This window comes from Citrus clementina, unplaced genomic scaffold (genome assembly GCF_000493195.1).
Source record: "Citrus clementina cultivar Clemenules unplaced genomic scaffold, Citrus_clementina_v1.0 scaffold_1, whole genome shotgun sequence".
Lineage (NCBI taxonomy): Eukaryota > Viridiplantae > Streptophyta > Magnoliopsida > Sapindales > Rutaceae > Citrus > Citrus x clementina.
In genome coordinates, this window is record NW_006263303.1 from 3,200,992 (window position 1) to 3,269,184 (window position 68,193).

General features: G+C 35.2%; 11 protein-coding genes and 1 non-coding gene across 19 annotated transcripts; 4 read left to right on the forward strand and 8 right to left on the reverse strand.

The window, feature by feature from the left end:
- The first annotated feature begins 7,861 nt into the window (after window positions 1-7,861).
- Window positions 7,862-11,443, forward strand: LOC18055012 (carotenoid cleavage dioxygenase 8 homolog B, chloroplastic). The gene is made up of 6 exons (XM_006450627.2): window positions 7,862-8,101; window positions 9,120-9,863; window positions 9,986-10,179; window positions 10,786-10,975; window positions 11,068-11,170; window positions 11,298-11,443. The coding sequence occupies exons 1-6, from the start codon at window positions 7,862-7,864 to the stop codon at window positions 11,441-11,443; spliced, it is 1,617 nt and encodes a 538-aa protein (XP_006450690.2).
- A 4,997-nt stretch (window positions 11,444-16,440) lies between these two features.
- On the reverse strand, window positions 16,441-20,088 carry LOC18055013 (probable transcriptional regulatory protein At2g25830). 4 transcript variants are annotated; one of them, XM_024178165.1, is made up of 6 exons: window positions 19,154-20,088; window positions 18,752-18,813; window positions 18,457-18,661; window positions 18,068-18,345; window positions 17,325-17,445; window positions 16,441-16,963 (listed from the first exon to the last, which is right to left on the reverse strand). In XM_024178165.1, the coding sequence occupies exons 1-6, from the start codon at window positions 19,412-19,414 to the stop codon at window positions 16,862-16,864; spliced, it is 1,029 nt and encodes a 342-aa protein (XP_024033933.1). In that variant the 5' UTR covers window positions 19,415-20,088; the 3' UTR covers window positions 16,441-16,861. The 4 variants fall into 4 exon arrangements, with proteins under 4 accessions (XP_024033933.1, XP_006450691.1, XP_024033936.1 ...); XM_006450628.2 differs by having other exon boundaries at window positions 16,463-16,963; window positions 18,505-18,661; XM_024178168.1 differs by having other exon boundaries at window positions 16,878-16,996.
- LOC112096014 lies at window positions 19,956-20,106 on the reverse strand. Its single transcript, XR_002904174.1, has one exon. It is a non-coding gene; the product is annotated as a U4 spliceosomal RNA (small nuclear RNA).
- Window positions 20,107-22,369: 2,263 nt separating this feature from the next.
- Window positions 22,370-24,774, reverse strand: LOC18055014 (F-box/LRR-repeat protein 4). Of its 2 annotated transcripts, none has more exons than XM_024178274.1 (2): window positions 23,465-24,774; window positions 22,370-22,606 (listed from the first exon to the last, which is right to left on the reverse strand). In XM_024178274.1, exon 1 carries the CDS (start codon window positions 24,590-24,592, stop codon window positions 23,501-23,503), a length of 1,092 nt encoding a protein of 363 aa, XP_024034042.1. In that variant the 5' UTR covers window positions 24,593-24,774; the 3' UTR covers window positions 22,370-22,606; window positions 23,465-23,500. The 2 variants fall into 2 exon arrangements, with proteins under 2 accessions (XP_024034042.1, XP_006450692.1); XM_006450629.2 differs by having other exon boundaries at window positions 22,370-22,611.
- A 4,199-nt stretch (window positions 24,775-28,973) lies between these two features.
- Window positions 28,974-34,103, forward strand: LOC18055015. Its single transcript, XM_006450630.2, has 5 exons — window positions 28,974-29,607; window positions 30,033-30,899; window positions 31,608-32,063; window positions 32,547-32,736; window positions 32,827-34,103. The coding sequence occupies exons 1-5, from the start codon at window positions 29,083-29,085 to the stop codon at window positions 33,759-33,761; spliced, it is 2,973 nt and encodes a 990-aa protein (XP_006450693.1). The 5' UTR covers window positions 28,974-29,082; the 3' UTR covers window positions 33,762-34,103.
- Window positions 34,104-35,708: 1,605 nt separating this feature from the next.
- LOC18055016 (nuclear pore complex protein NUP85) lies at window positions 35,709-41,354 on the reverse strand. Of its 3 annotated transcripts, none has more exons than XM_006450632.2 (18): window positions 40,925-41,354; window positions 40,575-40,677; window positions 40,343-40,450; window positions 40,176-40,259; window positions 39,761-39,832; window positions 39,570-39,626; window positions 39,220-39,339; window positions 38,913-39,113; window positions 38,649-38,759; window positions 38,517-38,554; window positions 38,228-38,384; window positions 37,825-37,926; window positions 37,620-37,676; window positions 37,276-37,422; window positions 37,106-37,176; window positions 36,917-37,004; window positions 36,541-36,597; window positions 35,709-36,223 (listed from the first exon to the last, which is right to left on the reverse strand). In XM_006450632.2, exons 1-18 carry the CDS (start codon window positions 41,284-41,286, stop codon window positions 36,026-36,028), a joined length of 2,133 nt encoding a protein of 710 aa, XP_006450695.1. In that variant the 5' UTR covers window positions 41,287-41,354; the 3' UTR covers window positions 35,709-36,025. The 3 variants fall into 3 exon arrangements, with proteins under 3 accessions (XP_006450695.1, XP_024034325.1, XP_006450696.1); XM_024178557.1 differs by having other exon boundaries at window positions 37,276-37,398; window positions 40,343-40,453; XM_006450633.2 differs by having other exon boundaries at window positions 40,343-40,453.
- A 1,179-nt stretch (window positions 41,355-42,533) lies between these two features.
- Window positions 42,534-45,196, reverse strand: LOC18055017 (ultraviolet-B receptor UVR8). 2 transcript variants are annotated; one of them, XM_024178558.1, is made up of 5 exons: window positions 44,958-45,196; window positions 44,702-44,863; window positions 44,420-44,455; window positions 44,141-44,265; window positions 42,534-44,060 (listed from the first exon to the last, which is right to left on the reverse strand). In XM_024178558.1, the coding sequence occupies exons 1-5, from the start codon at window positions 45,049-45,051 to the stop codon at window positions 42,765-42,767; spliced, it is 1,713 nt and encodes a 570-aa protein (XP_024034326.1). In that variant the 5' UTR covers window positions 45,052-45,196; the 3' UTR covers window positions 42,534-42,764. The 2 variants fall into 2 exon arrangements, with proteins under 2 accessions (XP_024034326.1, XP_024034327.1); XM_024178559.1 differs by lacking the exons at window positions 44,702-44,863; window positions 44,958-45,196 and having other exon boundaries at window positions 44,141-44,246; window positions 44,420-44,438.
- A 695-nt stretch (window positions 45,197-45,891) lies between these two features.
- On the reverse strand, window positions 45,892-46,953 carry LOC18055018 (GDSL esterase/lipase At1g28570). The gene has a single exon (XM_006450637.2). The coding sequence runs from the start codon at window positions 46,920-46,922 to the stop codon at window positions 45,906-45,908; it is 1,017 nt and encodes a 338-aa protein (XP_006450700.1). The 5' UTR covers window positions 46,923-46,953; the 3' UTR covers window positions 45,892-45,905.
- A 5,388-nt stretch (window positions 46,954-52,341) lies between these two features.
- On the reverse strand, window positions 52,342-53,274 carry LOC18055019. The gene has a single exon (XM_006450638.2). It carries the CDS (start codon window positions 53,165-53,167, stop codon window positions 52,406-52,408), a length of 762 nt encoding a protein of 253 aa, XP_006450701.1. The 5' UTR covers window positions 53,168-53,274; the 3' UTR covers window positions 52,342-52,405.
- A 764-nt stretch (window positions 53,275-54,038) lies between these two features.
- On the forward strand, window positions 54,039-57,098 carry LOC18055020 (peptidyl-tRNA hydrolase 2, mitochondrial). The gene is made up of 8 exons (XM_006450639.2): window positions 54,039-54,234; window positions 54,470-54,676; window positions 54,806-54,866; window positions 55,033-55,069; window positions 55,609-55,686; window positions 55,826-55,898; window positions 56,222-56,261; window positions 56,535-57,098. The coding sequence occupies exons 1-8, from the start codon at window positions 54,193-54,195 to the stop codon at window positions 56,582-56,584; spliced, it is 588 nt and encodes a 195-aa protein (XP_006450702.1). The 5' UTR covers window positions 54,039-54,192; the 3' UTR covers window positions 56,585-57,098.
- Window positions 57,099-57,389: 291 nt separating this feature from the next.
- LOC18055021 lies at window positions 57,390-60,681 on the forward strand. The gene is made up of 3 exons (XM_006450640.2): window positions 57,390-57,650; window positions 57,783-57,901; window positions 60,384-60,681. Exons 1-3 carry the CDS (start codon window positions 57,520-57,522, stop codon window positions 60,407-60,409), a joined length of 276 nt encoding a protein of 91 aa, XP_006450703.1. The 5' UTR covers window positions 57,390-57,519; the 3' UTR covers window positions 60,410-60,681.
- Window positions 60,682-65,124: 4,443 nt separating this feature from the next.
- On the reverse strand, window positions 65,125-66,645 carry LOC18055022 (GATA transcription factor 12). The gene is made up of 2 exons (XM_006450641.2): window positions 66,105-66,645; window positions 65,125-65,978 (listed from the first exon to the last, which is right to left on the reverse strand). Exons 1-2 carry the CDS (start codon window positions 66,429-66,431, stop codon window positions 65,187-65,189), a joined length of 1,119 nt encoding a protein of 372 aa, XP_006450704.1. The 5' UTR covers window positions 66,432-66,645; the 3' UTR covers window positions 65,125-65,186.
- Between the last annotated feature and the right edge of the window lie 1,548 nt (window positions 66,646-68,193).

The window sequence follows — 68,193 nt, forward strand, 5'->3', positions numbered from 1 at the left end:
AAAAAAATATTGAGATTACAAATCTATTACTAAAAGCACAATTTTGATGACAATGACTCCATTGGAACACGGACGTATTTAAATTTCATGTTGTCTAATTCAATATAATCTCAGTAAATTCAACTGCGATAAGTCAGTCTTTAGAATATAAGACGTATTTAACTTTCATGCTGCCTATTTCAAGCAAGCCAAGCAATTAATCTCGTCATAAACAAAAGCAGAATTTTGTTGCCACTAACAGTCACTCCATTGAAGAAGATACGGGCTCCTTCATTAATCTCCATAAACGAAAAAAGTTAACAAAAATAATAATAAAAAAAACTACACCAATGACAAATGTCATCCAATAGGGTAACATGGTGGCGGTTTTTAATGGTTTCTTGAGTAAGCACGGTTGTCTTTTTGTATATATAAAACAGTAATTGTAATTGTTTTCATAGAAAACGACAATCCTTTCATTGTATTTTTCTATTTGGTTGCTTTCAAAAGTTGAAGAATGAAAATTAATTTAGAACGTTTAAATCGAGATCAAGAAAGGAATAAATAACTCCTCCGAAATTTTTGAGTCTTGGTTTTTAGCAAACAGCCACATTTCATCAAAATGTTTACGTAGTCTTTTAATCTTTTCGATTATCCTGATACAATCCCTTTCAAAATAAAAACCAGATTACAACTCTAATTAATTAGACTACAAATGAATCACATAAAGATGCTATTCTCACATTCATATAGACTGTAATATATTTATTGTGTGATGCACATACGGAAAGACTCCAAATCATTATGTGATGCGTATACAGTAAAGAGCAATAATTATGACATACACAAATGGAAATAATTAGATATACACATATATAAAAAATAAAGATTATTTTGTCATATATATATATATAGATTTAATCAAGATTTCACTGTGCATGTGAATTTAGAAGATGAATCCCTCATTTATAATATTTGTATTAGTAAATTTCTGGTATAAATAAATATTTGAGTCATTAAAAAAAATCAGAGTGAAATTTACTTTATACAGTTCTTTAAAAGTTTTCAAGGTTATTTGGCAAATAGGAATTGACGAATTTAAGATTCAAGGAAGCAGTGAAGTACCCAAAATATATATGCTTAAGATTGCTATCCATCATTTATCACATTCACATCAATAAATTTCAACTAAAAAGACATTAGAAAACATCCAAGAAGAGTAAATACAAAGAAACAATTCCAGCATCAATCTTTTGGGCCTTGAAAACGTTTTTAAGAGTTTTGTAAGAGCATCTAACACCTCAAGTTTTACAAAAACCCTTATATGACATTTTTTTTTTAATTATACTTTTTAACTCAAAGATTTAAGTTGATATATAAGCAAAATTTATTAATATTAAATGTAAGACTTACGTCTTAAAAAATCAATTCAAATGAGATGCAGGTCCAATTTTAGGGCCACAAAGATCTCAAAGAATTGGTTAAAATTAAAACAGATGTGCGTTTGAACGGATATCTATTTCTTTGATACTATTTTACTCAAATGATCACACCAAAACTTTGAATTAGTAGGTAAGAACTTTTTTTTTTTCAATTTTTTCATAATTTAGCTTCCTCTTCACCTTCGTTTAATCACTTAGGGGTATCAATTGCTTGAGTTGGCCTAATTAACTTGGAAGAACAATATAAATATTCATTTTAATTCTTAATAATTAACTCGGGAAAAAAAAATGATGTATGCACACGGGCACACGTTGGCACGTTAGACCAAATTAAAGCAAAACGATTCCTTTCTCCAACAACTCATTCAACGTGTTAGGAAGAAGACATGTAACTTTGCATAAACAACAGTCACATTGCAAACATGATTTGGGCGCTCCACTAATTAATGTATTTTTAATTAACACCGAATTAAATTAATCAAAGTGTGGCTTGATGTGGGGGAACCCTCAATCTGTCTGCCACTCTCAAGCAATTATGTCAATCTATGATTGACAGTATACTGTGGAAATCAGCGAAGCATTAATTGAAAGGACATCATAAGCAATCAAAAGGGTCTTGATTTCTCCGTATAATAAAACTTGGTCCTCCAATAGAGAAACCGAACGGACCTTGGATGAAAGCACTTTAGCGCAAGTGGGTCGCTAATTTCTTTTTTTCTTTCTTTCTTCTTTTTTTTAATTTGACTTAACTAAAATCCGGAGTTTCTTCACTTTTGGTATATCTTTAGCTATTTTCTTTTTGTTCAAGCAAGAAATTTGAAGATAAATTTGCGGGTGAAATTCAGTTAATTTGGTCAAAAAAACGCTAACCACTCCCTGGATTCAAACCTAGGATTAACCTTAGATCTAATAACTTTATATGACATTTTGATTTAAACCTGGTCTCCTATTTCATTTGTCGAAATCTGAAAGTCAAAAATAATTGTTATAAAATATTTATTTAAGCCACTTATTAAAAAAATTATAACCGGTCATTTAGTTTGGCTTTCATAAGTCACAGTATCAACCCCAAAGCTGTAATAAGTGACACAAAAGTAGGACCAATCAAATTATATTTTTGTTTAGTTACAACCTAGTGTTAATGTAAGTTATATCATAATATAATTTATTAAGGTCAAAATTTTTAAATTTGAAAAAATCTTAGGTGATAGAGAGGGTACACTAACACATCATAGGAAGATAATCACATCCCACGTCAAGTAGGAAGTGAGGATAGTTTTTTGAACAAAGTAAATAAGTTTGGGGCAACCATCAACCTATGAACTAGTTTTCAGTATAAGTCAAGGACCTATTTGATAATTGCTTTTAAAAATTATCTTAAAGAGTTTTTTATAGCAAAATTTGAAAAAAAAAAAAAAGTAGCTTTTGAAAACTTGATTTTGAGAATCAATTTTATACTTAATACAATTTCATATATATCCTCATATTTTTTTAAAAAAATCTAAAATTATTCTTATAGATTAGGAAATAATTACTTTAAAGAAATTATTATTTTACCAATTGTATCAAGATAAAAAAAATAAACATAAAATTAATAATACAAAATATATTTTAGTTATCAATTTATACACTCAGTAAAAAATATTTTATATACATGTTTATAAATGTATAAAAAAATTTATTCGACATTATATCCAATTTATTCATTTACATTCTTACAGTAGTTTAATAGTATGATTTACAAAAATACATATAATTACTTTTAAAACTCACAACACTTTTGAAAATAAAATTTACCAAATATTTAACTGATTCTTTTCATAGTTAATTATTTCTATAACATATCTAAAGAAGTTATTTTAAAAGTTATAGAAATACCAAACTAGCCTAAAATCATCAAGTTTTTATAGTGGTAATAGAGCCAAATCATTAAAAAATGACGTTCATACTAACTTTTGACCCAAAAAATTAGAAATAAAATTATTAGAAAAAAGATTGTACTTGTTAATACCTAATGAAGATCCAAAATTAAGACTATTATAAATATGCATAAATCTAAGAATCATTTTCATTATATAAGACCGATATGGGGCAAGAAATCATGGTCATAATAAAATACAAATTTGGAAGATAAATCCATAATTTATGATGATTTGATTATATATTCTCTAGGAAATCATGGTCATAATAAAATACAAATTTAGAAGATAAATCCTTAATTTATGATGTTTTGATTATATATTCTCTATTTATATCATTCAATTTCTTATATAAGTTAGCTCAGTGAGCCTTGAGTGTCCACCAAATAATTTCTAATTTTTCTGAAGACTTAACCCTCATGTGATGGACGTGTGTTAAGAAGATAATCACCTGACAATGATAAAGTAAAAAGACTGACTCGCACATACTAATAGGGTGTTAAGGAGATAATCACATGATAGAGATTAGACAAAAGACTGTTTTTGATGAGGGGTGTTAAAGAGAGAGATAATCACCTAATAAGGATCAAGTAAAAATATCGACCTATGAGTGATGAGGAGTGCTTGAGAGACAACCTCACATCTATTAGGGAAAAAAAACTCCTTGAGATAAGTACATAAGCTTAAGGCAACCAATTTATAAATGTTTTAGGCTCATAGATTTCTATAAAAATAAATTGAAAACATTTGGCTAATCTCTTTTAGATTTTCACAAATATGGATGAGGTGGATATGCCGCTCCAAATATTACTAAAGGTAAATATATCTTAGTGTATGAATAAAATCTAGAATGTGTCACAATAAAAATATTCTTAATTTCTCATAGTAAATAAAAATAGATTCTTGGTAATAAATATACATAGATCTTTAAAAAAATGTTATTTTATTTTCATTTAAAAAAAAGAAATTAAATTGATTGCAATAGAACCATTCCATGCGAATTCCCTATGTAAATTTTTTCATGAATGGTTTGCCTTTCCTATATATCTCTTTGTTTCAGTGAGTAAGCACTAACAATTACACACTGTTTCAGGTGACATAAAGATTGATTTTGTGTGCCAATTAGAAGCAAAGACATGAAGGAGACTAATTGGCGAACAATACATATATGGATCCTGCTGCAATTATAAGAAATCTGAAACGTCCTCGATTTATGCTAAAATATAGTCAAGTGGCAATTCAAGTTTCCCACTTTCCCTAAAGGAGAATGAACGAGAAAACTAGGGGCGGCCATATGATCACAAAATTATGAAAAATGGCTGAAAGCATCATTATTTGGTTTGGACTGGAAACAATTAATATTCCCCCACTTTCAACGGCCAGATTTTACACTTCTGTTACTCTTTCTCTCGTTCAGTTGCCTCTATGACCACAATTACCTTTTGTTTGCGAAAATACTCATTAATTTAGTTTTATATTATATTATTTGTTTTAATCATATATATGAGGTTATAAGTAGACAGTCCTAATTAACAACCCTAATGGTAGGCCATGCTAATAACTAGCAGCAATGAACTCAGTGAAGTGGAGCTCAACAAGTCTCGAGTAGATATAATTGGTTTTGTTTCCAAATTCAGTCCCACACATTTTAAAGCGAATGTTTATACTTAGGTTCTGTGTAGTGTCGTGGTGTTGTGGTTTTCATCTCACAAACATCTCCTGTAGAAATAAGCTATACTACTAATTAAAATGAAAATTTATGGTGTGCTTAATAATATCCAAGTGAAAGTCTTTTGGAATCATTTTTAGAGCTTATCTTTTAGTAAATTACTTTTAGAAAGAGAGATTGTAGTTCTCCTTAATGGTTTTTTTATTTAATTTTTTAAAAGCTAAGGAGTGGATAAACCTTAAATTTATTTTTTCACCCAGTATCTCTCCTAATATTAGAACCTAAGTGGTTAGCCAAATAAAACGACTTGAACAATCTCTTGACCATGCTTTTGGGACCCTTAATATTTTAAGCTTTAACCACCTACCAACAAAAATTTTATAATACTCTATTACCCCCTAACATTAAAATTTTAAACCAAAATCCAACAAAATTATTTTAATTTCAAGAATTTTGTTCTATTTTATACAAATTCAATGTTTCTTAATGACTTCTCTGTACAACTTTGTTAGTATAATTATTATTATTTAATTAAAGTGACAAAATATCTATATGACATGATATATTATGAAATTGATTGGTTTATCAAATTCATACCATTTACATGTACACATGGTGGGTATTGAAAATTATTGGATTTCGACTTTAAAAAATTAGATTAATTGTGTGTCATAAAATAAATAAATTATTATGACACAATAGCACTTTTTTTTAATTGCAATTTAGTGATTTAAGTTAGAAGTGTCAATTAGTCAAATTCAATTTATTTTTAAAGCAATCTTAGATGTCAAAGATGGTCAAAATACTTACAACACAAAAGAATTAAGTAGGATTTAATTGATTAATTGTCAAACTTCTTCTTTGTCGAAATTCTTAAAAAATAATGTGAAATTTCTAAAATATATATTTTTAAAAAAAATGGATGGGTCCATAAATTATTACGGGGAATGGGGGAAGGGGTGGTGCTAATCCCCAACCCTCAAAGCATAATTGTAAGAGTTTCACAAACACTTTACATATTTTATTGGCATAATAACTGCCATAAAACATAAACAAACCCTTAGCAATTTTGCGATTGAATGATTCATTCGACTTTTGAATTTCGTTTGATTTATTACGTTATTTTTTTATTTTTATGGTGTAATTAATAATTGAGTTTATTTTATTGGTAAAAAGTTTTATTTTCTTGGTAAAAAATTCAGATCATGAGAGCATCCAATTAATCTTGTCTATTTAAAGACTTCCAATTTGAGATTGAACAATTGCTTTAATTTTCATGCCAATGCAGGCTGCGAAAGAAATGACAATAATTTATGTATTTCACTCCAACTAACATGTAAACGAATACATAGGCATTACATGAAGATATAGAGCCAGTTTGGGAATGTTGTAACTTTCAAAATAATTGTTATTAGTTGTGCTATAGAAATAATCATCGGTGAAGATAATCAGATAAGTGTTTGGTAAATTTTGTTTTCATAAGTATTGTGAGTTTTGAAAGCAGTTATGAAAGTTTGGTAAAATTTATTTTTAAACTGCTGAGAGAAAAAAAGACTAAAATGTACATAATGTAGGATAAAATTTACTTATACATATAAAAACATATACATATAATATTTTTAACTGTGTATTATAATAATTTTTACTAAAAATAAAATTTATAATATATTGATTTTATTTTTTATCTTAAAACAATTGATAATTAAATTTATAATATAGTGAAACAAATTTAATAATAATTCGACCAAAAAATTGATATTAATAAATTTATATTGATGAATTATAATAAAAATGTATTAGAATATTGATTTTGTTTTCAATTTGAATAAGGATACTTTTGGGTTCATGTAATAATTTTAAGGATATTTATGAAATTATATTAAAAGTAAAATTGATTTTCAAAATTAGAATTTAAAAGCTACTCATTCTCTACTTTTCAAAATCAGCTGTAGAAGGGGTTGATTTTGACGAAAGTAATTTCGAAAATCTAAAAGTTAATTTTAGTATTTGACAAAAGTGATTTTGATTTTTTTTTTTACAAAATACTAAAATTAATTTTAAAATTTTTAAAATTACTTTTGAGCCCAAAAACAATTCCAAACGGGCCATTGAATGAAAGTAAATAAATGCAGAATGAATACAATTCTATACACAAATCAAGGTAACTGATTGCTTCCTTGACTATCGTGATAGTTTCCTTAACACTCGCTAGCTACCATACTAGCATATGCACACATCATTATTACAAGAATGAAGCTAGCTGATACTTATCATATGTTCTCCAAAATTTTGACATAGATAAGCCATTTATATAGACATTATTGGTCTATTATATTGTCCGGTTCTTGGTCACACCTCTATGAGCATCTTTTGCAATCGGGAAACATCATGGGAGGCGCACATCACATTAACCATCCCTATGCCCAATTACCTAATAAAATGAATCATATAAAATAAATTTTATGCCAACAGCGCATACGTATACGTAACCAAATGAATCATATAAAATAAATTTTATGCCAACAGCGCATACGTATACGTAACCAGTGTCTTATAGTGTAAAGGAATTCCACACAAAGCCATCTACAAAGATTCCAATAGGTATGGCTGCCTAGTTTCAAACTCCTGGTCTCCAAGAGCAATTTGTTTAAATCAAATAGTAATAACAATAATAAACAGTTAAAAAGAAAAAAGAAATTACTGTCGCTAGCTAGGCCGTTATTTATAAATACGTGTTCATATCACTTAAAACCTTAAGACTTGAATCCTTTCCTTTCATACACCTTAACACTCTCCTCATGGCTTCCTTAACATTTTCTTCTATTTCCCGAAGCCTGCCGCAGTCGGCCATGATGGCGAGGGTTTCGGATAAATCTAGCTCTAGAAAAGACATAGGGTTTTCCTTGGGGAAGAGAGACTTTGGTTTGACCGTCACTAATGTCGCGACCCCACAAAGGCCGGTGATTGCTGTTCCACTGCCGCCGGAGAAAGAGAAATATTCAGTTGAAAGAAATCACGTTGCATGGACAAGTGTTCGACAAGAACGATGGGAAGGGGAGCTCGTTGTTCAAGGAGAAATACCATTGTGGCTGGTAATATTTGCAATTTTGCTTGTATATGAATGAATATTCATGCAATTTACAGTCACATATAATCACTTACGCTGAAAACCTATAAAGATTCACTCAACTCTACACGTAATCAGAACTTGGTTAATTTATTTCAAGAACAATAAACTAAATGCATGGCTCCAAAAAGTGTTTCTGCGTGCGTGTGTGTTTCAGTAACTCGAGTTTATTGGTATATGGTAGACTCATCTCCAGCTCTTCTTGAAGACGAAGAAACCAATCGTCTCTTCTTTCTTTTTTTATTTTTTTTTCTTTTTTATTTTAAAAAAATGAACTTTGACGTGACAGAGTCCGATCAGAGATTATTTTCATATATAAAAAGATTATAATTAATTGAAGCTTGACATGACACAGTCTGATCGGAGGCTATTTTCGTATATAAAAAGATTATGATTCTTTTAATAATGAGCTTCCTATTATTTAATTAGTGAAACAAAGCTCAACAACAATATTTTTTTTGCACTCACTTAATTTCCACCATTAGGTCCGTGACACACTAACACTACAAGTATGGTCGGCCTTTTAATGTAAGTGAGGAATTGATTTACTATTATGAACCCTTATATGAATCTTGTTTTTTCTTTGACATTTTCAAGAAATAGAATGAACATGTAGTATATTCCTAAGTTTCATTGCATTATAATAGTATTTTATACTTTCATCTAACTAAAATAAAAAATAATAGTAATAATTTGTACCCAATTCGAAATTCTGACCCATCTTCATAAATCAAACCGTACTTTTTTTTTATCCTTCTCATGTCATTCCAATACATAAGCACCAGATCCTCAGGTACTATAGATATACGTGTCATACTCTAAACATGTTCCGTAACACCTATACTATAAAAATATATGTACTTTTTTTTTTTTAGAGATAAAAATATATGCACTTAAGACTTCTAAAAATCATTTAATTAAAGAAGAAATAGTTTGTTAATGAATAAAAATGATAATTAATCTATAACTCTCATCACATGCAGAAGGGCACATACCTAAGAAACGGTCCAGGTATGTGGCACATAGGGGACTACAACTTCCGGCACCTCTTCGACGGCTATGCAACGCTAGTCAAGCTTCACATTGAGAACGGCCGGTTAATCGCCGGCCACCGTCAAATTGAATCGGAAGCCTACAAAGCAGCGAAGGAAAATAAGAAACTATGTTATCGTGAATTCTCGGAGGTTCCAAAACCTGATAACTTTTTATCATATGTTGGAGAACTAGCTAGCCTCTTTTCCGGTGCATCGTTAACCGATAACGCGAACACCGGCGTGGTCAAGCTCGGAGATGGACGGGTTGTTTGCTTGACGGAGACACAAAAAGGGTCAATAATTATTGATCCGGACACATTGGACACAATAGGCAGATTTGAGTACAGCGACACATTAGGGGGTCTAATTCATTCGGCTCACCCTATAGTGACCGAGAGTGAATTTTTAACATTGTTGCCTGATTTGGTGAGCCCAGGTTACTGGGTAGTGAGGATGGAGCCGGGTAGTAATGAAAGAAAGGTGATTGGGCGGGTCAATTGCCGAGGCGGGCCAGCACCGGGTTGGGTCCACTCATTTCCGGTGACTGAGCATTACGTAGTTGTGCCTGAAATGTCATTGAGATATTGTGCACAGAATTTGCTGAGGGCTGAGCCAACACCATTGTACAAGTTTGAGTGGCACCCTGACTCTAAAGCGTTCTTGCACGTTATGTGCAAAGCTAGTGGCAAAATTGTAAGTCCACTATCTTTATTTATTTATTTATTTAATAATTAATTTGGGCAGTATTATTATTATTATATGACTTAATGAATTTATTTATTAAATTTGTTTATTTAATTTTTTATTAATTCAAGGTGGCGAGCGTGGAAGTGCCGTTGTACATAACATTCCATTTCATAAATGCGTACGAAGAAAAAGACGAAGATGGGAGGTTGATCGCCATCATTGCTGATTGTTGCGAGCACAATGCCGACACTACTATTCTAGATAAGCTGAGGCTCAACAACCTCAGATCCTTCAACGGCCAAGATGTTTTGCCAGATGCTAGGTATACATCATTAATATGCTTGGTTAACGTCTTAACTTTATAGTTAATTAAGCAATCAATTAATTTATTTGTTAGCTTCTCTCGATTTAACCTATGTCTGGGGCTTCCGCTTCCAACACTACACTCAACAAGTCAACAGCCACAAACCGTACGTCCCAAATAATGGTCAATGACCGTACTCTCATAAAATACGTAAGAGTGGAACCTAGCCCGAGCCCTAGCCCCTAGGGTTTTAAGGTACCGAGTGGGGCATACTGTACGTTAATTTTGCTTTCCTTTATTGGGGCATGATTGCATGCATATGCATGGGATGGATGTTCAAACCTAGCTAGGGCCTAGGGAACGGAGGTAGTCATTGTCCCGAAAAATATCATCCCAATTAGGAGCATCCCAATTAGCAGGAAAAGTGAACTCATTTCATAAAAGGAAAAATTAAAAAAATAAATTCCCTGGACGCATTTTTTCCTCAAAACTTTTGTAAGACCCACGCGTAAAATAAAATGAAACACAGCAGTCAACCTATGCGTTGAATTAATACATTCGTGGAAAATAAAGTAAAATAAAGATGTACTGCTAATGCAATTAATGATGGGAATGATTGAACAGAGTTGGGAGGTTCAGAATACCATTTGATGGGAGTGAATTCGGGGAATTGGAGGCAGCATTGGACCCTGATGAGCACGGTAGAGGCATGGACATGTGCAGCATTAACCCTGCGTATTTGGGGAAGATGTATAGATATGCCTATGCTTGTGGAGCCAAACGCCCTTGTAACTTCCCCAACACCCTCACTAAGGTAACAATAAACTCATGATTAATTAATAAAGCTCCTTATTAGTTATAAGGGCTAATTGATTGTCCTTCTTTCTTCTAATTTTAACATTGCAGCTTGATTTAGTGGGGAAAAAGGCCAAGAATTGGTACGAAGAGGGTGCTGTGCCCTCGGAACCTTTCTTTGTGGCTCGTCCTGGGGCAACTGAAGAAGATGATGGTGTGTAAATTAATTAATTAAATTAATACAAGTTGTGTTCTTTATTTATTTATTTATTTTCCCCTTTTGCATGCACTTGCCATGATCTGTTTCTTCATTTTGATATTTGACATGCATGACATTACAGGCGTGGTGATCTCGATAGTCAGTGAAAGAAATGGAGAGGGATTTGCACTGTTGCTAGATGGATCAACATTTGAAGAAATTGCAAGAGCAAAATTCCCATACGGTCTACCATATGGATTACATGGGTGCTGGGTTCCCAAAAATTAAAATCGATCGATTGAATTATATAGTTATTATAATCCTAGTTAATGGTTTGTAAATCGAAATTTAACCAGTGATTTCGATTTGTTAATATTTTGTAGTCAAATGAAATCCCCTACTCCTGTTTGCCAAACTATTCTCATTGTAAAGCTTTATTTATACTTGCAATCTCATTGTAATCTTCTTTTTGAAGAGGAAAATAAAATCAATCAGTAGTCGTGTTAATGATAGAATCTGGAGAATAATTTTCAAAGAACAATTATCCGTAATGAATTACGAAATATCTAAAAAAACTAAATCACAAGGAATTTCAAAATATCCAATATCTGTTAAGTTAATGTTGTTTAAGTACATAGGGTCCAACTACAGTTCTTCCCCAATAGTACTGTACCCCACAGCCTATGCACTGACTGTGCTGTAGTCATAGCCTAAGTACACATTCAATTAGTCCAAATTTTCAAATTTAACACATTATAGGATTCCTACAGTAAATCATGATAACAAAAATTATATTTTCAGATATGGTAATAAATTTTTTGTCCAACGGAATATTGAAAGATATTGTTTCATCACGTGAGATAAACCCTCTGATAAACACTTAAAAGTAATTGATAGTAACACAAAGTTCTTTCACTCCAAAACTACGGCTAGAAAGAGGAAAAATAAAATTTGAGGATTGGAGTACAAAGAAGCAACTGGAAAGAAGATGGGGAAGCTGTGGAAAGAGAGTTTGTGATCACATATTCAAACCCAAGCCAAGCTCAGCTCAGATGAATGCTGCTTAGAAGGGTTTAATGCCAAAGATAATAGCTGCTATGAATGATCAATTGGATGCCCCATTTATAACCGAGGAGATTTCAGAAGCTCTCTCGCAAATGTGCCCCCAAAGGCAACTGGCCCTGATGGTTTCCATGCAATCTTAGTATGTAGGCAAAGGAGTGATCCAAACTTGCTTGCACATTTTGAATGAGCAAGGTAATATCACTCCCTTAAATCATACATTCATTGCTTTGATTCCTAAAGTTGCCAAGCCCAGAAAGGTCAACGAGTACAAACTTATCAGTTTATGTAATGTTCTTTATGGAATTGTTGCTAAAGTTATTGCTAATAGGCATAAGCAAATTTTCACCATATCATTTCCCAATCTCAAAGTGTATTCATTCCCAATAGGCTTGTTATTGACAATATATTTATTGGGTATGAATATAAAATAAGACAACAAAATAATAAGAAATGGTTTAGTAGCTCTAAAGCTTGACATTAGTAAAGCTTATGATAGAGTAGAGTAGGCCTTCTTAGAGCATGTTATGAGAAAATTAGGCTTCACTAAAAAATGCGTGCCTTTAATTATGAATTGTATTATAACACCTTCTTTAACAGTAATCATCAATGGGGTTGCCAAAGGCTTGATCCAAGCTTAGAGAGGACTGAGGCAGGGGTGTTTACTTTGACCATACTTGTTTATTATGCGTGTAGAACCTTTTCTAATCTTCTAGTGTAGGCGGAAAGGTAGAAATGATATGTGGGCTCAAGTTTGATAAGTAAGCGACAGTCTCACATTTGTTATTTGTTGGTCACAATTTTATTTTCACCAGAGCATCTGTCGAGGACTGTAGAAACCTAAAAGCAATTTTTGACTGCTACGTAGCTCCCTCAAGACAAATCTTTAACTATGAAAAATCTTCAATGTTCTTCAGTTGGAAGCTTCAAGCTGAGCAAATAATAACCAAAGAAGATATCTTCCAATTGAATATGGTGTCTAGATATAAAAAATATTTAGGATTACTATTTATGATTGGAAGGAAAAAGATAAGTTTCTTTAATGAAGTGAAGCTTTTAAGTCTTTAGTAAGATCTCAAATTGGCAACACTAAGCTAATCACCAGTAGCGGCAAAGAAGTGTTAATAAAGGTTGTGGCTTAGTGGGCTTGGCAATTTGGGGGCTTAAGTTAGGCTTTTTCAAGTTCAAGCCCAAGTACTTAGAAACAGGCTTAGGCCCTCTAAATACCCATCCAGGCTTAAGTGGGTCGAGCTTAGGCTGGGTTTGGGCTTTTATCAAACTTTTAGATAAATTTTTAATAAATCGACAATGATGCTTTCTTATTTAAAAATTGAATGTTGTGGTCCTTCTTTCAAAAATCAACACTGATGCTTCACATTAATCCTCTAGTTGGATCCAATATTGACTTGTCAGTTCATGTACTTATAATCCTAATCAAATATGAGAAAATAAAACTATTTACCAAATTTGCATAGTTTTACCATAAGGTCATTAGCATTTCGGGCATGGAGTAAGCCTATTATTGTGAAGATCGATTATTGCAAATTGTAAAGAAGAATTACAACTTTATAATCACATTAATATATATACACACACACACACACACACATAAATTAAATTTTCACAAGAAATGAAAAAATCGAAACTAGCACTTTTTTTGTACCTCAAAGATCACGTGAGTTCGAGACTTCGAGTGGGTTCGTTGCTGCTGTGTCCATGCGTGCGTTGTGCTGCAGGCCCTGCTTGTGTTAGGTTCGTTGTTGTGTCGTGTGCTGGGCTCACGACTCACATGGCTACTTGTTGCCTGCTGCAATGATTTTCTAACTTGCGTGCTGGGCTCATGACGATCAGTGGAGATAATGGCTGTGAGACAGTGGGGGTGTGGCTGTCGGCTGCTGGTGGTAGGCGATTGCTGTGCTGCAGTGCTTTCGTTTCACTTGTTTAATTTAGTGTTGGAGATATGGTTGCCTGTTTTGACTTTTGATTTTGAGTTTTAGTTTTTTTTTTTATTTAAATTTTTTTATATTTATATATTACAAAGCCCGAGATTTTTGCATAAAGACAAGCCTAGCCTTTTACATAAAGCCCTTAACTAGGCCCAATATATACAGACTTTATATTTTTTAGCCCATATCTGTAAATTTACCATGTGGGTTAGGCTTAAAGCCCAAGAGCCCACTTTTTTTTCTAAGCCTATGGCTCCGGCTGTTCCTACATATGCAATAAGTGTTTTTAAAGTTCCATTGAATCTATGTGAGGACATTCAAAAAGCAACGGCACAAGTTTTGGTGGGACTCCACAAAAGATAAGCACAATATTCATCGGGCAAGATGGGAAAGAATCGGTTTTGCCAAACATAGAGAAGGTTTGGGTTTTACGGACATATCCAGCTTCAACCAAGCTTTGGTAGCTAGCAGAGTTGGAGAATCATTCAAAATCCGAAATCATTAATGGCAAAATTTCTGAAAGCAAGATATTTCAAACATGTTAACTTCCTCAATGCCAAGACAGGTACTAATCCATCCTTCATATGAAGAAGTATCCTTTGGGCTAGACAAATCATCCAAAAAGGGAAAAAAGTGCAGAACTGTTTCTGGAGAAAATGTGCAAGGTGGAGAATTAGTTCTGGAGAAAATGTGCAAGTATTTAAAAGCAATTAGCTTCCGTGGCCAACTACCTTTAAGCCAATATCACCAAGAACCCTAGCTGCAGAGTGGCAGATTCAATAAATTCTGAAAGGAAGTGGAAGACAGACACAATTCAATAGCATTTTGTGCAAGATGATGCTGATATTATATTGAAGATTTCCCTACCAAGAAAATCATCACCAGATGAACTTTGTTGGCATCATGACAAGCTCGGGAGATACTCTTTTAGGAGTAGTTACTAGGTAGCATTGAAAGAAAAAATTTCCTAATGCACCAAGCAATTCAAGCCCGGATCTTAGACAATGGAATCCCTAAGAAAATAAAGGTCTTTATTCAGAGAACTGCAAAAAACTTACTACTAACCGCAGATAATTTGTGGAAAAGAGAAGTGATGTGAAACCCAATCTGCCACAGATGTAAAGAGGGAGTGGAAACAATTACTCATGCACTGATTGAGTGTAAAGCTGCTCAAAAGATTTGACAGCATTCTCCCTTAGCTGCTTTGGAGACACCAGCCACTCCAGGCTGGAATGTGTTAGATTTGGTACTTAATACAACAAGGCAACTGAGTAAGGGTGAAATTGAACTTCAGATTGTTTATTGGTGAGCCACATGGTATGCAAGAACCTCTTTCTATTCAAAGGCAAAAAGCTGGATCCTTTAATTCCAACAGCCAAAGCTGAAGCTGTTGTAGAAGCATTTAGAAGAACGAAGAGACCTGTGCAACAACAAATAGAGAGGGCAGAAGTGGGGAAGCCAAAGCAATGGAATCCTCCTCACAACAACTGGTCCAAAGCAAATGTGGATGCAGCCATTAACAATGAGAATCATAGAGCTGGCTTAGGAGTAGTGATAAAAAATGCTGAGGGAGACATTGTAGCAGCAGCCATCAAATCCTCAAATTTCAATGGAGATGTTTCCCTTGCAAAATCTAAAGCAATTGAATGGGGAATGCAGGTGGCAACAAGTGCAGGTCTACCAACTATCACTTTTGAATCACATTGTCAAGTGGCTGTTCACTTGGCAAACAACAGAACGGGTAGCAAAACTGAGATCTTTCTGGTGATATTAGAGATTAAAGAAAGAAAAAAAGATATCCAGGAAATCAAATTCACTACACTCACAGGTCTTGTAATGCTAATACCCATACCTTGGATAAGTCAGCCTTAAAAGGTCTTGAATCTATTGTATGGCTGGATAGTTTACCAGTTTAAATCATGTGTTTACTCTCTATTTCTTAACGAAGTATTTTCCTTATCAAGCCAACAAAAAAAAGTGATAGAAATAATATGAAATTGTCTCTGTTTTGAAACCCATATGCAGTTTGCATGGGTAGATGATCGTTTTATCCACAACGCATCATCAAATCGTACGCTTTTAAAAACGAATGACATGTTAGTTAATTATTTCCAAACGTGTGCGCGTCGTAGGTTAATAATTTAAAGGTGTTTTAACATGTTGTCCAACACCACGTGTGTCACAGCAAGACGATGCGATCGCGTGGTTTCAAATAAAAACTAAGAAAGGGAGTTATCACTATTATCTATTTTTATCCTAACGGTTTGACAATCAAAGTACCATTACCGCTTGACCAATATGTGAAGCCAAAGTACAAACTTAAGGTTGCACAAAAATTGGGGCCAATAACACTTGACTAATGGCATCAAGAATCATGCATATTACACTTCTATTGAAGCCACTGACACAAATGGGTATTTTCAGCTATTAATAAACTCAACGGAAGTACGAGGTAGAAGAGCTATCTCCCTCGAAGAATTAAACACCATACCTCCATTTATATCCCCCTCAATACCAAAAATGGGTTAAGCTATGAGCCTAAGGCCTATTTATCCCAGCAACAGAAGGCAACCTTTCCATTTGATATGCTGGTATGCATGGCTAAATTAAATTAAAGCCTCTGCTCAGCAAAAATAAGATATAAGAAGACTGCAGCATCAAAACCTCGATTCAATTGTTGAGATGGTGACAAAAGATACTAGTTCAACCATATCTGGTCAGTATAAACAGCATCAACATCGTCGAGTTCAAGTAACTTTGAGATAAGTTCCTTGTTCAATTCCATAGCCTCATCATCTACCTGAAACCCAGCAGGCACAGTACGACCACTTCACTTCAAAATTCGAAAGTGGGAGAAACAGCAAAACAACAGTCATTTTAAAACAGCTACAGATTCATCTTTATAGAAAGCATGTTGTCAAAGCATTTTGGTGAATGTCCTATACACAATGAGCAGTCCCATTATCAGTCAACATAAGGAAAATGCCTTTAAGATCATATGCAATGAGCATCCCTCAAATGTACAGAAAAAACAACTCAAGAGTGACCAAATAAAAAGAAAAGATATCATCAAATCAATACTAGACACGTATTAAAAAAAAAAACTCATGAGCAACAGGATAAAAAGAAAAGATATCATCAAATCAACACTAGACACATACCTCAATTGTTGTTATTGGAAGCAACTCTGAACCATTATCAGTTTCGAAAGGTATTCCTGCCTCACGCAGCTTTGTTGTTATATCTGTGTAATTCTCTGATGTACTTACAACCTTATAATACCTAATAGGAAACGCAATGAATGGTTAGAACATTCTACGGTCGAACAGCAGACATAACTTGCACCAAATTTGAAATGAAGACCTGTAGAACTAATACACACACAGGTCACACCCATTTTGTGTAATATACCCCAAGTTATTCTATAGTAATGAAAGAGTAATCCTTTTACTGGACACCCAGAACTTTGTAGAAGAAAAAACTATAGATGAAAGCTTTATTGCATGCTCAAGACCTAAACTCACAAAAACACTTCTACAAGACACAATCATCCAATCGGTCTGCACTACTCTAGGTGGTCATCTATTGCATACATCAATGTCCTCATAATTAAGATCAACAATAGTTTGAACTTAGAACCCACAATCAGTTTCAAAGTATGTAACATAAGAATTTTAAATATGTATTCCTTTACAGTATTGAAGATGCACCCTGTTAGTACTTGAATGCATCACTATCCATTACCACCCACCATTGTAACTTTGCAGTTGATGAGGCAAAAATACTGGCAGCATAATAAGTAACAGATCTTACATTAGTTACAAATAGCAGAAAATGACGCTGAAGCATCAGAAAAATAGAAGGGAGACATAATATAATGCAAAAAGAAACAGTGGAGTGCTACCTTTCTGCCCTATCTTCATCAGTGTCGTCCTCATTTACTGGAGGTTCAATAACATCCTCAGCACCAGCATCCAAGGCAATGTCAAGTAGCTGATCTTTATCAGCATCTGTGACTTTTATATTTACAACTCGAGCACGACTAAACTTGAACATAACAGATCCTGGATCTGCCATCTTCCCTCCACAGTCCTTCACTACCTCTCTTACAGCTGCCACAGATCGAGTAATTTTATCTGTAAGGACCTCAACTACTATGCTAACTCCACCATAACCATAAACCTGTAGATGGTAGAAGCGCTTTATTAGAAGAGCCAACAAAAACCCACCTTATGGATCAAAATCAGGGAAAAAATATAGAGACTAACAACTCAAATAAAGCTACCAATCAACCATAGCAGCAACGTCTGGATAAAAATTGTCAATGGTATCAGAATCAACCTCGTATACTTTCTCAATGAAAGCTTCTTGTCCCTTCTCGGAAGCTCTCTTAATGTTGCGCTCCACAATATCTTTAGGTACATCAAGCTCCTTGGCTTTTTCAAGAACAGCAGCTAGAACAGTATTTGACGTTGGATTTGGACCACCTTTCTTGACACTGCATAATCCAATACAAGCACAATAATCTATTAATGTTCTTCCTACATTCCGTAATGTAATTTTAATTGTAGCTCAGAGACTAACTTACGCAGATATGACTTCCTTCCCTATCCTCGAATACAGTTTTGCTTTCTTTGCATCTTGAGCCCCCTGCATTAAAGCAAATTCAGAAACTACTGTAAGAGACAAGAGAAAAGTGTCTTCCCAAATCTAGATTTAACAATCTAAAAAGTATAAAACATGTCTTACGCAAGGATAAGTTACTTCTAAAACATCCACATTAAGAAACTAAGGAACTTTTTCAAATGCAGGTGATCTTAAGAATTTCACTCGGGCACTTCATCAAACATGTGGCCTTCAAGTGAACATACAAATCATAAGCCAATAAAGCCATGGAAAACAAGTAACCCAGTAAGAGAAAAATAATTACAAGCAATTTTGCAAAGAAGAGCACAAGTTCAGAGAGAGACGAAGAGTGTAAAAGACAGACCTTTCGGCCAGCAATTTTGCTAGAACGCCTGCCCATACAAACAGGAGCGAATGTCCGTATAGTCCTCACTTGAAAATTACAGTGCTTAACTTCGTATAGGGGAATCCGTGACGATATTGATAATGCTGACGAAAAAAGGTTCCTACTAAGCAGGCCGTGTTTTGAGAGTGCAAATGAATTGGGTGACCACTTCGAGGAGACTCCGTTTGAGATTCTGTGAAGAATTGCACCTACTGCCCTCGTCGACGAATGTGACCCCATATTTTTGCGCCTTTTTTTCCTTGTCTTTCTTGCAGCCGCAAGTGACGAAATCTATCTAATCTGTGGATCGCAAGCCAACTAACCTCCAGCGCCTATCTTATGTACTCGGGCAAACGAATGTGCATTCCCGCACGTGATTTCCGTACAGGACGTGAGCCGACGTCGCACAAAACTTATTTGTTTGCATAAAATTTTGCCAGTGTCCTCCAATTAGTTAAGGAGGTTGAAATTGTTACAAACTCCTTGTGGGCTTGAAGCTTGAGTTCTGGTCCCTGGTTTTTTTATTTGTACGAAATTTATAAAACTCAATAGCTTAAACGTGTGACGAGATTTGAAAACCTTAAACTTGTGACAATAAGAATTTTATATTTTTAATACAATTCATGTAATTATACTTCCCCTTAATGGGGGCCCAGCAAGGGCACAGAAACGGCAGCCGTCGGCTCCGGTTTCCGTCACGCTTCGAGTTTCTGTTTGTTAGCGCCATTCATAGGCAATTTTTATTTATTTTAAAAATAAAACTTAGAACTAAGAATTGTAGGGCTTTACCCCGGAGGGAGCCCTTCCAGAAATTCTCGAAGGCCAGGGCTGAACCCAGGCCTACGAGGGGGTTTGGAAATAGTTTTCAACCAGCAATAGACGCGCCTCGGTTAGAACCTCACTAGCTGCGTCATTGCCCCAAGCGCAAAGATGCTTTAAAAGTATTTTCAGCCCTGCTTTTATAGCCAATCTCCACTCGAGCCATAGCTACTTTTTACCAATGTGGGATATCTATTACTAGCCAAATACCTATTTCCACCTCGTTCAATCTCATCCAGACCGTTTATTGTCTCAAGGATTTCGCCCAGTGTTCTCGATTGGCAATCAACGGTCTAGATCTATGCTAAAATCCCTTAATTATCCTTTGCCTTCTGCTTTATATTTATATGGGAATGGTGTTGGATGCCTTGTCGATGATACTTAAGAAGTCCAAATGTTTCCTGGTTCTCTCATGAATCCTAAACTCCTAATGAGGGCATGGCGTGATCTCTTCGTTTAACATCATTGGAGAATGGAGACCGAGCAACACTTCTCACTCGCACTCGTTCGCCTTTACGGTGAATGTATCATGTATCTCCATTTAGAGAGAGACTTTTTAAGAACCAGCTTCTGCTTGTCATCTTGACCTACTCTCTGAAAGGCACTTCCAATTCTCCTGACAGTATCTTCGTCTGGTCTAACACCAGAGCTCCTCCAGGTCTACAAACACCTAAATTAAATACCAAGAAAATTTAAAACTGAAGGCCCCAAAGATATGATTCTTGTGCAAGAAAGGCTCCCAAATTTATTTTCCAGTTAAGAAAAAAGCACTACATTGATTGTACAGGTAATTACAGGAGTAAGGTGAAATTGTACCCCATTTTTTACTACCTCAATAGTCTTATCTGGCATGTTATGATGATCATATAAAGAGATCATCCTCGAAAACAACGGCTTTTAGATAAAGCGAGTATGTGTATGCAAAACCATGTTCCACAATTATGCAGCCTCATCTGCCCTCTGATCCTTGTCAAACGCTAGTAAAAATGTGTCATATGTTCATGGCTCCTAACCTCGACCCTTGCTCAACATCCACTTTGGTACCTGAGAATTCGTGATTGAGCTTCCTTTCTGAGAGGCTGAGATTGATAAGCATCTATGAACAACGATATCCAACTCTGAGATACATCAAGTTCTCATTCGTCGGCTATTCCTCATATAATTGCTTAAATCCCATAAACTCTTTAACGTGAGGATTCACCAAACAACTGATTGTAGTAGAAGGTAGAATTATAATATCTACATCTCCCTTCAATCAATTAACAAGTACCTCAAATTCTTTTTCTAAAACCATCAAGATTTCAGTATTAGAGGTCATCTAAATTGAGCCTGCAATCACATTTATATCACCACAGAAGCACAAGTATGTCAAGTGGCTTAGAAGTGTTCTACTTGAATGACACGAGGGCTTTTATCAAGTGCTCGATAAACAGCCTCTTTCTCATTAGGAAGCTAACATTTCAAGTGTTAAAAGCTAACATGAAAAGATGGTCACAGAAACAAAGAAACTCATAGCTATTTTTTCAATTAAAATACTTTTAAAAAAATAACGATTCTTATATGATTGAGACATTCTACACAGACCCAGCAGAATCCACCCTTTCCTTCCGCAAGTGTTGCTCTTTCTTTCTCTCAATGGTTAAGTTTCAAGTAAAGGGAAAGCAAAACTAGTAACATTACTAAATTGAATATGAAGAAATTGCGAAGCAAGAGAAAGCACCTATTTCGTAGTGGCATTGGAATTGGATTTGGATATGTTGCCGTTGTTTATTTTGATGCGAAAGCACTTGACTGAAGATTGCTACTTACCTGGGCCGCAAGGATGCAGATTGCGTGTAAGAAAAGAAACACAACAAATTACCGGATTTTTCAAAATTAAATAAAATAAATTTCTTTAAACAATAATGCAGGCTATTGCAGTGGGGAAATGCCCCAGCTATTTGAAAAGCCAAAACCCATGAACTGAGCTACTTCGCTTCACTTATCTTATAATATGACAAATCATTCAAGTCTCTCACTCTCACAGTCTCCCTCTCAGTCAAATAGCTTATTTATTCCCGGCGTGACCAACACTTCTCGGCATTATGCTTCACAGAAAATGAGGAGCAAGCTACCATATTCAATAATTAAACGGAATATTACCAGATGGATTTTCGATTTTTTGATTACGGACAAGACGCGAAAGCTAAAACCCTTGAGTTTCCGAGCAGAAAGAAAGACAAAGAACCAGTGTCAGCGAAAGTCGTCGCCTTCACCAATCGATCACCAATCGATCGATTGAAAGTACTTCATCGCCCTTTTATCGGGTAGTATTTTTAAAATTGCAACTGGCAAAAGAATATCAACAAAAAGGACGAAGTTGAATCTTCCAAGTTCTACTGAGTTTCCGAATTATAATGCAATGTCCCAAAAAATAATAACAATAATAGTAACACAGCTCAGTTACAAGTTCAGCTCAAAAGTAGAGAGTCTGTGAACAATAAAATCGGACATTCTCTGAAAACAAAATCCATGCTTCGTTGACTGACTGATTAACAAATGCAGCAATAATCAAATTATATTGCAATTCCGTCTCCTCGCAGCCTCACTTATCATCCCGCTATATAGCTCCTTCTACCCTACAGAAGAAAGAATTAAATATGTACATTTTCATGACAACTAAAATCAAACACAACTATGATGACTGATTGAATTACACTTTTGTGAAGTTCTGAAAGCTTAGTAGTTACAATATTTAGCAATTAAATTGGTAACTCTTAGTCAACAGCACAAATTTTATCACTCCATGGATACCATGGACAAGCTTTGTAACTGAACCTACAAAATTAATTTCTAATCTCCTGGAAACTTCTTCTGGGTTGAAGGAAGGAAGAGTATCAGTGAATAGACCCCCATTACCGAATATGCACCTACATTTGACCATTCTTGAAGTGTTTGATTGAGTCTTAACATGCTTAAAAAGGAAAAATGATGACAAGGGGAAGCAAAAAGCGCCATAAGAAAGAAAATAAGAGAACAGAATTCTTCCAAGTACAAACTATAATAAAAAGCAAACATAGGCAGAGCCAAGAATTAATCTTTTAAGTGCATGTGACGGCAATCATATTGCTGCATTCTTAATCTTAATAACTTCCTAGAATAACCTAAAACATGTCTTTAAGAGCTATCATTTGCATAGCCTAAGAAACCTTTCAAATAAAAGTCTTCATCACTTCATGAATAAACCATTGAGAGATGTCGTTTGACCATACTCTCAATCTAAAAATCTAATAAAGAAGGAATATCATCATTCATGAAAATCAAGTTTAAGAACACCGTGCATGCAAGAATGCATTGACCACCCATTTGATCACAGGCAGAATATAAATCTGCTTGAATATAATATGATCCATGCATTAAAATTAAAGGAAAACACTAAACAGATGTATTAATTAAAATTGCTCTCAGAGTACAAGTCGTGATTCCACTAACCTTATTACAATGAAATTTACATCGGCCATTAATCCATCATCTCCAGTTTAGCTGGCAGAACCTGCTTATGTTTTCCTGCAAGTCCAGTGGCATCCAAATTTTCAAACCTTTATCAAGCACAATGCACTTTAATGACTGGCAAGTAAGCAGAGTTTCCAAATCATCCGAACAAATATTATAACAGGAAGTTAACACTAGACTTTCTAAGCACTCATGGTGGCAAAAAGCTCGAATCCCTGCCCCTGTAATCAACTCACACCCAGTTAAATCGATTGCCGCCAATCTTGTACAGTTCTTAGCAATTGCAATGAGTGTAACATCCGTTACATTAATCAACCAAGAAAAATTCAACCTTTCAAGTGTCTTCATCGAAGCTATAGAAGTCCCACCAACATCAGTCACTTTTGGCCCACATTCAGCTAAATTCAGGTCCTCTAAACAACTCATTTGCTTCAAAAGAGACACCCCAAAATCAGTAACTCTATCACATTCTGTCAAAACCAACTTCTTCAAAGATTTAGAGCAATGCCCATTTGCCAAAAACGCCAAACCTTGATCTGTAATCAATGAACAGCTATCCAAATTCAGAACCCGAATTGTCCTCAGCGTCCCAATGGCTGCCAAAGCTTGATCACTAATCAAACTACACCTCCCTAAGTCCAAATTTGTCAAACTTTGAGCTGATTTATTAACAATCGAAATAACCCCAACGTTGCCAGCACTCTTTCTCCTTCTCAATGAGACTTTACGTAAATTTGGACACCCATTTGCTATAGCACAAAAACCTTCATCACCAACATCATCAGAATCAGACAAATTACTAAACTCATCAAAAACTTGACGTGTTTCTTTGAGATTAACATTAAAAATCTGAATTTTAGGACATGTTTTCGCCACAAATTGGAGATGGGCGTTGCTGAGAAACCTCGTTGATTCAAATGAGCGTAAATTTGGGAATCTGGGTAGAAAATTATGCAGAGAATCAGGTTCAATGACCCGAATAGACAAACGGGTTTGACCCTCAACTCGTAGCCATCGCTTGCAAACAAGAGAGAACGAGTTTCTGTCGTTCGAATCGTTGATCCGGTTAAGGATTAAGCTTAATTCATCATCGCCTAGCGTTGACATAACGATTTTTCCCCCTCTTTTTCTTCCTAATCTTTGTGTATTGAAGCTGTTTGTTAAAATGATTATCGGGAAAAGCTGGATGGAGAAACCGGGGGACTGTGTGATTAGACGTTTCGTGTGGGAAATACTTCGGTTTGAAGAAATGCTTGCCTTGTGAGTTTGCGTGCGCTTTGTACTTTGCTTTCTTCTACTTCCCACTCAAAGTCAGTTATGGGAATAAATTTTTGCCGGGAGGTTCTATTTCTAAATTAGGAAACAAATATCTTTCAAACATAATTACGAAAAGGGTCCGGCTACGTTAGTTATTACATAATTAGGAAACGAATATCTTTCAATTCATAATTTTGTAGAGGGTTATTACATTTTGGGCTAATTCAGTTGTGTTCGGTTACACCATGTTTGATGTCAAATACACTCTCTGTTATTTGTAATATTCAAAAATTGAGAACGTAACTAAGAATTTTTTAGTCATTGGACTAAAGATCTAATGGTGAGAACAGCCACAAACACTTAGGGCGTCGGTTCAAGTTTCTTTATGGGCAATGTAAATTTCTTCTTAATTTTTTTTTAATTACTTGAGAGATTTTTTAGGTGCATTATAAAAGGCGTGAGTTCAAGCCTCTACGGGGATAATTTTCTTTATATAGAGTAGATTTCGTCTTAATTTCGTTATTACTTGACATATTTATAGGTGTACTACAATATGTGTGAATCAACCTTATTATTTAATAAGATTTGCGTCATAAAAGTATATATTTAGATTATCACCAAATTTCAAATCATAATTTATTTTTAGATGTAACAATACAACCCAAAAAAAGAAAAAAAAAGCGCCAGAAACTATATTTTGTCTGTATTGTCAATTGTGTCTTTAAAGCTCTACCATTTCTAAAATTCACATATATAATATCAAGACATTTTAAGTTACAAGATCATGATTTGTATGACGTTTAAGCACCATGTTACTGCTGTCTTCACATGCGCTCATTTATTTTTATTTTTGGAAATATTAATATATTACAATCAGAACTCTGTTGATATTTACAACCATATAGCAATTGAGACTTTTCTTCATGATTCTAGTATGACACAATCCCAATAACAACCTTCACTTAATATTAGAGAAAAATCTAATTTATCTCAAAGCAGAAAGTCAAATAAATTCTCATTATAAGGGAGTCAAGTCCCAATAATGATTGGGACTCTAACTTATGCACACAACTTATTACATGTGCCCATTTACTTAAACAGTTGTCGCACGTAAAAATACAAAAACTTTTGAAGCACATTAAATATTACCAAGTCATGAGTATGGACGAACGTTAGATAATGTATTTTATTTAGACTAGCGTTCTTTGTAATTTTGTATTGTGTAATTGGGATGTTGCATGACTAAACCCCATGTGAGGTTCTTGTCTTTTAATGCAGCAATTCATCTAGAAACCATGAGTCAGCTGGCTATACAATCATCCAAGAACAATAACAACTGTCTGCATGATCACTATTTAAAAATAATAATGATGACAATAATGCGTTGTGGTTGCATCCCAATAAAGGTTCTTTACTTCTTTGTTACTCTTTAATTGCTAGTGTTCCGAATCACTGCAACGAACTGAATTGAAGAAAGTTCTGCTCAGAATTAAGGCGGGTTACGGATTAATAATGTCCGAGCAGTTAACAGAAGCAACAGAACTGTGTACACATTAACGCAAACAACATTACAAAAAATGTAATTTGCTATCACCGGCCTCAGAATTTTATCAGCAAAAAGTGCTTTAGTTGGCTTTTTTCAGAAGCTTGTTTCTCAATGCAAATGGTAGGATCAATATACGACCTCATCATAAGGGGTTGATGGCCATTGATGACTCTCAATTCCACAGAAACTTCTCGTTTACTTACCTATTGTAATTTTGTAATCATAACATTTGTTAACCCTTTTGGCTTCCTCCCACCTGAAGACACTGATAATCATTTGCCCGAAAGCACGCCGCTGGGCTTGGTGGACCATTGAGCCCCGTTAGGCGCCCCCCCCCCCCCCCCCCCTCCCTTTTTTTTTCCCCGGTTTGCATAGAATATGAAATAAAAGTAAATTTCTTCCAAAACCCAGGTAATGGAAAAATATATTCGAGCTATGATTGATAAACCTTTATATTATAATATAAATATATGTATCTAGAATTCGTAACTGAATCTTAAATGGTAATAAAAGCCCAAAAGCACCTTTCTTTTTTGACTGTTTAAACCATTATTTGAAATTATATATCATGCAACGAGCTTATAAATTTAGCAACAACAAGACACCAACCAAATTAAATTTTATTTGATGAGTGTCGTCAGGCTAGCAGCTCGTACACTGGGAAAGTAGTGCACCTCGGTATGCCTGAACAGTTCAATGACAATAAGAGGAAATGGGACCTGGAGATTCCCGTTTTGTTTCATTTGCCGTCCCTTGCTAATGAATTGGAATGAAATGTCACTTTTCGTCAGTCACCACCCCATGCACTGACTTTCCTTTTGCACCATGTAAAGAAAATCATTGTTGGGAGGGAGCTTGGTTCGGATATAGTAACAACGTTCATGTAGGGGCAAAACTACAATTTATAAGTTGGCTCTATCAATACATCACAGTTAAGTTTTCCATCGTATTTTCATATTTTCTATTGTATGTCTCAGGTTATGTTTTCATTTCTCAAAGTCTCTTAAAATTTGAGACGTGTGACAAAAAATTGGCACAAAAATAAAATACTTGAGATATGTAATAAAAACTTAAAAAATACGTTAAAAATTTAGTATAATGCGTCAATATATTTGATGGACATTATATATGACATCTGCTCTACTCATTTTTCACAAGGATAAAGACGGTCGCTACTTAATTATTATATAACTAAAGAAGGAACGAAGTCTCCGTGATGAACTCAAATATTGCGAGAGCAGCAGCATTAACTAGGCAGCCAATAAAAGTCAAATCGTAAATTACCACGCAAAAGTTAATATCAACTGCAACTAAAAAATTTGTTCATTTGTCTTGAACTTGAAGGCAAATGATAGGTTTTATTTGTTTACTAAATTAATTGGGTTCGGGTTGCCTGTCATCATCATAGGCCCTGGCCCCAGTAGTCGTAATACAATACGGACCTGTCTACCTTACAGATTCTGTAACATACGCACCCAATGCATGCACCACACCTGTCCTGCATATGGAGAAAAAGCGTGCAATTGTTTTTGTTTGGTAGCTAGCTAACCAATCAGGAGCTGGCTAAGTTGGATCTGTATGTTACAGAATCTGTAACTTAGCCAGCTCCAATACAAAATTGACAACCAAGATTTTTCTGCCACCGTCACTCACTTGTTTTTTTATTTTATTTTTTAATTGTTGCATCAAGAATTTGTATGAAAATAATTCTTTAATCGATGCATATGGTCCCCATCAGTGGCCTCCAATCAAGGATCCTACACGCCGTATCCAACCTTTTGCCTTCCAATTCCAGCTCTCTTTCTCACTTTTATTTTTCTTTTTAATTCTCCAAAATAAACACCACGACTCGGTTCGTGTGGCGGCCCTGGCGGGTTTCACCTTTCACGGCTCACGCGCCTTCTTTAGATCTTTATACGGTTAGTAGCTGCTTTGATGGGTTCAAAGTAATTTTATCTCTCAAATATTTTCTTTCTTTCATCCATCCAACAAAATTGACCTTTTCTTTTGAAAACTTATATTTATTATTTTCTTATTCTAAAAGCCCTCAATGTAACTGCACTTATTGTATAAGAAATTATTATTTTTTATTTTATAATAATTAATGAAATAAATATATTTTGACCTTATTTTTATACACGTGATCATAAATGTATCATTCGTAAAAGAAATTGATGTTGTAAATTAACGACGAAAACTTACTTTTACGCTTATTTTATAATTATTAATCAAGCAAATAGTAATTGTCAACTATTTTTATGATATTTCTTGCATAATTATGTAGTCTATGGTGAAAAATGTTGATTTTATAAATTAACTAAAAGAAAAAAAAATTTGATTGGACATGACCCTCTTTTATATATTCAACGTAATTACATAATGTCTAGTAAATAGAATTGATAATATAAACAAAAGCAACGTTGCACTTAATTATCTCTCATAGTTATTATTATTTCCCTCCTTTTATTATTGAGAAAGAAATTATAAAAAAATTCAGCAAGACAGCAGAAGGCAAGCCAACGGTAAGAATAACAAACAAATGAGAAAGTAATCAATTTACACACATTTTAAAAATAATAATAATAAATAAAAATTAATTCACGCATTTTGACACGTTCACACCAGAAATCCAACTAAAAAGTGAAAAAAAACAAACAAACAAATAGACAAAAAGCAAAATAAAATTTGAAAAAAAAAAAAAAGCAAACAGATCCTCAGCTGGTCGATCACAGTCACAGAAGTTTTGACATTAAAGTAGGTTGGGCGGTGAAATTTTCAGAAACCAAACGACAGAATGGCTCACCTCTTCAGAGACCTTTCGCTTGGCCACTCTAAGCGAGAGTCCACGCCGCCGCCACCGTCTCCGCCGCAGCTGACAATGCCTCCGAGAGCCGCCGTCGATCTCCCCTCGCCTTTCGGTCAACTCACTCAGCTCTCCGATTCCGACCTCCGACTCACTGCCTACGAGATCTTCGTTGCGGCCTGCCGCACCTCCACTGGTAAGCCTCTCTCCTTCATCCCCAACAGCAACTCCTCCTCCGACTCTCCAACTCACCACAACCTCAGCTCCCCGAGTCACAACTCGCCGACGCTCCAGCGCTCGCTGACCTCCGCTGCCGCTAGTAAAATGAAGAAGGCGCTCGGCTTGAAGTCTCCGGGTTCGGGCTCCAAGAAGAGCCCCGGGTCGGGTCCCGGCTCGGGCCAGGGAAAGTCCAAGAAGGCACTGACTGTTGGTGAGTTAATGAGGACTCAAATGGGAGTTTCTGAGACCGTTGATTCAAGAGTGCGGCGAGCTCTCTTGAGGATATCTGCTGCCCAGGTCAGCTTAATTTATATTTTTAATTTTCTTTGATCTGCTTCCATTTTTATTTTGTCGGTTTTTTTTTTTTTGCCTCGTAGCTCTGGTCGTTTTGCTATGAACAGAGATAAAATTGAGATTATTGATTCGTTATTTTTTAAAACTTTGCAGCTTTTGATCTGATCAAAATGGATCTTGATTTTGTTGAAATGCATAATTACTAAAATTTATTCGTTTGTTTTAAATTAGGGGCTTAGTTAGCTGATTCCTTATTTGTATATAATGCTTGTCAAAATGTGACTTTGTTTGCTTTTGGCTTGTCTTCACTTGTTCTTAATTATACAACTCAAACTACCATATAAATTTAAGCTGGAATTCATAGCCATTCAAGGATTGATTATTTTGGCATATTAAAAAATTGGCTTCCTTTGATGTGTTGGTTACAGGTTGGAAGGAAAATTGAGTCAACAGTGCTTCCCCTAGAGCTGTTACAGCAGCTCAAGTATTCAGATTTTACTGATCAACAAGAATACGATGCATGGCAGAAGAGAACACTGAAACTTCTTGAAGCTGGACTCCTTTTGCATCCTCGTGTGCCACTTGATAAGTCAAATATTGCTGCACAACGGTTGAGACAAATCATTAGCGCCGCCTTGGACCGGCCCATTGAAACTGGGAGAAACAATGAGTCGATGCAAGTTCTTCGTAGCACTGTCATATCACTTGCTTCAAGATCTGATGGGTCTCTGAATGAGCCGTGCCATTGGGCTGATGGGTTCCCGTTTAATCTCAGACTTTATGAAATGCTTTTAGAAGCCTGTTTTGATTCTAGTTATGAGACATCTATCATTGAGGAAGTTGATGAGCTTATGGAACAAATAAAGAAGACTTGGGTAATTCTTGGAATGAATCAGATGCTCCACAATATGTGCTTTACATGGGTTTTATTTCACCGTTTTGTTGCAACTGGTCAAGCTGATACAGACCTACTTTATGCAGCTGATAATCAGCTAGCGGAAGTTGCAAAAGATGCAAAGGCAACAAAGGATCCAGAGTATGCCAAGATTTTGAGCTCTACGCTGACTTCAATTATGAGTTGGGCAGAGAAGAGGCTTCTTGCATACCATGACACATTTGATGATGGAAACCTTGAAACCATGGACGGCATTGTTTCTCTGGGAGTATCATCAGCAAAAATTTTAACGGAGGATATATCTAATGAGTATCGCAGAAGGAGGAAAGGTGAAGTCGATGTGCCCCGAAGCAGGGTTGAAACCTACATCAGATCATCACTAAGAACAGCTTTTGCTCAGGTAAGTCTTTGTTTTCTTCTGTAGCGGACACAGGCTTCTCTACTGAAAAGTGATCAAACATGCTACACTTTAGATTTTGTGAATCCAGTACTTATACAGTATGACTGTGCCCTCCATCTATTTTTTGTGCGTAAAGTACTGAATTTTGATTCATATAAACAAGATGGGTCTCGTAGTGCAGCAAGGCAATGGATTCTAGTTAACATTCTTTGGAAAATGAGGTTTTTAGAAAATGAGACAATTTTTATTAGTTTTCATTTTCATGTCCAAAATTTGTCAATATGTTATTTTCATAGGAGATCCCTATGAAAATGATGCTTTAGGTGATGATATTGGTGTATAGACTTAATTGGACTGAGAGAGGCTCAGTTTTCTCTCTATTTTTTTTCCTTTTTAACATGTCTACATCCACAATATTTTATGTGTGCAAGATGCGTGAATGCCAAAACGTTTGCTGCAGGTCAATTAGGGTGGGCACAGCTGGCACCAGGTCAACAATTTTAACTTAATTCTACTCCGAGCTAGTTCAATTTAGAAACATCAATATTGCTTAGATCAAAACTCTTCCTTTAGTTAAAGAGCATTCCAAGATCTGGCCTAAAAGATTGCACACTTGAGAATAATCACATGGATAACATTTTTATTTCTTAGTATTCATATTTTTTGGGATTGAATAATGATTTTAGACGTGTTTGGTTTCTCTTATAGAGAATGGAGAAAGCAGACTCAAGCAGAAGAGCATCTAAAAACCAGCCCAATCCTCTTCCTGTACTTGCTATCCTCGCAAAGGATGTTGGTGAGCTGGCCATTAAAGAGAGGCGGGTATTCAGTCCAATACTAAAGAGATGGCATCCTTTGGCAGCAGGAGTTGCTGTGGCCACCCTTCATGCTTGCTATGGGAATGAGATAAAGCAATTTATATCGAGCATAGTGGAGTTAACACCAGATGCAGTTCAAGTATTGAGAGCTGCAGATAAATTGGAGAAAGATCTTGTGCAGATTGCAGTGGAGGATTCAGTGGACAGTGATGATGGTGGGAAGGCAATAATCCGTGAGATGCCTCCCTATGAGGCCGAAGGTGCTATTGCAAATCTGGTGAAAATGTGGCTCAAGACAAGAATAGACAGATTGAAGGAATGGGTTGACAGGAACTTGCAACAAGAGGTGCGTGCAGTAAATTAGCATTATCTTTATGATTATGAAGAATATTATGTGTCATAACCCTTGGGGCCACCTGCCTGGAATATTTGTATCCCATGAGTTTCATAACTACCAAGGTCGTAGTGTCTGACAGACTTCTTCAGTCTAAAACTAGGTGAACATAGAAAGGCAAGAGATTTGTAGGTATGTAGAAATTTTATCATTATTGGATGGAGTTGGTGGGTTAAAAAATCGTAATATGTTAAGTTTTAATGATTTCAACCACATAGCATAATGGAACAAGTATCTGAAGCCATCTTCTATGTCACATTTTAAAATAGATGCACTTATAATTGCCAATTCAAATGCTTTGCACAATCTTGCTTCCTAATGATTGTTTGTTGCTCCATTCCTTTAGGGTTATTTCCTACAATTTATTGTTTTGCTGCTTCTGCCAGGATACTTTTCTGAGTTTCCTTGATCTCATCTGTTTTCTGCATATTATAGGATTGGAACCCACAACAAAACCAAGAAGGATTTGCTTCATCTGCTGTTGAAGTTCTGCGAATTATTGATGAAACTTTAGATGCATTTTTTCAGCTGCCAATTCCGATGCACCCAGCATTGCTACCTGACTTGATGGCTGGCCTTGACAGATGTCTTCAGTACTATGTTACTAAGGCAAAATCTGGCTGTGGTAATTGTTGAAAGACTTAACAGCTGATCTTTACCATGTTTTAGGTTTCCATGCTGTTTAATAAGTGCTATCCTTTGTTTTGTTTTATAGGATCTCGGAACACATATGTTCCTACTATGCCAGCACTGACCAGATGTACTACAGGATCAAAGTTTCAAGGAGTGTGGAAGAAGAAAGAAAAGTCTCCCAATTCTCAAAAGAAGAATTCTCAGGTTGCCACAATGAACGGGGAAATTTCCTTTAGGGTACCTCAGCTTTGTATTCGTATAAACAGTTTTCACCGAATCAAAAGTGAATTGGATGTTTTGGAGAAGAGGGTAATTACTCATTTGAGGAATTGCGAATCTGCTCATGCAGAAGACTTTTCAAATGGTCTGGGGAAGAAGTTTGAACTCACGCCAGCTGCTTGTGTGGAAGGAGTTCAACAACTCTCTGAGGCAGTGGCTTACAAAATTGTTTTCCATGATCTGAGTCATGTTTTATGGGATGGCTTGTATGTTGGGGAGCCGTCTTCCTCTAGGATTGAGCCTTTACTTCAGGAGCTTGAGCGCAATTTGCTGATCATCTCAGACACCGTGCATGAAAGAGTTCGTACACGGATCATTACGGATATAATGAAAGCTTCATTCGATGGGTTTTTACTGGTTTTGCTCGCTGGAGGCCCCTCTCGTGCTTTCACCCGGCAGGACTCCCAAATAATAGAGGATGATTTTAAATCCCTTAAAGATTTATTCTGGGCAAATGGTGATGGCTTGCCAATAGAGTTGATCGATAAGTTTTCAGCTACAGCAAGAGGTGTCCTTCCCCTCTTTCGGACTGATACAGAGAGCCTCATTGAGCGGTTCAGACGTGTTACCTTGGAGACGTATGGCTCTTCTGCCAGGTCCAGACTTCCATTACCTCCAACATCTGGGCAGTGGAATCCTACCGAACCTAACACACTTCTACGTGTTTTGTGTTACCGGAATGATGAAGCAGCTACAAGATTTCTTAAGAAAACTTACAATCTACCGAAGAAGCTGTAGATACTTGGGGCATGGTTCATAGAGGGAAGCCGTTGGCAGCGTAGAAATTGCTGCGCAGAAGATTATTGTTGCTCTACTTGTATTTAAAAAGGTGGTGCCGACAGACTGGTGCAATCAATTAATTTTGTATAGTAAATTGGATCTGTCTTGGTCAAACCCGGCAAATACTCTCAAAGATCGCAAGTTGAGAGTAAGAGGAGATTGGAAGGGCATGCGGCTGAGAGACAAGGTGTGTGGATATTTGATATTTGTTACATCATTATATGCTTATGGAGATATTTTTGTTTATTCTCTACTCCAATTAGTTTCATTTTCCTTTTGTCGCCGAGGTTCTTTGTTCTTTTATTTATTATTTTCAGTCATTTTTATTATTATTATTTTGGTTATAAGTTCTTTTGTAGTAGGTTTTTTTTTTTTATCAGACGAAGTATACATGTAATTTGTTATAGTATGTATCATAAGTTATTGTTGATTGCATTTTATTGTTGTTTGCATCCTTGTAAAAGATCGAAGCTACCATCATCACAGTAATTTTCTTCATGGGAGCCAAAGTTGGGGTTGTTGTTAGATATTTTAATAGCCCATTTGGTGTTCTTTTGTTTTGCTTGTGACCCATTTGTAACAGGCTGTTGTGTAGAACTTGGAAGGCAAGGTTGCTTTTTGTCGATCGGGTAGCCGATCACCTTTTCCATTGGATTCCCTTGCTTGATTGTATAAAGATAATGGAAGACCATGTTAATAATCTCAAACATTTTTCTCTTTATGATTAATTTATATATTATAATTATAATATTGGGCAGCTGAAAAAAATTTCATCTTCTTGCTTTTTTTATTTATTATTATTTTTTTAATCATCTTTTCAGATTCAATGTCATCGTCTGCCACTACTTTGCAATTCTCCTGTAAATATATTGATATAAAATTAATTGTAAAATGGAAAAAAAAATTGGAATTTTGTGGGGAAAATGGAAAGCAAGAAAATAAATTAACATTTCATGAGGCGAATGTTAACCGATGAGTATTGCACAAACAGTCCTGATCCAAAACTCACATTTTAGGCATCTCTACTCCATTCCCGTCCCTCACACAATAAACTACGACTCTCAATATTACACAATCCGACGATGTTGAAAGCGATGTTATCTTTTTTTTCCACAGCGATTATTTTATTCATTGTTGTTTGGTGCTCTCATTACAGAGCTACGGTTCTTATTGTGCAAAGAGAGAATAATTAGTTAATAAAATGATCTTAATGAAGAATAATTTTGGCATTTGAAAGAGTCAACAAAATAAAAATTATTTTTGAAAACTTATTGGACAAGGGTGTAAGCCAATTAAGTGTTCACAATAAATTTTAAAGGTGCAAATAACCCCTCTCTATGCGAATACATTGATGTTTCTAATACAGGTCTTATTAATTTCACTAATTCTCCCCATTTGATGCCCTGCCCCAAGGCAATTTGAACCCCATGTTTCTCAAGAGTGCAGACTCAGACTTGCAACATTGAGACCACTTGCTCGTCTCTGCAGCTCAACCTCTAGTTTGAATTGGCCTCCATAATATTTTAAAACAAAAGATGACACTTCGATCAGTTAGGGGAAAACATTTTCAACAGCTTTATAGCAGTACTTTCTTGCAGACAGGAGCAGAACCTTATGTACATACCAACTATGCTAAATTACTAAAGGACGAAATAATAATTTCCAACCATTTTTCTGTGCTTACAATTGCGAGCACTGATATACTCCCCAACAGTCCATCAAGTAATAATGACTATTATAATGCAAAAGCATCAACAACCACAACCTATTAACCTAAGTTCCCACCACCAATTCAATTCCAATAAAAATGCTTTACTCACCTAAAAGCTGAAATATTTGGTGGGCTTAGACAATCAGCAAACAATGTGGTAAAAGAAGAAGCTATGGATACAGGCTATGAACAGATCATGTAATCTTGCATCATTTTCATTTCAACATCAATAGCCTTCACAAAGTAGAGGTCAAGAACCAACTGCAGTGGCGGGGCCATTCTGTTGACGGTTACTGATATGTTATACAATGACGTGCATTCGCACGCACTTACATTAGAAGACGAAACAGAGAAAGTAGAGAGATTAATGATTTCCCCACATTTTCTTAATAAAAGATGATAAAGGCAAACTCTCATCTTCATTAATAACTCTGCTATTGTAAAGGCATGAGAAAGAAAGACTGCTTCCAAAATTACCAAGAATAAATAACTTCAGACAAAAATCCCGGCATCACTGTTCCTCTAAGGTAGTCCGTCCAAGATTTGTAGCAAGTGCTAGTCTTACAGAACTCAATGCATGGGGTGGCAAGTCAGCTTCAATGAAGTCCGGTCGTAACCTTGCTATTGATAATTCTTGTAGTTTATTCAACAAAAGATTTGTCTGCAGGACATTTAGCAGGGGTCTCTCCTCCCAATTAAGCAGTTTCAACTGCACAAAAGCATTTATGAATAGGCAAGTAGCAAGCATGTGTGTTCATAAAATTCTAAACACAAAACATGATAGTGCAGAGTAATTCACAATTCTGCTGGCAGTGATAAACCTGAAGCATGATGTCGAGTAATGCAGGAAGACAAATGAAATGAACTATCAAGCACAATAACGGAGGGAAAAGAATGCAGTCTTCCCCCACAAACCATTAAAAATTAGAACAAAAAAGCACCAGTTATATGACTAGCACTTAGAAGAGCTTAACTTTTCTATCCTTAAGAGATTTATCCAGAACAATATAAATAGAAATAGCTCACCGAATCATGCAGAAGAGGCAGCCAAAAGCGTTGAGGTGTACACGGATTCTTCATAAGCTGCAGTGTAATTAAAAAGGAAATTTATCAGAGCTGACACAGATAAAAAGTTACACGATAGCTGCAAATCTGAACTGTTGTCAAATAGAGAAGAGAGAAAGAAACATTATAACAGCAAACCCAATAAATGTTCTACCCAATACAGAGCCACAGGGGTCATTTGTACGGACTATAGACTCAAGTATTTATAAGTCTGTTCGAAGAGGCTCATTTCAAAAGAAGCCCAATCCATGACAAACTCCTAGTCTAAATAATTTGAAATTTTAGTTGATGATGGCAGCTACAGCATTTCCATGGTAAAGGAGTCCATTGCACATACCGAAATAAGTGACTCTACAGCTTGGCGAGCAGCATCAGTAGTTTTCCCATCACGAATCTGCAGAAGAGATTTCTTGAAATCCCTATAGCTGTACACAATAGGTTAGAACCAATCTAAGTGATTCAACAAACATTGTTAACAATAATCAGACACATAGTCAAGAAGGTACAATGATGACAAAAATCATACTTGTGCAGAAATTCAAGACCGCCAGCAGTCTTAGGTTCAGAGCCCAACAATTGAATTAAACCTTCCCATTGCTGCATTGACAATGCATGGATTACAGAAAAAAAATTAGAAGAAAAAATAAATCCCAAGACCAATCTCCAATATTTATTCAACGAATATATGATATTTACCCTGAAGCTTTCATCAGAGATGGACCTTCCAACAGAATCAAACATCTGCTGAGCAATCCTGTTAAGTCGAGCCTCATCCCGAGCTTGCTGAAGCCAGTAAACTCCAGAACCTTTCTTACCATGCTTCCAGTTGTACATTCCGGCAATCTAAACATTAACACCAAAATTTCCAGAAAAAAAAAAAAAAATACATACATACATACATATATATATAGATCTTGCCACTCTAATGAATATTCTTTCAGGGGGAGGAAGACCAGAATTTCCTCAAATTCACAATAATAGTTAAAAAGTAGAGTACATCAACATAGCAAATGATGCATTCCAAAATTACATGCAGGTACCTTCATAATGTTTGAACTAACACTGTCAAGTTCATATAGGCGGCAGATCTCTAAGTTCTGCATAAGATGAAAACATGGTACTTCCATCAATAATAGAAATGACTTCAAATACAAGATGATTGGATGAACATAAGACCACACACAATTGCAACAGAAGAATAAGGCTGAGAAGAGTAAGGCTGGAAGAGAAAGATGAGTCAATCACCTTAAGCAGCAATTGATTATGATCAACAGGTTGCTTATACAATAACATCTCCAGCAAACCCATGCCTTGCTTAATGCATGATGTCAAATAAATTGGAGCTATCTGTAGCAACACAGGGACAAAAGGTTAAGTTATGCAAAATAAAATAAAATAAAATATATCATTGCTGCAAATGTATAGAATAAAAAAAGAAACAAGTATTGAACAGGTGGAAATAGATGAAAAAATAATACAAAAAAAAATTAGGCATGCTGACGAATATCCAGACACAAGGCATCCCCTAGATAAACAAAGAAATTAGGCATGCGCACATGTATTAATGACTATAGTTTTGACTCTTCTAAAACAACTTACCAACTTAAGAATAGACTATTGGGTAGACTCCGAAGAAATTCACACTTACTTGCCAAGTTAATGGATGAGAAGATAGAACTTGAGCATAAACAAGTCGATGGAGCTCCTCCATGCTAATTCCCCCCAGGTTATCACGCTCTTCATGCAAAAGAGTATCAGCTTGATGACTTCCAGCAGTCAACACCTCTATGGCATGGGTAACCATCCTAATGATAAGCCACATGAAAAGCTACATCTTAACTAATGTCAAAATCAAAGGCAGCATTGCAGAGGAAATTGCTTTTAATGCATGAAAAAGATTAAAAAAAAAATGGAGAGACAATAACATAGTAGCTCACCAAGGACCAAACCCTTTGGAACATTCTGCTAACACAACCTGAAACATTATAAAGGCAACTGGAGTATACTACCAAAAAGGGGAATAAAAAAAGGATAATGTAAACCACTGACATCTAATCCACAAAATTGACCTCAATATTTTCACCAAGAATCCCAATGAGAAGTCCCATTAATCTATGAGAAGCAGCCATTGGTTTCAACTGAATGCATTTCTGAGCCAGGCCATACATGCTTTCTAAACCCTGCCACAAGGAAAGAAATAAAATGTCTGCATGAGAACTGGCTGTCAAAAAATATAATGTATAACAAATTAAAGATTAAAACAATGCAGATATAAGAATAAATATTTATGACCATAAAGGCATAGAATATTCATATTTAAAATAGGTATTTACCACAGTGAACGGCCTGATGTACAGAAAGTGAGCAATGTACAGTTCCATCCAGTGACATGTCAGAGTGCAAAGATTATTGGTGTTTCCCAGCATGATTTGCAGCATATTTCTCAGGCCCTCTTGAGTCTGACGATGAGCACACTGAATCCAGAATGTACTGCATTCCAGCTTAGCTATCTGTGCCCGCCATTTCTCCCATGCCTAGCTAACAAATATATATAAAGTCACATATAAACTGAAAATAGAAAGAGTACATTTGTGTCTAAAGAAGTTTAAAAATAATGTATACCATTAAAAATAAAAATACCTTCATAAAATCAGGCTTAGCTTTAAAGCATTCACCTAATTTTCCAGCTTCCAATTCCGGACGCATGCGTGGCATTTTTGAAATAAGGACAGCAACTGCCTCCACCAGACCATTCTCCGTCTGGTCAATCACAACCAAAGAATAAGATATAAAACTGTAGAGCATTCGATCATAAAACAATATTAGATGGAATAAGAGGCAAGTAATACGTTCTGAAAGACTCCAATACTCTTGATTATTAAACAACGATAGAACCATAATGAGCTAGAAACTTATTTATAAATTCAAAGCGGATCAAAACTGTATCTTCAAATATGGTGGTTCATGCTCAATTTATCACCCTTACCAACCTCACGGTTTCCAAGCTGATCTAGTTGATAAGATCCATGCAAGCGCAACAGTTTTACCTGCAAGTGAAAAAAAAATGTAAAAAAGATCTCTAATTGTTCATATACACTCCAAAAAAGGAACTTACCGTGTCTCATAGTGCTGGGAAATGTAAAACACCAAAATGACTAAAATGAAACCTAAAACTACTTACCACAATATCAAGCCAACCAACTGCTAGCGCTGATGACATCACTTCCCAGTATTTGGGTTCATCCTCAATTACCTGCAAAAGACATTCTCATTAGATTCCACCATTTTAGAGAGCCTTATCAATTATCGATGTAAATAGTAGTTTTTTTCTCTTTTTCATTTTTATTTTTATTTTTTTAGGGAGAGACATAAATTACAAAAACCATGAGACCTAACAAGTACTTTGCATCTAATGAAGAACCCACTCTTGTCCTAAATATCATTTCACTAGAATTCTAGCCATGCTCATGAGCAGAGTCCAGCAAAAACATTTTACAACCCAATTGAATTCAAAATTTCAAATGACCTTTAGTAAAGAATTCTAACAACTAGTGAAGAAAATGAATGGGATGGAAACACCAATATATAGGTCAAACCTGTAAGCTGACAAGATCCTTCTGAAAATCCACAAGTTTTGAATGGACAGTTTCCTGTGTGCTAGAGAAGAGACTATCATAATCCTGCAATGGATGACCCTTGGTATGAAAAAAGCAACAAGATGAAACCAATAGAGGGAATGGTAAAACAGACGGAAGATATTTACAGCTAACCAATCAACAAGCCGTTCAGGTAACCATGCTTGAGAAAGTTTGTCAGCATAAAAAGATTCCATCAGCTCCCATGCAGCCTTCAAATTGCTTGGCTCCGGATCCTTCTGCAACAAAGATTTATTAGGCCACAGTTGAGAAAGACACTAAACACGAGCATAAGTTGACTAAATTCAGTCCAAGCCCAACAAGAAAAACTATTTGTACTCAAATAAAAACCATGTTCACCTTTAAGACTTCTTTAGGGTCTTCAATCAGGGATTGAGTCGTCGAGGTTTGATTACCAAGAAGTGAACTTATATCCTTGCTGTACTCCAATACATATTCCCACCTGATTTCACAGCGAAATATGATCAATTGCATATACATAATACAAAAAAACAAACAGTCCATTATTTCTCTAGCTCTAAAATTCAAAATTCAAAATGTAGAACTAATCAAGTTTTATAATGAATTGAGATGTATATAAAATTTTATCTAAGCTTAAGCAAATGTAATTGCAAGATTTCAGTTAATCTAATAAAATGATTCAATTTAATTTATTTAAATACGTATAGAATTCCGTCAAAAGTAGCTACCACTCAGCATCAAACGGTGACGTAGTGGAGGAAATCTTGGATAAGCTGGCGAAAGAATTTTTGCGACTCTGAAGTAGAGCAAAAGGAGAGACCGAACCGTAGGCGATTCTCCTCCACTGAGCGTCGCTTATCTCTCCGTCTCTGCCGTCGAGCCTCACCTCCACCGCCTTTCCTCCGACTTCATTTTCAGAATCTTCTGACGGTTGTTGGAAAACCGTGACGCGTAGCGAGTTGCCTCGAGACCAGGAGATGCCGAGCCGAGAAATTGGCGGCTTCAAGCCGTGCCGCAGTGGGTACACCACTGGTTTCTTAGCCTCCTCGGAGTACGGAACTATAGCTCCGCCTTGATTTTCGCCGGACATTTGCCGGAGAGTATAAGTGAGTAAGGGCTTTGGAGGGGTTTGTCCAAATTACAGAAACTCTCACGACTCACGAGTGCACGCGGTATATAACAAAATTGATTCTAGTAAATAAATCGTATAAACGATATATCATACATATAATTTATAATATGCCGACAAGTCATTTTTATTATTATTTTATAAATGACAAATCATACATACAATACTTACTGGGGAGTAAAAGTTTTACGTACCATCTGGAAACTGACATTAATCACACAATTTTTATTAATTGTATGTAATGTCATCTTTGGATAAAGTTTTAAACGACAAGTCACAAAGCTTTCATCCCGGAGTGAAATATTATGATTTGTCATCTATTTCCTGAATATATCGACGACATATTACACATATTACGATGGATTATTTAATATTAGGAATATGAATACATTTAATTTTTAATTTTTAATTTTTAATCACAATTAATTGTAAAAATAAATGGAAAGTTATGGTGAAAAGTAAGGGAATTATCATAAATATTCAGTTAATTCTGATTTTTTTTAAAAAAATTTATTGAAAAAGTAAATGCAAAGTTAATATACACACATGTATATGTATATGTGTATGTATGTATGTATGTGTGTACACACACGCACACAACCTTAATTAATTGTTTAAATACCCTCAGCTTATTATTCTCTAAAAAATAGTGTGTAAATATGTATATTAATTTTGTATTTAATTTTTCAAATAATTCTGGAAAAAAAATTTCAGAATGAATTGAAAATTTATGACAATCCCTTTTTTTTTCCAGAATTTTTATTTAATTTTTAATTAATAATGACTAAAAAAATTATTCAATTAATTATAACTAAAGATATTCATATTCCCAAATCAACAACTATCAAAAATAAAATGGTAAGATCAGCAAAACAGATGATACTCTAGGAGGATTTGGATGTGTTTTAAAACAATAGTGAAGTTTCAATTAATTTTATCAAATAACAAAGAGTTTCACTCATTTTTCTGTTGAGACCTATATCTTTTTGTTAAAAAAAACACTCATTTCATTTTGCAAGTAGCTAATATCATTGTTTTTTTCACTTAATATTTTGATTTGAGTACTATAGTTTACGATTGAAGTTAAAACATGTAACATCATTTCTTAATACATTATTACTGTATAGTAATAATTTTCCATTCTATATATATAGCTGAGAATACAATCATTATGAGTTATGAAATTACAAAATATTAACATCAATTGGTCGCAAAGGAACCCATTCCAGTGCTAATCCATTCTCTTCAACATTGTTTATTACCCAAAAAACAAAAAAAAAAATTCAGGTATCAATTAAGTGAAATGATCCTCGGATCATGCAAAGAAAAACCCACACTACAATACAACATATTGACAAAGCTTGATTTAGAATAATGACTATGGATGATCTTCAATTCAAACAAAAGATGGCAGCCCATTATTTTAGTTGCTAGCATTCTTATTTTCCAATAGTTGAAGAATGCAAACACTCGTTCACAATTTCCTGGATTCTTCTCTTCATAAGCTTATCCTTGACCCCTGCAAGCATGTTCCGATAGAACCTTTCCAATCTGACAAGCTTACTGCGGTCTGCTGATTCCAACATGTTCTCCCATTCCTTTGTAATATCAAAAAAGCCCATGTCCTTCAATGAGATTGGAATATCCTGCTCTGCAGCAAATGGTTTGCCAAAAATTGAACCATGAAGTATGCTAGCATATCTTTCCATTACTGAGAGTTTTGATTGCAGAAGCTTCATCTCCTCCATTGCCGAAGACAATTTCTCATCCCTTTCTTCAGCTCCTTCCAAATCCTTTGCTTTAATCTCATCGTCCAGACCACCAGTGTTCAGTTCATCTTGCTTGAACTCTTCTGTTAGTGGAGGCCATAATACAATAGCAGGAGCAAAAAAATCAATTGTCTTACCAGTTCCTAGAACCCCGCTCCTTCCCCTGCCCCAAGACCAGAGCTTATATCCATCATCTGTAACAAGAACAGTATGGGCAGCCCCACAAGCAACTTGAACAGGATCCTGAAATTTGGGCCCATGCGGCCCATTTCCCGAAATAAGGATGGGGGAAATAGCATCCCCTGCTTCATTTCTTGTTAAACTAGCATTTGGGCAGAGGCCAAGACCCTTCTCCATTCCCCACGACCACACATCTCCAGCAGATGAAACAACACTTGTGTGAAATAGGCCACAGTCAACAGAGACGAGATATACATACTGTGGCAATTCTTTTACCTGTTCAGGGACCAATGCACTCTGCGTGGTTCCATGCCCAAGCTGCCCGTTCTCCCCAAGGCCAAACGTCCAGCACATACTTTCTAACCTGTCATTCGGTCTCTTCCTGTGAGTAAGCAAAGCTGTGTGGAAGGATCCACATGCTACCTCATAAACTGCCCAAGGCGAATCTTGGTTGAAAGTTTCAATGATTTTAGGACGTAGCCTGCTCTCTCTATCTCCTAGACCTAATTGGCCATCATTGTTAGCACCCCAAGAATAGCATACAAGGTCTTCACCTTTATATGTTTCTCCAGCACTAACTAGGGCTACAACATGTTCACTTCCACAAGCCACCTTAACAACAGTGTGACCATGAAAATCCCAGACTGGACTAGGAGTGAAACTGCTTACAAGAGAGAAACCACCTTCGGTGCTGCTGTCCGGCAGAGGGCAATTGCCCGACATCCACAAAGCTCCAGCGTTATCAATTGCCAGAGACATCATTCCTCCAGCTTTGACAGAACAAATCTGGGACATATAAAAGTGATGCAAAATGCATCAAATAAGATTGTCAACGTGATCAGGATATGATATAAATTAATTCATACCTTTATTGGTGCTTTATGGTTAGTTTTTGAATCATCTTCCGAAGAATCAGGAGCACCTATTGTAAGGAACTGTTCAATCACACAAGGTACCAAGGAATTGCTTCCACTAAAACCAAGTTGGCCATCCATACAACAGTTAAGGGATGTATAACAAATGAAAGGCATGAAAAAGCAAGTAAAACACAAATAATAATGGTAATAATAATGTTGCAGTTTCATTCAGTTATAGCATTGAATTCACTTTAAGTATAACAAAGATAACGCCAGTATCGAGGATACAGCTGTTGTAACCCCAGCACCAGACTGAGCCATCATCTGCCATCAAGTAAAGGCAAAGAAAAATTAGAGCACCAAAAATTTACAACATATCTACTACCCTTTTCAATTGATATGTGAAAATAACAGATTCATTATGATTAGTTAGAATTGATTTAACACACCAACAATTTCACTGCTTTACTAAGATTTCCAGTTAAAGAGGAAACCATAATCTCATAGGACAAAAGTCTAAAGCTAAATTATAGCAAGTGGAAAGTGGAAGTCAATAACAAGGTAGCTGACCTGCAAGAGCAAGGCTATGATAAGCACCAGCAGCAACTCCCACAAACTTGAGCTGCTCAGAATCACCAAAATTGACCCGAACCGGAAACAGCTCGTCTGATTCAGAACCGTTACCGAGTCGACCAAACATTCCTCTTCCCCACGAGAACACGCGCCCATCCCCTGTAACAAGAACCCACCATACCAGAACTTAATTAGAACCCACATATTTAAAAACAACACCAAGTCCTCATGTGCTGATGTATATATATTTTACCAGTGAGAGCAAGAGTATGAGCTTCGCCGGCAGCAATGGCAATGACTTTTCGGGGTAAATTGCCGGAATCTGGCGACGATGCCGGCGAATCCATTACCAATTTGTATCTTAGTTTAATGGTACACTGTTTACAGTTCACGAGAATGATCTATCAGCACTTCAGCAGTTTATGGGCCGATAAACATTGTTGTCGCTGCGCCTTTTATATGGTTCTTGGGAGTATGCATCAATGGCTATATTGTAATTATCTTGGGAATGTTGTGATAAATTCGGAATTTAATAACATACCGAAGATAAAAAGCGTTGTAGGACCATACTTTAGGATTCACTATAATATTAACATCGAATGTGGGTCTGATCAGCACGACTTGTTCTCCATTCCATTGTCCAGGTTAAATTAATTTTAAAACGTTGTTTGAATTCATCACAAATGACAAAATGTGAGTGGACAGAGTCTCATATAGTCAACATAATGACATGTTTTTGGGTTTTTTTTTTCTTTTTTTTTAGTTCGGTGTCAATTTTACGTATGGGATCCAAATGCTAATAGATTTGGACGTTCGAATGTATGAGTAGGATCGATTTAATTGACCAATAACAAAATGATAATGCTTATCTATTTGCTAGATGTTAAGCATCGACTTCGCACATTAAAATTAGGTTGGAAAAAGTAATTTAAAAATCCCAAAAACCCTACCGCCCGCACAATTGTTGATAATCTACATTTGTCCGGTTTTTTATATTTTTTATGCATGTAGAGTCTCGAATTTTGGCTAAGCTAATCAAGGTTAATTAATTAGTTTGTCAAATTCATTGATGGATTAAGGGTTTTTATTAGTTGACTGCTAGTTGATTCTAAAAAGAAACAAACGAATCGAATTTCAGTAAAGTAATAATTCATTAATTAATGAGAATATATGTAAGTGTACAAGTAACAATTTTAAGGTTTTACATAAGGCAATGGGTAACTTTTGGGAGATGTATCTCGGGCTGAAGGAAGCCGTTTCCGCTGATGAGCTTTCCGGCAATGAATTCGTTTGCCTCCTCAGTGAGATGAAACCCGTCTGTATGGAACAGAGGCCTCGAGTGATGGGATTTGTCGCGAAGAAGAGCCATGAAAGCGTTGTAATAATCAGCATACAGAACTTGTGAATAAGAAACGCTATCTCCAATTTCTGAAAAAGCCTGAGACTGAGCGTAAGGACCATGTGGCCATTCCTCAGAAATAGCAAGCTTGAGCTGATCGTTGTGATTCTTTGCTAGATTGTTCAGCCCTAGATGGCAGTTGTCAGCATCAAAGTCGGCCGGATTAGCGCTGTGAAGCAAAGAAACGTACCCTGGAATGCACCCCAATGGCAGCATTCCGGGGACTAAAATATTGGACGCCCCTTCTTTCTTGATTTCGGATACCATGTTCACAATGTTGCTTGATATAACTGGCACGTACTCTTCAACCTGTTCTACCGATTTGCCATTCAAGAGTGCGTATTTGTAATCATTGCTCCCAAGGTCGACCGTGAATAGAGACCTCTGAAGCTTTTCACGACACTCGAGTCTATTAATGAAGCAGAAGGAGTCGAGATACGTGGAGAAAGAAACCTGCTGTGACGTAATGGAGTCGGTGAAGGCGTACGAAGGAATGTGGATTCCTTGTTCTTCAAGAAAGGGTTTGCCAAGGGCTATGGCATTTTGGGTAGCAAAGCTTGCGCCGTAGTGAAGTCGGCCGTATTGTTCGCCAGTGTAGTCTTTTGGAGAAGGAAGATGGAAGGCCGTAGCGATTTGATCGGTCATGAGTGAGCCACGGTGGGAGCCGGAGGGAGAGGAGTCTTTGACACCGAGGCTGTAGATGCCGTCGAATGGACATCCCTTGATCACTTGGGCATTGGAGGATGGGAAGAAGAGACTTGAAAATAACAATAATGCAGCAAGAAGACGAAAGATAGATTGGCTAGTGGAAGAATGCATGGCGATCAGAACCAAGTGTTGAAGAAGACGATATCACATAATGGCAAATGGCCTCTATATTTATATTGTTCTATAAACCTAATCCCTTTAGGAAACCTAAAGGGTTTCCGACTCATAATGGGTTTCCTTTTCCAAATTGGAATGTTGCTTTCCACACACCATTTGTTTCCTATAATTAATAAAATTCCTTTCCCTTCCCATTTCCTTTGAATATTTATGGAATTTCCGGATATTTAATATATATATATTTTTTTTTTCCGTGATTAATATTTCTATGTTTACGAAATCAATGATAAAAATGAATAGAGCCATATAAAATTTTTTATCTTTTAGTTAATTTCATGAGTTTTTTCAAAATAAAATTGTGAAATCATTAATTAAAATTAATTTCAAAAATCCAGAAAAGAAAAAAAAATTGTAATGATTTTTCTTTTCTCTTACCGTTTTTCATGTAATAATATACATGATTTTCAACGGACAATAAGTGATATTGGCTAGCAACAATAATAGTGGCGGTTGATGAATGACTGACCAGCGGTTCTTAATTAATTATTTACATATACGATAATTAAACACGCAAGGAAGCATGGGCCGTGGCCCTTGTAAAGGGGCAAAAAATGTTAATATGCAATATATTAAGTTAAATAATAAGAAAATTAAAAAAGTCCTTCAAGTTACTTTGATTTACCAAAATACCTAAGTACATATATACTTAAAATAAGCTAACTGCCTAACTTTAATAGTGAAGCTAAAATAAACCAAAATTTTCAATTTGGTGATTCGACTTCATTGTTTATTATTTAGCTTCTTTGTTAAATTTTTAATTGATAGTTTAAATTATTTTAGGGTTTAGGTAATTGATTATGATGAGTGCTGCATTGTTTTCTACTTTAATTTTTTATGGCATGTTCAGTGTTCTTCATTATATTGTATTAGTCCCATGATATTAAGGTATTATAATACGATGTTTGCTAATTACACCATAGTCAAATATTTATTTTATGCGATCAACTTCGTATAAACTAAACCCGTATAGGGGTCAGGTTTATGCGGATTTGTGAATGCAGCTGTTTTTGCTTTTTTTTCTTTAGTTTATACTGCGTTTACTTGCCGAATTCAGGAATGAGAATCCAGAATCAGAATCATTCCCTCGTTTACTTAGTAAAATAAAGAGAGAAATGCGATTCATTTTCGTGGACATCAAATATGGGAATCTGATTCCCAAGGGGGGACTTGGGAATCAAACTCCCATTCCCAGCATTTCCCGTTCTACCCACATTAATTTTTTATCATTCCAGAAATACCCTCACTTCAGATAAAAAAAATATAAAAAGCGAAAAATTTAAAAAAAAAATCCCTAAAACCTAAACTCTCTAGCCCATGCCTCCCAATCAAATGCTATTGAAACTGCTTCCATCAACATATTTGTCATCGTGGTTCATAGGCTGTGGACAGCTGCTCGTCGCCGGTTTCGTCTCCGATTTCGTCTCTAATGGCGACAGTTCCGATATGATGATGATGTTGCTGCTAACAACGATGATTGTTGTTGCCGTTGTTGTTGATGACGATGACAATTGAGATTTTGATTGTTGCTGCTAATTTTTTTTTTTTTTGGGAAATGGATTATTTTTGTTGATGATGATTATTTGGGAAATGTACTAATTTGATGATGATTATTATTATTATTATTATGGAAATGGATTATTTTGTTGACGTTGATGAATCCAATTATGATTATTATTATTATTGAAATGGATTATTATTTTGCTGATGATGGTATTTTTTATTTTGATTATTGTTATTAATTTTATTATTATTATTAATGATAAACTATAATTAATTAATATACTAACAACATATGAATATAATTAATTAATATATTAACAATAATTTTAATAATAATAATAATAATAATAATAATAGTTATTATTATAATTAACTAAGGGCATTTTAGTAACTTGAAATAATTCAGGTTGTTATTATTCTGGTTCCAAGATAAAATAAACACATCAATGAGATTCTATCCCATTCTGATTCTGATTCATACGGCTTAAGTAAACAATTTATTATGATTCTCATTTCTTATTTCTCATTCCAGCTCATTCTTATTCCAGTTCATTCTGATTCCAGCCCATTTTGATTACTGACAAGTAAACGCGGCATTAGAGTTTCAAATCTTCAAATCTCCCTCCTAAAAATTAAGGAAGATACAGAAACCCAAGGTGAGCCATCTATGCAACGACAGTGATGACCATGGGGATGATGATGAAGATGAAGATGGCGGGTTCGGTGAAGGTGACGGTGACGATGATAAGGATGATGATGGCGAGAATGAGAATGAGGATGAAGTGGAAGAAGTAGACAATGAAGATAACGAGGAAGACGAAGATGAAGAAGCTCATCAGTCAACAAAAAAGAGGAAGAAGTGAACTACATCAATGGAAAAATTCTCTAATACTCTTATTGACTGCTTTAATCAATAAAATCTGGCACTAGGACACTAACTTCTGCTTCTTCTGTTATGATTCTTTGGTTAATGTGCGAAGACTTTAAATTACTCTGATCACATGGCTAAACTTTATTTATTTATTTATTTTTTAAAGGAGATTTCTATTAATTCAATGAAGAAAAAAGATACATCAATTGTGAAGGATATGAACCCATTCATACAATAGTTTCGCATTTCTCTAAAGCTAACTTAGCTAAAAAGTGGGCAATGACATTACAAGATCGATGAGTATACTTAATACTAACTTGCTCGAAATTTTCCATTAAGCTTTGAATTTCTGAAACTACCCAAAAGATCTCGGATCTGCTGCCCTGCCTATTGTTTACTAAGTTGACCACTCCTTGTGAGTCTGATTCAACGATTAAAGCTCTTACATGAGCATCTCTTGCAATCTGCATGCCCCATTCCATAGCTTCTGCCTTGGCAAATGATACATCTCCATGGAATTTTGAAATCTTAATTGCAGTTGTTGTAACATTCCCACATTCATCTTTGATAATAGCTCCTAGCCATGTAGGGTTCTTTTCTGAATTGGCAGCTGCATCTATATTGACTTTGGCGTATCCTCTTTGGGGGGAACTCCATGTCTATTGAAACAACACCTGCTGATTTTCCTTGCATGCATAAACTGATGTTTGAACTCTTTTATAACATGACTAAACTTTATTAGATTAAGAGAAAATCTCAATTTACTTGTGAAGATTGCTTTTGCTTCTTTTCTTCATCTAATATTGTTGGTTCCGCATATTCTACTACTTATGAAATGTTAAAAAAAATAAATGTTATGACGCAATTTAAAATTTGTTTAATTTACCTGTGTTTTATGAAAAATTATAATTTCTTTTACTTTTATATTAAAAAATAATGTAAAAACTCTAAAATTTAAAATATTTATATTTAGTATCTTCCTAAGTATTAATAAATATTTTTTTGTAAATATAGAATTTTAAATAATCTCTAAAAATATTAATACAATACAGTGCAACACTAAATATAGTGTAAAAAATTATACAATATAACAACAAACTTTGTATAACATTATTGTAATGTAATGTTAATACAATATATTATAATACAATACACATGCATTAAAATTATATAATACAATGTAATAAAATACAATATGTCAAATACACCCTAAGTGTAATTGAATGAAATATGACCTTTATAAACATAAAAAATAAAAATAATTTTTTTCATACTTGCTCTTTGAAATATGTTATTGTTCATTGTGCTAGTAAATACTTAATTCAATTAAAAATTTATATTCATATTTTTTTGTAATAAATTCTTTGCCCCTGTAGCCAAAGTTGGCTTGTTGGAAAGAAATTAAGGATGAGTTTGTATTATCTTTTTAAATGATGTTTTTGTATTCGTTTTATAATATAGGAATAATTATTTTTTTATAAATTTAAAATCAAAATTGATAGTTTGTTTTTAAAATAACATTTAAAAAAAGAAAAAGCGTAAAAGTATTTAATTGCTTGTATAAAATACAGAGACATGGGAAGAAATATATGTTATGCAACAACTAAAATCATGACACATAATAAATTAACACGCGTTTGTCTTAGAAAGTGTATCATATTAGATTCTAACAACTAAAATTATTTAATTGGCATTTTTGTGACGAATATTTCATCTCAAATTAAAGTTTTAATAATAACATATAGTATTAAAAATGACAGAATAGTGATTTGAAAACATAGCCGCAACAATATTCTTAGTCACTCAACGTTACTTTCACTGATAAAAACTATTTGTCTCCAATTATAGTCTCGTATTCTTTACTAAAACTACAGGCGGCTTTTTTTTTAGTCATTAGAAAATGGTAATTAATATGAACTTACATAATAATTAATAACAATAAAAAATTAGAACATTGACAAGAAAGAATATTCAAATGAACAAATGATTATGAAATTAAATAAACGAAAGTAGATTAAACATTTCCACTGTAATCCAATAAATTAACTACAAAATGTACAAATGTCAATGACCTAAAATTATATACTTTGAGAGAATTAAAAAAAAAAAAGATTACTAGTTGACTTGGTCCTTGATCTTTATTGATAAATTTAAATGTTGTTTCTAACTATCATGAAAATTAACTTGAACTTGTATCTCATTGTCTTCTTCAACTGCTTCTAGACCTACAAATTAAAGATATGGTCTCAAAGTTGTCCCACAATAATTATTTTGGATAAATATAAGTTATATAACATTATATAAGAAGACAATTTATCAAATAAAAATAAAAATAACAAATAATCAATTTGTAACCAGAAAGTATAACTATACAAATAATACATATAGCAAACTATATAACATTAATTCTCTAGCCAATATGCTTCGTTCTAATATTAAATTGTTACTTGTCTCAAATTTGCCAAGTACTTGTTGTCCAAAATAACTGAAATCCAGTCACTAACAAACTAAATGATTATGAAAATAATCATGAAAAGAGAAAGTTTAAATAAAACATGTGCCTTCTCTTATAACTTCTCAACTATTGCTTCCTTTTCATCTTATATTTTCTTTTAACCCCTTTCTCTTTTCTCTCATGGATAATGGGGTATAAAGTGAAGAGCGAAAATTGTAAGTTTTACAATTTTCTTTGTTACATTAGAAAATGAATATGAATTGTTCTCATTGGTGGCAAAAATGTTGCGGATATCCAAGCCCACTAAACATGTTTTCTCATTTTCTATTTTTACAAAATGAAAAATGAAAGCTGAAAAACAATACCAAACAGCCACTACTAAATAAGTATACGTATAATTAAATCAAATATCAATCCAAACGTACAAAAGTTAAATCTAATTAAAGTTTTTTTTTCTTTTTTTAAAACTAATTCACAACATTTAGCTATGATTTTATTTACAAATTGAATGAAAAATAATGGTCACGTAAACTATTCGTACGTGCTCTATATCGAGCTACATGCATGCATGGATAAAGAGCTAAATAATTGTTAAGCACCACAGATACGGCTGCCGCTGTCCTCGGCCGCTTGATGATGATGATCCTCCTGGCTGACAAAAGCCGCTAAATTCAAATACTTGTCCTGATCGGTCCTATTATCCCGCCACCGCCCTCGACAAATCACACAACTGGCCGCCCTCCGCCCTCTGCTCCTCTTCCACGTCACCCAGCATTCTTCATGAATCAGATTCTTGCACGTCCCGCATGCCACCAATCTCTCTCCACTCCCCATCTCATCAAGACATATGGGACACATCCCTCCTCCATCTTTTCTATCTATTTGAAAGACACCTCCATTTGATGATCTGCTAATACTATTATTGTTGTTGTTATTATTATTCCTTGCTCGAAAGAAAAGTTGATGAAACCTCTCTCGAAGGGTAGCCCCCGCCATGGCTTCAGGCAGTGTAGGCGTGCTGAGTAGGCGGCTGAGCTGGCAGGGACGGAGAGTCCTTCTCCGGAGACACGTGTCATCGGGAGAAACACCGAGGACTCGCATAAACACGAAGAGGATGTGTTTGCATGGTGTTACTCGATCAGGGCACGTGCATGACGGGTTGGATGATAGGTTGACGGTATAAACGTTCGCGGTCGCGCCTAACACGAAGAAGAGGGAATCAGACCGGTGGAGGAGGAGGAGCTGATGGCGGAGGGCACGTGCTATTCTGTCGGAGACCGGTTGGGTGAGTCCGAACCGGCGGTGGCGGTGGTGGTGGTCAGGGGAAGTAGAATTGGAGGCAACAGACTCCATTAATGATTTTTTTTTTCCTTTTTGTTGGAATATGAGGAAGTTAGTTAATTTATTCTTGGACGTTAAGGTGGCAGTTGATATGCTGATGTGAGGATTTTAGGACAAGGTACGTGATCTTGTTTGTAAATTGGGGGGTCTATTGTAAGAGAATATTATGTGGTTAGGAAGGATTCTTTGTTTGGTTTTGCGGGACACGTGAGGGATGGCGGTTGTGTGGGGAAATTAAACAGTTCGTGGTGTGAGGGGAATTCCAACCCTTGACTTGGCGTATATGAAGGTTGACCATACGGCACGCTAATTGCTGCTCCGCTTGGTGGTAATGTATTAATCGCAAATAATTAACAGATATTAATATGCAAATTAGCATAAACATCAGGCTATCACATGAGTATTGTCACATTAATTTCTTTATTTTCCATGGTCTATAATCAAATCCGATGGGCTTTCAAATGTGTGGTAAGTGATTTTTAAGTATTTTATTTTATTGAAGTTCGAATTTAAAAAATGTAAAGAATTAAAAGTATATTTAAACTTTATTCATCTTTTTATTTAAAAAGAAAAACAAAGAAGTAAATAATAGTAATAATAATAATTTAACCCAATGGGCCTTTCCTTCTTTATGATCCTTTTATCAAAACGAAGGCATCAACCAACAATCTAAGTTAGCCTTCAAACAAAAGGATAAGATGTGTAGATTTTTTTTTAATTGAAGTGTCTGCTATCGAATATTCAACAAATTTGAATATTACATATAATATAAATGATACTATAAATAAGATAAATAAAATAATTAATTTTGGAGTCGATTTTCAGGGTTTTTTTTTAAAACCGAGATTCGAGAATGCTTGAGCCCAAACAAGGGCTACGATGAAACGATGTCGTTTTATCTCGAATACCACCCCTTGTATAGCAATCTTAAAACGATGTCGTTCTATCTCCATCCCCGACATATAGCCTTTCCAGTTTCCAGTCCGTGCAACTGTTAACCACGCAATCAGTAATCTGTTCATAATCTGTTAACGACGATGTGGGCTTCCCAGCAAAACTCTTCTCAGCTTTCTAACAAGGTATTTAACGAACCCTTCTTTCTATTTCAATTATCTGTTCATAATTTTCTTTCTCCAGTTTGAATGCAGACAAATTAGCAGAAAAGAAAACCAAGTTAATATTCTAAATGCTTATGTTTCGTGTTTCATCGTAATAACCCTAGTATTAAACTCAGTCTTACTGCACTTTAGAAGGATTTTTAATCAAATTTTCTTGGGTTACTGTTGATTAATTAATTTGCTTATTCCATATCAGAAGCAGCAGAAGCAGGAAAAAGTATCGTTAGCAGTGAGTTTTAGGCCAGAGAATTTCATCCCAGGCCTTGTAATTGGTTTCATTTTTGGGATGTTATTAGATTTATCAAAGCCAGGTAAGAATTATGTGAGAAAGAAAAATTTCTTACCGAGGAAACCACAAGAACAAGTTTCTGTCTCAAGTGACGGTGACCAAGACCTCAAATTGGTTTGTTGAAGTGCCCTAGCGTTCTTATCATTTTTGCTTTCATATTAAAATTGGAAAATTTATGAGGTTGTTGTAGGTTTTCTTCATGCTTTTTGAAGCCACATTAATTTTGCCAATTGCTTGTGGCAGGTTTTGGTGGTTAGGCAAGACCTGAAGATGGGGAGTGGAAAGATTGCATCACAATGTGCCCGTAAGATATTCGAACTAGTACTAGAATATCTACGGTGGTTCTGCATTTGATCCAAATTTCTACTTTGTACTGCCTGTCACTTGAGCTGTGTATACCACCACCCAATCCTTGTTTCCATTTGTATTTGTTAATTATTTGATTAAATATTCCGTTATTGAATGTGCAGATGCAGCCACTGGGATGTATGCAGAACTAATGCAAAGGTATGAATGTGTTAATAAGGGGTGTCTTGTCTTCCTTTACTTGGAGCCCTGCAGTTTCTCTTATCACCTTCTCCTTAAAATGAAAACCTGTGCTTTAATGGTTACAACCGAAATTTAGATCTATGAATTTGGTATTCAGTTAAAGCCTGCAGTATTTTTCTTGTAACACATGTAATTCTGTGGAAAGAAAGATACTGTATTTAGTTACTTGATTGAATTGTTTAAAAGATATCAAGAACTGTCTAACAGAGCAAGTGTTAAAAAAAGAAAGAAAGAAAGAAAGGAAAACTTATTTCTTTTTTCTCTTTAATTCCTAGGGTTTATCACTTTGCTTAAAGAAATGATACCTAATTTCTAGCCTTCAGCACTCACAGAGTGCTTAATTGTAGTTAAATTTCTTACTGGTTAACAATTTTGCATTCTGGAGTCAAATTTGTAACCTGTTAACAATTATGCATTTTCATAGTTTTCCACCAATTATATCTTGAGTGACAGTTTATATTACAGTTCAATGTTGCATCATTCAATATTCGTTGCAGTGACCGGCACCTTCTGAGAAAATGGGAGCAATGTGGGCAGCCCAAGATAGTTGTTACGTGCAAGAATCAACAAGAAATGTAAGCAGGTGATTTTATTGTGCACAATTTAGTTTTCAGTCAAATATGTAGCAAACATGCATCTCCTATTACTGAAATTGTTACCTTTTTTTGTTGGGTAATTTATTGGACAATGGATTTTTTTTGGCCCAATTATCAGGAATAAGCTGTGGGAAGTAGCCGAAAACACAGGCCTTCCAACTTTTGTTGTTGCGGATGCTGGACGGACACAGGTAACTTTTTGTGCACTGTAATCATACAATCTATTTGAAGTAGATGTAAGACGAATGACTAAGGAAATAGTGAATAAAATTTAAGGACTTGAAAAGGTTGATAGGTTACTCCTTTTATAAGAAACTTTTTCAAAAAATTGTGCGGCTCACAGAGAGAGGTATCGATCCTCGTGTATTAGTCCTTTGAGCTTTGAGCTTTTACTAGTTTGAAAGTTATACGTTCTGAAAGTAGTTGGTCCTGATTGTGCAATTATATTTCTGCTTGTGGTTCTTGTCCCTGTTTTGGGGATTTCTGATCCGTTTTGAGAGGTTATTTCATGCAGGTTTCAGCTGGGTCGAAGACGGTTCTTGCCATCGGACCTGGTATGCTTCATTTCAATTTGCTGCTGTCTGTGTTTCTTTCTTCTTTTTATTAAGCTGATATAGTTGACTTTATAAAATGATGCATTTGAAACAAAGAAAGTGCCAGTGCTTTCCATGTAGTTACTGTAACTAATGAACCAATACTATTCTGAAACAGGTTATGATCTAGCCATTGTAAAAATAAACTGCTTGTCTAGCCATTGTTGTTGTACGAAATCAAGTAACCTATAAATGCATTTTTATTAATAGTGTATACTTTGTTTCTTTGAGCAGGACCCAAATCTTTGGTGGATTCTGTGACAGGGAAACAGCGCCTGCTCTAGTTATGCTTAAGAATGGAGGACTTTTTGCTTAAAATTTCCCAGACGACAATGTTAAAAGATCAAGATTACCAACAAAATCTTCTTGACTCTTGGTTTCATTTGCCAGGCAGCTGTCATATTCTGGCGGAAAAGGCTTCTTTCCCTTGAGTTGGCCAGTACTCAAGGCAGGTGCAAGCAGTTGCTGGAATTTCTGCAATTTTCATCTGGAGGATAGTTGGTTATTTCAATTTGATGTTACCTTAGATGGCCAGAAGACTGTAACCCTTCCTTGATCAGATTAGTTTTGGAATAGGAATATAGGAAAGATGATTGCTGAATCTCACTTAACATAGCTGCCATTTGTATGTATTAAGTTTAAGGTTTCACCTGCATTCCTGATGTTCATTCTGAAGTTATGTTGTCCACTTATTTGCTGCCTTGCTGGAGCATTTGTAAATTTAGTTTGTGAACTTTTTTGTGTGTGTGTGTTTGGAATTTGATTCTCACTTAAATTGGTGTTGCAATGGTCCATCCACACTTCGAATGGACGACTTCCATGGTTTAATATAAAACCACAGTTACTGCGATTTGATTGTTAAGATTAATTTCATCTACGATTATTAAGTTTGTTTCTAGTCCATTGCGAACGTAGTAAAAATTACATATATATATATATATATATTTCTCTGATTTTCCATGAAAAGTGTTAGTCAGGAGTGCAAATTATGTCACTACAGTACTCATCTAACAAACTCTTTTAAGTCTCAAATAAATCATAATTCAATTAAATGATGCCAAAATAAATCAAAAAAGTACCATAGGGCCTAATGGTAATTTCGCCAACAGATGAGTAAAACTAAAACCCCTCAAAAACCCCTTTCCTCTCTTCTCTGATACTGCATCCTCCGTCTCCAAAAACCCTAAAATTATTAATATTTTTGCTTCCCTTCCCAAAAATGGCCTCTCGCTACAGAGCTCTATCCAAATCAACCCATTTTCTCCTAAAATCTACCCTCACCAAACCTACGCTTAAACCAAACCCCTTACCTTCGCTCCTCTCCACTCGCTCTTCTCCCACATTCTCAAGGTAAATATTTTAAACCAAATTTCATGCGCATCTCAATTTTATCTAAAATTTGAAAACTTCTACTGCTGTAACTTTAGTGGGTTCTTTTCAAAATGTAATTTTTGTTATTGTTGAGTTTTCTTTGAATTTCAGGTCTGTTCATCAACTGGGTTGTCTTCAGTCTCTGCTGCCTCTTCACTCAGCGGTTTCTTCAGCTAGGCTAACATCCTGCCTTGGTATTGATTCAACGAGTTCGAGGTCGTTGTCTCAGGGTATGCTCTGCAGTGCAAACCCAGGAGTTTGATATTCTCCAAATCTTTTGTGTTTTGTATCTGTAAGCTACCTTTTTTTTCCTCTAAAAATTGAATGTTTCTTATTAGCCTTTAAATGCATTTTGTTTGTTCTCTTTGTTTCAAAGTTAACATGCGGATGAGATTAACATTCAAGTTTTCCTGCTTTAACCTAGTCCTTATCAGATAAACTTCCTAACCCGCATAATAATTTTTGCCTGACACCTTTTTTCCCAAGTAAATTGGGAAAATTAAAGGAGAAGTTATCATTCTGTTTTGTTGCTAAGATTGAGGATAGACTAAATATTTATTGCCTCTTGAAATGCCTGAACACCTAATTTGGAAAATGGCCCTGATGTACAATCTAAGAATCATTCTCAGCTAGGAATTTTTTCTGTTGCTGTTTGATTTATGCCGCGGAGCAAAACTTTTTTGGTGATTTTTTTGATAAAGAAGCAAAACTTTTAGTGATAGATGCATATATGAGAATGATTTACATGTCTATTGATAATTTTACACATTAGTAATCCATTGATTTTCCTGTATTGTGCCCGGTAGGAGGGACATGAGGGGAGGGATTGAAATTAGACAAAATTAAGGAATGTGTTATTAAGTGTATTCGTGGGAGCTTGCAAGTGATTTTTCTTTACTGTGTTTTCCTTGTCATCCTGAGTGAATGATACAAAGAGGAAGCAATGGCAATTGACAATTTTTTTTGTTTGAAAGTGAATGATACAAAGAGGAAGCAATGGCAATTGACAATTTTTTTTTTTGAAAAAAAAAAGGCAATTGACATCTTCTTTGGATAATCTAATAGTTGCATCAGATACCAAATATTCTTTATTAATTGTATTATCACAATGCAGTTGATCCTTTGTACAGGTGCTTGAGATTTGTTGCTGAACTTTATCAACGTCAACAATAGTTTTCCTTTTTCGTCTTTTTGAATATTCATGTATTTTCTGCTTATGCTGTCACCACTAGTTCTTTCTTAAAAAATATATTGATTTTCTTGGGATGGCAACCCAGGAAAATGTTGCATATGTGATTCGAACTCTGCTGTTTATTTTTTGTGACCTTATTCAGTTCTTTACCTTTGCTGAGTTACAGAGAGAGAGAAAGTGTCAAATGTGAGTGATGTACATTGCACAAACTTACCTTTATATGTCAAAAGGGAATTGTTAGAAGCTTGTAAGTAAGACTGATTGAGGACAAACAACAGATTGTGTTGTGTTGAAGTCTTGGGGAACGTCTATGGTTTAATGTGCAGACTCCAGCATTTTGTGATTTACAGTGTGTATCATTCCCTTGTACATACAAGCAACTGGCATGTGTAAGCAACAGGTCCAACCCTTTTCTTCATATGGTTATTTTAGGTTGACTTGTTGATGTTTCCTTGCAGATGAATTACATAATTCTGAAGCCATCTAGAAAATCTTTCCTCATAGTCTTCCATCACTTAGTCACCTAGTCCGCCTTGTCTTTCGATGTCTAAGCACTGATTTTGATACTGTAAACTAAACAATTACTTTGGTTCCTACTTTTTTTTTCCCTCTTTTAGCAGGATTAATCTATTAGTCCATAGCAAATATAGAAATTAATGTTGTTTGAATTCTGTCATTACTACTCTCAGTGGGAAACTCCCTGAAGAGAAGATAATTTATTTGGAGAAACAATTGAATAACTTGTATTTTAGAAATTTTGAGTCATGAAGGCGTTGTGTAGGCCTTATGACTGAAAAAAGTGGTTTAAGATTGCGTGTAATACACAGAAGTTATCATAGTATTCTAATTTAAATATTTTTGAGAAACTGAAACTTCGGCAAGTGTTTGCTCCGTTCAAACAAATTATCAATTATCTCAATTAAACTGTTAATAACTGTCAAGATTTTAGCTTTAAGATCGATTGAGGCAAATATTGAGACCTGTTTTAAACTTGAATATGTAGAAGTTCTTCCCTATTCATTGTCGCTCAGGTTGGCTGTTGTAAGTCTTCTTTCTTCGCTTTCTTGTAGGAGTCATCACTTTATCTTTTGAGTTATTGCTTGTTACCTCATAACCATTTTGGATGTGTGCTTTAATTTTTTTTTTTCTCTCCATTATTTCTTAATATTCTTTTCTTTCCCTGGCTTGATTGCAATGCATCTTGTTCAAGGATTTTTACTTATTATTATATTGCCAAGTTTCACCTTATAATTGTCCAGTCATAATCATGGAAGGCAACTTCTTAGCAATCTTAGTATTTATGGAGAATATGGAAGCAATTAAATTTTTATTCCAATTTATTTGATCTCTGAACATGATATTTATTAGTTGATTGTTTAATATCAAGTGGCTTTTCAACAATGTGTTCGACTTGCTGAATTGTTTTTATACACACACACACACACACACACACACATACATACAAATAGTTTGCTAGATCAATTTAATGCTAATTTATTGTCTTCATCTATATTATCCAGAGCTGGGTCTGAGCGTGCCGCGATAAAGAGGGTTGTAAGAAGATGATGGTGGTTGATGGATCATTGCTTCTCTTCTTGTGATGTCCCTTTCATAATCAGCTGAAGTTTTGGACAGTTCTGTTTCTGTATGAAGAAGATGGGCGCAAAAAAAATCAATTCTGAGCCTTTCTTCAGTTGAAATTTTATTAAGTTTCAATTCAAGAAGTTTTAGTTTAAATACCAAAGTTTCCAGTGATAATCTATATCAAAATAATTAAATGATTCGATTATTTATAATATCAGTTCTTGGTTTGGTGCTTGTTACTCTTGAGGGCTGAATATAATACATGGGTATGCGATTCCATTTTCTCAATTTCGTTTAAGCTGCCAATTCGATCAATGGTAAGCTGGTAGACCATCATAACTGGGTACAATACTTTTAGCTCCACTACATGAAAATTCACACTTAAAATTTAGTAGGGTCTAAATGTTCATTTTTAAGTGGTGAGGTGAGGATTGTGTAATAAGAAATTTTACGACTTTTGATTAATGTTGTAAATTTTAATATTAGAATTTAAAAATGGATTTGAGTTTTGCCCATTTCCTTACCCTGTAAATATATTACATTGCATGCCGGATTCATCAAAGAACCATGTAACAAAGTAAATGCCTCAAATTACATGATTGCAGATGAGAGGATAATCTGAATTCTGAAGTTGGGTGAGAATTGTTCCACGTAATAAGGCATTAAAAAAAGGGAGGGGGGAACTTGAAAACATAGGGAAAGGCAATTGAATATGTTGATGATGAAGGTCACTCACCAGAGAACGTGGAGGGCACGTGAGAAAGTGGGTCGGTTTATCTCAAACTCAATGTCTTCCAAATCTTTGAGAATAGACGACTTTGTCTTTGGCCATGGCGCCCATATCTCCATTATTTTATCCATACATTTTCCATGTCCATGTGGGCCTTTTTCCTATTAATTATTACTCAACTAATCTATCTTCTGAAAAAAAAAACCCTCAGTAAATTACATCACATTTAAATATATTGCATCATCACATTATTCTTATATGTAACAACTTTAAAACTCATTGTTATTAGCATTTTTCATGCATTTTTCATTTTTCAAGAAATTTACTCGTCCATGCGGCGACGACGTATTAATCTATCTGCCAACCCAATTTTGTGAAACAACGAGGATGAACATAGACGATATATATATATTATTATCAAGGACTTAAAAGAAAAGAAGTTTCTTAAAATGGAGAGTCATTGGTTACCATGTTAGGGCAATTGAGAGAGAAGGGGACCAAAAAAAAAAAAGTTAATTAATGAATATTATTATATCTTTATGATATAACCACTCAAAAATTAAAAAAGGAAAATTAAAAAATTAAAAAGGGCTGCCAAGAGCAAGTCAGTATCGGCTGAAGTAGTTGTGGAAGAAGAGACATGACCTTAAAAATGGACATGGAATTAACATCCTCCATGCATGGAATGGAATCCCATCTATACATTAATTTATTCAGAGTTCTTATTTTTTTGGGTGTATATTCCGATCTATATGTGATTAAAGTTGAAAATTTATATATCTCAATTATGAAAACATAATTAATGTTATTATTTTGATGAAACAAGCATGCATGATCACGGATCACCGCCGTATGATGGGATGAGAAATGAAAGAGTTCCTTTGTTCAAATACAATCCCCAATTCCCCATTTAAATTTGACGTCTAACTACAAAAATACTCAAATATATTTGCATTGGTTAAAAATAAATACTGATACTTAGGTTTTAGGTTAGCATGCTTGAAGTACAATTATGAATTATCACCTCTTTGTGTGGGCGGTGGGTGGCCCATAAATCAACTCTCTTAGAAAATGATGCACGTGCTGCCTGCACGACTCACAATTCTTTCATTCAATTAATTAGCAAATTAATTGAACACTAATGAAACTATAAATTAAGAGACCTAGACTCCAAGTACGCCGTAAGCACACACGCTCATGTTAACACTGGAGAAATGTTAACGCAAAAAACTCAAACGTCCTATAAATATTAAAGGACACACTGTATGGAAAATCATAATTTTCTATAGTTATTAACTAATCGCTGAATTAAAAATGTTTCAGTTTGAAATTTTAAAGTGTGAGAATGTCTGAAAAAACGTAAAAACAGTACGGTTTAAACACTTTAAATTTTAAGCCTTTAAAATTCTGCAGTTTTAAAATTTTCTCAGACGTTTTCCGCACTTTATGATCACGTATCAAAAAACTACTCATCACTGAATATTAGCTTAAATTTGCGTTAATTTTTACAAAATGTAGAAGACATCTGCATCAAATAATTATTATACTGCTGGGCTTAATTAGTTTATTTATCCCCATGCAGCCATTCCCTAACACACAGTACATTAATTTGTTAACAAGCATGTCATCTTTGATTCATAAACTATGCCTAATTAATTAATTAAACTACTGGGACTGCTGACCACTGCATGAGGCATGGAAAGTAAAGCCATGTGATCACCGCAAACTTTGCTTCTCTTCACACCGATATTAATAAATATATATGTGTGTAGATACAATAATAATAATGCAAATTAAACCTCCAACAACTCTCTGCTAGTAGTAAATATTTAAAATAATTCCACTATCGATTTTGCTGTTACCATGGCTTCTTTTTAAACAAATCTTGAGTTGTTTAGCAAATCAGACAAGAGAAAATGCATCAAAAGAAGCGGACATTAGATGTAGAAATGGGAGTATTCATTCATACGAAGAATCAAAATTATTTTAACAATATATATGTATATATATAATTAATTGAATAATTAGTCGTTTATATTTGCAATTGTTAATTAAAGTTAAACTAGAAGAGGCCTATCACCTATGGATTAGCGATGCCTAGGATCGTGCGTACACAGAGGTACCGTCAACTACATATAAATTATATTAAAACTCTTCAGTTTTCATTTACCCAGAAGGAATATTACTTGTCAAAAATAAATAATGGCATATTCTCCTATGATTTATTGTCTGAATCACAATCTTTACTCACATGGAATAACGAGATTTGTTCCCTTTAACAAAATTTTGATTCTGCAGACAAAATAAATATATTTATCTTAATTCACGTACGTACCCAATTAATGATACCCCCCATCCATCAGCTAGATCAGTGACAAGATTGAATTAAATCTCGAATAAATTATGAAATAATCACATACATTCATCTATATTTGGTTAACCAATTTAATAGGGAGGTTTAATTAAAGAGAAAATATATATATACATGCTTGAAATTGAATTATACTTTCACGTGGTGTGCATGGAGGGGAGGGCGAGCTTTTACACTTCACCTACTGGATTCTAATTTTGTTTAATAACAAAACATTTTTAACATTGTTTAATAATTTTTTTCTCGAAATCATCGAGCAATGAAATTCATGCCCCATATATATATATATATATATATATATATCCCTACGAATCGCCTACTGCATTTTAAGTATCAGAAAACGATACAAAAATAAAAATCTGTTAAGGAATCGGCATTTGATTTCTAACATTCTCTGTAAAATTGGGTAATCCTCCATTCCCCACCGGCCTCTCCAGATTGTCACTGAATTTCATGTTGATAGAGTTGCATAAACTCTCAATTTTTTTTTTAAGTTGACCCACCTTACTTTTTATCTAATTAATATTTACTCATCACTTCCATATACAATCTGCATATTACATATTGCTCAGGTGTTTTTAACGGTTCGATGCTTAAATTTGCGTATGTAAACATGACTTCTTTTATATATATATATAAGGAGTATAGACACAAATATCCTAAGTTTGCATAAGTATATAACATACTTCAATAAATGTTTTAAAAAGTATATATAGATTCTTCTAATTTAGGCCGTTAACGGTCTAACAACACGAGTTCAACTCCTCTGTTGTTATTTTTAGAAAATTAATTGCATCGTGAATTTTTAAAATTAAAATGTAATAATATGTTTGATGTCCTTAAATGTATATATATATAAAAAAAAAAAAAAACTTAAATGGAACACATGTATCTATTACCCTCTGAGGCGAAGTTAAAGGGTGGCTAACTCGGGCTATATTTTTGAAAATAATTTATTACTTAATTACACAAATTTTCTAGTTTGCATGCCTGATTTGAAAATTTCAAACAAGACCCTATAATTAAAGAAAACCCTCCTAATTAGGATGAATTGTTGGTTTATCTCAAACGTATCACGAACCTGAATAGTAACTAAAAGATTTTAACTCACCCTAAAAAATGATGCTAGCTTAGCCCCGATTACCCTAGAATAATATGACAAAAGTATGGGGGCTCTGAGGTGTTCCTATCTTCTTGGTGTCTTTCAAACGCCAGAAGAAGTCATTGGTCCATAGAACTGTACACAGTATACTAGTCTTGTTCAGTTAATTAACCCATCAAATAAAAATTAAAGCAACTAATCAACAATTTTTAGACTTTGTATACTCTCTTGCTTTCTCTGAATCTTCACTAATAGAATGAACTTTAAAAAAAAAAATTGAAAACAGAAAACGAAAGTTTAATTACCCGAATTAAGAAAATTTGGGTTTCCTTAATTTTCCAAAAAAAAAAAAAGAGAAAAAAAAAGCCAGAAATAAGAGAACAGTAAAAGTCTACCAAAAATTCGAAAAAGAGTTAGGAAAAATTTAAATTACTCCCTAAAAGAAAATTTTAAAATTGGAAAAATCACGAAATTCACTAACGACACTAACTTAAAAGCTCCAGCAGAAGTCTCCTACTCTAGCATCCACTGGACAATCAAATGAGCTGCCTGAAATCGGGCCCAACGTGTTGGTGGATCAAGTAATCATCACCGTTGGATAAATCAAACATCATATTCTGATGGTGATGGTGGTGGTGCATAAACTGCTGCTGCTGGTGTTGCTGCTGCTGTGCCCTTTGCAACTCCTTCTGACGCCTCAGCTCGAGCACCTTACGATGCGAATTCGAGTGCTTTGTTAGCACAAAAGTCGGGCTAGCAGCGGGCCGGTATTCGGGGACCAGCCGCCCCGACTTGTACCTCACTCCACAGGCATTGCAAAGCGTCTTTGGGCCCATCGGCCCCGTTCGCCATTGCGGGGTCTTATCAGTTGCACAGTGCAAACATTTTCTTCCTTCTCCATTCCCTTCGTCGCCGCTGTCCTTTTTCTTCGAACCACAGGCTTTCACACTCTTTTTGCCTTGAAGCGGAGGCGGAGGTAGGCCCGTGGGGATTATTTCAGGCTCGGACGTCGACTCGGGGGGGCTGAGCACCAGAAGCCGGGAGGCCCAGCTGCATGGGGCCGCCCGGGACCTCTTGCTTCGGGCCTTTGCGGGGACCGCCATTTCCGGGTTGAATACTGGGTTATTGGGATTAGCGTTCGTGTTGTTGCTGGTGTTAGTGCTGCCGTGATTAATTCGGTTTGTTCCGGGCTGGAATTGGCAGGTTTCGGATGAATGGTCGGACCGGGCTTTCATCCCCGATATCAGCTGTAGCTTTTGCAGGTCCTCGCACGAGAATGATTCCTCCACTATATTCGACAGCCATTCTAGCTCAGCCAAATCATCGTACTGTTAAAAAAAAAACAAAACAACTTCGCTTTAAAAAAAAAATTGCCATGCAAATTCGCTGACCATTATTTATAAATGAAAAAAAATAATAATAATAATCAAAATTCTTTGCATGTAATGAATTACCGGGACGCAGAGGTCGCCAGAGAAGTGAGCGTCAGAGAAATTACGGCACCCGTTATTTTCACCGGGAAAGTTGGGGCCACAGCCGGAAAACGACGACGAATTGCAGCTATCGACGACGGTTACAGTCGAAGAGTCGGTGGAATTAGCGGTGACGTCATCAAAAGCCGCGGCGTCAGTGAGAATAGCGTCTTCGTTAGAGAAGTCCAAGAGCTCCTCAACAATGAAATGGTCGCCGCCGTTGCTACTCTTATTAGAATCCAACGAATGGTGCTTTTCAGCTGAAAATTGTGCGCAATAACTTCCCTGAAAGAATTCTGGCACTTCCATTACTATTGGTTTCTTTTATTTCTTTCTTCTTCTTCTTCTCCTTTTTCCCTTTGTGTGCGTATGTTCACGTCGAGGCAGCCAATTCAGGAAAAGGGAAACCGGAGAGAGTGAAGTTAGAAGAAATGTGATGAGAGAGAAGTGTTCGCAGTTTTGGTTCTGGTTCTGCCAATAGAGAGAGAGAGAGAGAGAGAGAGAGAGAGAGAGAGAGAGAGAGGGTTTATTTGCGTTTGAAGGGGACAGGCGGACAGCTAAAATGGAGGATTTTGACGAGGACAATAATTTTTTTTTTTAAAAGAAAATAAAATTAAAAGTGGTAATAAATTTATTAATTATAATTAAAGAGGCTTTAATTGAATTAAAGGGAAAATCTTGTACGAAGTTACTTTAGTACCCTTTTTCTTTTGGGGACTTTTTATGTTGGGTTTTACCAATTGTGTCCTTTCGGGTTAATAAGGTAAATTCCGATTATACTATTAATCCATGATTGGATAAACGTTTTAATTTCTTCCCCTTGTGAATCGATCAAAACCGTTGAAATGTTCATATCTCACACCTTAATTAATTACATGACCCAACAAATTATCGCTTTTGAGTTTTCAACCTTTGTTTTAGGGGGCTGGCCCTCGAGAATGAAATTGACCGCACGTGATGATGTTGATTATGATCATCATCAAGGTGGATTAAATAAAACTCTCAACGCACATACCATACCCCACACAATCATACTAATTTTAAGTTGCTTGCAAATCACAATACCGATCACAGACTCGGGCAATTTGGTCAGTTTATATAATTCACTTGATGAAACTATCTACGCGACTTAAAGAGTAAACAATTAACGTTAGCTTTATTTTTTTTTATTATTAACTGGGTAATCAGGTAATTAACTAGCTGAGTAAAGGGTGATTAAGTGTTCATATTCAACCCCTTAGGAACCGATCTAGCTGGTTTGCCGCTGAGGCTTGTGCATTAGCGTCCAAGTTTACAGCCCGATTCCTTTGCTTTTATTTTCCTTGGGGATTGTGCTTTTTTTTTTCTTTTTATCTGATATTATCTCCTTTTTTTAAAAAAAAACTTTTTAATAATATATTTTTTCTATTTTCTACCCCTGTTAATTTGCTTATTAAATTGAAACCCCACTTGCAAGCACGACGTTCACAGCTCAACTGGATCACATCAACGCTCGGGATCTTTCTAACGTGTAGCCCGCTAATTGAGAACCTGCCAATTCGGTCTTCACTTTTTTACCCACTTTGCCACGTAGGATCATGAATTTTTTTTTTTTTTTGCATGATGGGTACGATCATGAACTTGTTGTAGTTACTTACCAGTGAATTCTGTACCTTTATTTTTTATTTTTTAAAAATATATGCACAACATTAGTGATCCACTGTGTAACTGTGTAAGCGTAGCAAACATGCGTGAACGGAAGTGCATGTAAGTTGGACCCATGAACGTCCGCTGTGGCAACACGTGTCACGCATCGACTAGTAAAGACTGATTAAGGTGGGGCAAGGGGTTGAGTACACTGTACACGAATGCCCGTGCGAGTCTCCTCGGAACAACGGATTTGCAACGGGATATATTTTTGTTATTTAATGTTTATTTTTCATACATAAAAATTTTAACTTTTTTGCTTGAATTAAACGGAAAGCCTGAAAAAGAGAGAAGGCACCCGAGCCGTTGCTTGGCGTGGAGGTTTTCATCTATCAGTCTTTTTTTCTTTTTTTTTTTCATCTTTTCCTGGTTTTTTTTTTTTTAT

Coding starts and splice junctions, on each gene's coding strand:
- LOC18055022 (XM_006450641.2), bottom strand. CDS start 66,431: ATGGAAGTGCCAGAATTCTTTCAGGGAAGTTATTGCGCACAATTTTCA. Junction 65,979..66,104: donor CTGGCGACCTCTGCGTCCCG/GTAATTCATTAC, acceptor TTTTTTTAACAG/TACGATGATTTGGCTGAGCT.
- LOC18055020 (XM_006450639.2), top strand. CDS start 54,193: ATGTGGGCTTCCCAGCAAAACTCTTCTCAGCTTTCTAACAAG. Junction 55,687..55,825: donor TGCAAGAATCAACAAGAAAT/GTAAGCAGGTGA, acceptor CCCAATTATCAG/GAATAAGCTGTGGGAAGTAG. Junction 55,899..56,221: donor CGGATGCTGGACGGACACAG/GTAACTTTTTGT, acceptor TATTTCATGCAG/GTTTCAGCTGGGTCGAAGAC.
- LOC18055015 (XM_006450630.2), top strand. CDS start 29,083: ATGGCTCACCTCTTCAGAGACCTTTCGCTTGGCCACTCTAAGCGAGAG. Junction 30,900..31,607: donor TAAGAACAGCTTTTGCTCAG/GTAAGTCTTTGT, acceptor TTTCTCTTATAG/AGAATGGAGAAAGCAGACTC. Junction 32,737..32,826: donor TAAGGCAAAATCTGGCTGTG/GTAATTGTTGAA, acceptor TTTGTTTTATAG/GATCTCGGAACACATATGTT.
- LOC18055018 (XM_006450637.2), bottom strand. CDS start 46,922: ATGCATTCTTCCACTAGCCAATCTATCTTTCGTCTTCTTGCTGCATTA.
- LOC18055014 (XM_024178274.1), bottom strand. CDS start 24,592: ATGTCAACGCTAGGCGATGATGAATTAAGCTTAATCCTTAACCGGATC.
- LOC18055017 (XM_024178558.1), bottom strand. CDS start 45,051: ATGGATTCGCCGGCATCGTCGCCAGATTCCGGCAATTTACCCCGAAAA. Junction 44,864..44,957: donor TCATACTCTTGCTCTCACTG/GTAAAATATATA, acceptor TTCTTGTTACAG/GGGATGGGCGCGTGTTCTCG. Junction 44,456..44,701: donor TCATAGCCTTGCTCTTGCAG/GTCAGCTACCTT, acceptor ACTTGATGGCAG/ATGATGGCTCAGTCTGGTGC.
- LOC18055021 (XM_006450640.2), top strand. CDS start 57,520: ATGGCCTCTCGCTACAGAGCTCTATCCAAATCAACCCATTTTCTCCTA. Junction 57,651..57,782: donor TCTTCTCCCACATTCTCAAG/GTAAATATTTTA, acceptor TTTGAATTTCAG/GTCTGTTCATCAACTGGGTT. Junction 57,902..60,383: donor TTCGAGGTCGTTGTCTCAGG/GTATGCTCTGCA, acceptor TATATTATCCAG/AGCTGGGTCTGAGCGTGCCG.
- LOC18055019 (XM_006450638.2), bottom strand. CDS start 53,167: ATGGAGTCTGTTGCCTCCAATTCTACTTCCCCTGACCACCACCACCGC.
- LOC18055013 (XM_024178165.1), bottom strand. CDS start 19,414: ATGGGGTCACATTCGTCGACGAGGGCAGTAGGTGCAATTCTTCACAGA. Junction 18,662..18,751: donor GGGAAGGAAGTCATATCTGC/GTAAGTTAGTCT, acceptor TGGATTATGCAG/TGTCAAGAAAGGTGGTCCAA. Junction 16,964..17,324: donor TTCCAATAACAACAATTGAG/GTATGTGTCTAG, acceptor GCTGGGTTTCAG/GTAGATGATGAGGCTATGGA.
- LOC18055012 (XM_006450627.2), top strand. CDS start 7,862: ATGGCGAGGGTTTCGGATAAATCTAGCTCTAGAAAAGACATAGGGTTT. Junction 10,180..10,785: donor GATGTTTTGCCAGATGCTAG/GTATACATCATT, acceptor ATGATTGAACAG/AGTTGGGAGGTTCAGAATAC. Junction 11,171..11,297: donor GGCAACTGAAGAAGATGATG/GTGTGTAAATTA, acceptor ATGACATTACAG/GCGTGGTGATCTCGATAGTC.
- LOC18055016 (XM_006450633.2), bottom strand. CDS start 41,286: ATGTCCGGCGAAAATCAAGGCGGAGCTATAGTTCCGTACTCCGAGGAG. Junction 40,260..40,342: donor GGCTTGTTGATTGGTTAGCT/GTAAATATCTTC, acceptor CATCCATTGCAG/GATTATGATAGTCTCTTCTC. Junction 37,677..37,824: donor ATAATCAATTGCTGCTTAAG/GTGATTGACTCA, acceptor CATCTTATGCAG/AACTTAGAGATCTGCCGCCT.